We start from the raw sequence: 66,677 nt of genomic DNA, 5'->3' as shown, positions 1-66,677 counted from the left end.
CCGTGTCATGTGGGTTTCCTCAGGGTGCTCCGGTTTCCCCCAGTCCAAAGACATGCACAATAGGTGAATTGAATTAATTAAATTGGCCGTAGTGTATGAATGAGTGAGTATGGATGTTTCCCAGTACTGGGTTGCAGTTGAAGGGCATTAGCTGTGTAAAACATATGCTGGATAAGTTGGCAGTTCATTCCGCTGTGGCGACCCCTGATTAATAAAGGGACTAAGCCGAAGGAAAATGAATGAATGAATATAAAGACAACTGTACAGCTAAAAATTATAATAATTTCTTACTTTAACGTGTTTTCCTTAACACATTAATGTTTTCCAAAACCTATATTAAATCACGCAAAAGCAACTTTTGGAAGCTGTTTGGACAGAAACGTGTGTTTGTGTAATATGTCCACATTCATATTAGAGTGATATAAACACAAGTCTCTTTTTAAAAATCTCGACATTAAAATATGATCCAAATCACAGTGTTTTTGAGACAACGTAACACTGCGGGTATTTTAATTCATTGATTTTTCTTTATTAATTGTAGTTCTAAAACGTCTTAAAATCTTCAGCAGTAGTTTTAGCTACAACACATAAGAAATGAGAGGTCCAAATACAGTTTAAGTCAGAATTATTAACCCCCTGAATTGTTAGCCTCCCTGTTTATTTTTGTCCCCAATTTCTGTTTAATGGAGAGAAGATTTTCTTAACATAACAGTTTTAATTACTGATTTCTAATGACTGATTTATTTTATCTTTGTCATGATGACAGTAAAGAATATTTCACTAGATATTTTTCAAGACACTTCTCTACAGCTTAAGTGACATTTGAAGGTTTAATTATGTTAATTAGGTTAACTAGGCAGGTTAGGGTAATTAGGCAAGTTATTGTATAATGATGGTTTGTTCTGTAGACTATATCAAAAATATATAGCTTAAAGGGGCTAATGATTTTGACCTTAAAATGGTGTTTAAAAATTTTAATCTAGCCGAAATAAAACAAATAAGACTTTCTCCAGAAGAAAGACTATTATCAGACATACTGTGAAAATTGCCTTGCTCTGTTAAACATCGTTTGGGAAATATTTATGAGAAAAAAAAATTTAACGGGGGGCTAATAATTCTTCAACTATATATCTTTAAAAATCTGTACATATATATTCCAAGATCTGAAACGCACTACAATTGCACATACATTTATTTTTGCACAATGTTAAAGATATTTTGACCTCTCATTTCTCACTGATGTGTTTCAGCTAAAACCACCACCAATGTTTATGACTCAGATTCACTGTTTATCTGAGCAGCGAAGCAGATATAGTCAGCTCTGTCCTCTGTTTTGACGTTAACTGCTGTTAATTTGAGTCAGGTTTTGGCGGGGCTCCTGTGTTTTTATGTTTTTTTTCCTGTAACCACTTTCAGCCTCTAGCAATTTAGCTCAGAATTATCATTAACGCGATGTTGCCTGACAAGACCAATCCTCTGGTGGACCATAAAGAGTCACCTTATTCACTGCGTCTGGCACCATGCACAGCCTTTAATACGACATGTTGTCACATGGAACAACTGATATACTACAGAAATATGAATGTAAAACAAAACAAAAAACAAAAACAAAAAAAATCTGGTAAAACTGTTTATAGCAAGGTGACTGATGTAATACCAGACTGGGTTTGACATTCTTAGTAGCACAGAATAAAAGGTATGAATTTGAAGCAGTTGCATTTGCGACATGTAAAGTCAGATAAGCCAATATGTTAAGTAAAATGTATTTATAGGGGGATTTTAAGATAAAAAAAAATGTCTGGTATAGAGTCTAAGCTTGTTTTAACAATGTGATTAAAAGCATATATGCACATTTGTTATCTAGAAGCACATATTTTTCTCTAACACCATCAAATTCAAGTTTTTTCATATTGAAATCTGCTCTTTCTTTCTTTCTTTCTTTCTTTCTTTCTCAACAAAAACAAATGACTTTGCACATGTGAAATGTCTTACTTAATTCACCAGCCAGTGCATAATTGAGTTTAAGCAATGTTTTTCCATTTTTTAAATTAACAATGAAGGGTTGTTTTGCTAGTTTGTTTGATTACATATTTGTTTTACCCGCGGCTGACTGCTGAATGCCAGTGCAATTAACCTGTATGAATGCGAGTTTCGAGTGTGCTGCAAGCATCTAAAATGTCTCTTTGGGGTTTTGTTAGAAGTGAAGGCTGGTCATGTCTTGTGATTTTTGCTTGTTTCCTAATAAACCAAATAATGGCTGTGGATTTACATTGCAGTTGAGTAGTTTATATTTATGTATCTGCGTATATTTAATCAAAAACATTTCCTGTGTCCAAAATTACATACTCTAATGTAAGTAGGCCTACTATATTTGGGTCCAGATTTACCAAAGATTTACGAAGACACAACATCTCATTTACGTGTCGACCAACACAATAAGTGCAGCACAAATTAGTGTTGGGGGGGGGGGGGTGCAGTTATGGCCACACAAATATTCATCATGCTTAGTTTATCTCATAAAACAATTAAGTTAAATAATGACACAAATACCCATAATTTGTTTGATTTAAACATAAGCATATCTGACTGGGAAACTCCTACCAATGCATATTCAATAAAGTCAGACCGAAAATATCTGTTCCTCCCTTTTCAGCACAATTCTTTGCTGTTCTTTTTGCAAATACAGACAGTATGTTCATTCATTCATTTTCTTTTCGGCTTAGTACCTTTATTAATCTGGGGTTACCACAGTGGAATGAACCGCCAACTTATCCAGCATATGTTTTACGCAGCGGATGCTCTATCAGCTGCAACCCATCACTGGGAAACATCTATACTCTTTCACACACATACACTATGGACAATTTAGCTTACCCAATTTACCTAAAGCGCATGCCTTTGGACTTGTGGGGGAGACCGGAGCACCCGGAGGAGACAGAATGTTTTGCCACCAAAAATATCAGACCATTATTAAATCTGCCAATTGGTTAAAAAGTTAATTTACAACCATTAAAAGAAAGTTATTATAGTATACATTTGTGAAGATTAATGAAATTGGAATGACGATACGTTTGCCATGTCCACACATTCTCTATTATGAGATAGTAAAATGTTAATTGGGTCCCATTCATGTGAAGGATTCATCCATATGCCCTTAATCCCTTTGAATGGTTTATCCTCCAGAGTGAGAGCTTCTGAAGGATGAAAACTGTTTCTTTGAACGCACTTCACCTTTTGTTGCTGGAGTGACATATACTTCATTTTGATACTTCATTCTGAAGTGATTAGTTCTGAGCACATTGGTTCGGAATGACCCTTCAATATAGCAGCCATGATTGTTGGCACTCCAAAATGCCCTCAGGAAGAGTTTTAACCTCTTCAGACCAAATTATATTCCAAATTTATGAAAAAAAAGTATGTTTTCACAGTTCTCTAGGCTTCTATAGATGAGACCAAATTATAAAAAGAACAATTCAATACCCTTTAAGTATACATATATATATATATATATATATATATATATATATATATATATATATTTTTTTTTTTTTTTTTTTTTTGTCCATTTCAATGTACGTACATCATGTCACAACAGTTGTACTTCCCGATATTATACCAACATAAAATATGGAAAAAAAAAACAATCTCACAGCAATTCGTAACTTTTTGATTTAGTGGCTAATTCGTTTGAATTCGTACGATCTAATTTGTACATTTTAATAAATTTTGCTCAATCCCCAATGACGGTTGGGTTTACGGGTGGGGTTAGTTGCCACGCCTCCTTTTAAAAATCGTACAATTTCGTATGACTGAACTCGCACGAATTCGTATGAATTAGCCACTAAACTGACAAAACGTAAAATACTTACGTTTTCTCGTGAGATCAGGCTGAAAAAACATGCATGATGGTGAAATTTATTTTTAAAATCACAAATCTTAACATTTTACTTCTATTTTGAGTTTTTGTTGTATAGATTGCATCTTGTTTATAATAACAAACTTCATCTTCATCATCCTCATCACTCCACATGATGTCCACATCCGAGATATATCCACATCCATCTGCTACATGTTCAAGATTTGTATAATCTGGATTTGAAATACATTCAGCAATGAATTAGTACATTGATATAGTTTATTTAATATAACAAAGTTTAGTCAGCGTTACTGGAAATTTACTTTTAGTAAGAGATTTTGGACCCATTGTACAGCCTAATAGACAGACATATATGAAAATAAAAATCCTGATCTAAAGCTCACAATGTTACAAAAGATTTTAAACTTTAATATTTCAGGGATTGTATGTAAAAAAAAAGAGGAGTTGCACTTACTAATTAAAGTATTTAAAAATACAATACAAAGGATAAAGTCGTCTGGATACTGTTTCTCTACTGTTCATGTACAACTGTTTTTCAACCTTATAGAACAGATAAACTTTCGCTTGCCATTATGTAGTGTCAATTTCTATGATGATGTCACATGAGGTTCACATTTTAAATGATTTAGAACAGATAATGAGGCTTATAATTTTGACCAAATGGATTGGCAGTAAGATACCCATATTTAATGTTAAATGAATGTTTTATTTCACTTCTTTTATGTTCTGATTAGCTATATATTTTTAAATTGTACTTGTGAATTTGTGGCCCAGACTCCAGTCTTTGAATTTTGTTTAAAGAAATAAATAAAAAGCTGGCTGACACTACTGTTTGAGTGGTATACATTTAAACCAATACCTTTTCTGGTTAATCTGTACTAACAATATTATTGTAATTCATATTTCTTCAATATATCAGTTTTTTTAGCATTCCTATTGCATATTCAATGTTACCAAATGTTGGCTTGTCAAAAAATGTCAGCTATTTAATAACATCAATATTCTGATTAATAAATAAATATTAAATAATATGAATCTTTCTGATTATTTCCAGTTCTCTCCATAATGTACTTAAACACAGAGCTTAACAATGCAACTGAATATATATGATAAATAATGCAAATCCCAGTCAGAGGATTCACCTTAGAGGGTTTCTGTGTGTCAGATTCAATGTATAACAAGTGTGTGTGAAGACACATTCTAATTACATTATTAAAGCAGCCATTCAGACATGTCTCGTCGGAGCTTGATTGCACAAATGAATTCACACACCAACACTTGGACAAAATGCAGTGCAATTCAGTTTTATTTAACAACCTTCATTTACATTGAGTTGAAAAATGCATTAATTTAAACAACACTCACTCAATTCAGCATGGATGACATATCTCTAACTATGGACTTTTAAAAACCACAGACCAGGGGTCTCAAATTCAAATTGGTGGGGGGCCATTTCAGTCAGTGACAATTCATAGTAGGGTCGTTTTACATTCAAGCACAAAAAAAAGTGGAAGCCTGACGTAATTGATGCATCTTAGGACAACAGACATGAGTCATTCTTCCACAAAGTATATGCAGTCAAAACTCCAGCTTTTTGTTTCTTGCGGTACATATTGAAGAGGGAGTTTAAATTGCTATGAAAATACTACAAATAATAGGCATAATAATTATATTGTCCCAACCAATTGTGTTGTCCCAGTAGCGTAAGAACAGCAGAAAGAAGGTAAGTAACTTTACCATCAATTGCTCTTCTCAATATCTTTCCTTTTTTTGTAAAACTACAACAAAGAGAGGAAATGTTTAACAAGTTCAATTCAACTGGTAGTACAATTTTTCTAATGTACATAGTTTTTATGCAAATCTTCATATGCATATGAGGAAAATCTATTAAATGAGATTATTTGAATCGAATACTAGCAAAAGTATCATATTTGTTTCACCACCAGCATAACGTGTAAGCCATGAAGAAGTGTTTGTACAACAAAATACTGGTGGTAAAAAACTGATAATAATCAAACGAGCCTTGAATATTTACAAAAATACAGCTTTAGCAAAAATAGAGCACTTACGCACATAGAATTAAAATGTATGTGTGTTACTCGACCGTACACTGAGAGAAAATGAAAGCAAAACGTATCTAAATGCAATACAATAAATGTCAACTGGGTGACGGGTCATAACCACAAGTGGCTAGATACAACTGCACAACATTGATAGTGGTTCAAAAATATGTTTTGGCGAGCCAAATCTCGTTATATTTTTGACGTCAGTTGTGGCCGGAGGGCAGGCCGACAATTTAAGACCCCTGCCATAGAATGTTAAAAATTAAATTAAATCTGCCTCAAAATGTATAATGTTCCAACAGAAAATTACCAATATAATTTCTGTGTATATAAGCATAAAACACTTTTGTACTTTTTGTTTTCCATCTGAAATGCACTGCGAATCAATCATTAAACACCTGTTAATTAAAACCATTTGCTAGTCAAGGTTCATGTTTGACTTAATGAATAGGTGATTTTTAGCCAATATCCCCCCCCCCCCCCACTTGTTTTGTAGCCACTTGAAAATAAATAAGTTGGCTATTATAGGGATAAATATTTGAAAACCGATTTCACTTTCACAGGAGAACTAAAGAAAAAAAACACACACACATGATATATGAGAAAACTGATGCAGTGATAACCATATAATTTTCCTACTTTTCATAGATCAACTGAGCACATGCGAACGTGTGTGTCATACATTTAAAGACTGATGTAAATGTTCTGTGCTGCCGCAGAGTTAAACGCTGAACAATCTATCTTTATCAAGCTAATGGTGCTCAGCTTATAAAATTCCTCTTGCTTTTAATGAAGACCAATTACAACTGATGTACTTTCACATAAGCAGTTCTTATCATCTTTTTATCTCTTGACAACTCGAACTGCTCTAGATCAATAAAAGTCTATAAAATTGCTACTTGATTGCAAAAATCGACTATTATTCCATAATACGTCAACTAGTATGAGCTTCTGCTGTGTGCGTCAGCTCTCACTGTTTCTCTCTACACCGCCAGATCACAAATACCCACAAGCCTTTGCTAATCCTCAAACCTTCCCCAGGGAGACGTTATTCTCACAGGCAGAAAAAATGATCAGAACGCTCTCGGGGAATCAAGTGAGTAAAGCGGATGTTCTGAGAGGTGAAGAGACTGGTGGAGTTCAAACAGCTTCTCCTGTGCTTTACTTTAAAGGCTTGTTCTTCATGCTTGTCCTCAAGGACCCACAGAAACCCTGCATTGATATGTGCGGCAAAGGGGTGCATTGTTGGTCTTGGGATTGATTACGTCTTAAAGAGAATTATGGACAAATTCCAACAGAAGGGGTTACAGAAATATGTAAACACTTCATTAAGTCATTCTTAAATAACACAGTGTGTTCTGAGTATAGTTTTGGCTCTTGACGGAGAGCATTTGAGTTATTTTAAAGTACCAGAAAATGACTGATCATTCAGCCTCCTGAAATACATAATGTACTGTATGGCGTCTGCTTTCATTCTTAAAACGAAAAAAGCCCAAGTCCAAGTACGGTTATTACACTGAAAAATACTGCACACCCCAAAGGAACGGCTGAGAAAAATTGTCTTTAAATGGTGTCAATATGCCACATTTCTGACAGTCGAGGTGCTGAAAGTGCTACAAATGTGTAAATCAGTTATTGCATCCATTTTTCTTTCTTCAAAAACTGAAGAGCATCTTGGTATCCCTCTTGCTCCAGTGCCTTTAGTCTGGGTAATGGAGGAGGAAACAGCGCTTCGTTCAGCCTTATGATGTTTTCCTTTGAGAACTGAGGGTGGAAAACAGTTGTTAAAACTTGTCAGGTTATGGTCAGTGTATGGGGTAATGCATTACAAAAACAAAAAAAAAAAACTTGAGTTATGTAAACCTTTTACTTTTTCACGTAACTAATAAAGTAATACTTTTTGACTGATTACTCTCCTAAAATAATGCTCTCTTTTAAAATAAGTATTGAACACCATTTTTGTCAGGAAACATACTTCTCAAAGTGCTGTTGATGTCAGTAACAACCAAAGTAACCAATATATACAAAGAAAACAAAACTAATTAGTTTAGAAATTAAGATATGTGTAATAAAATGAAATGACACGGGGAAAAAATATTAAACACATGAAGATAGGGAGGTGTAAAAAGGCATGAAAAGCCCAGACAGCAGCCAAAATCTCTTAGTAGTTAGAAAGATGAGTGCTGTGAAGTATTTTCTGTGATTATTGCTTGGATAGCATGTCTAAATATCCTTTGCGAAAAAATAATGGTTAGTGTGGCTTTTAAATATGTTAACCAATACTAACATTCGTCATTATGACTTTTGTAATGTCTTATCATGAGAGAACACAATTATGTTTTAGTCCCACAACAACAGCTAATGGAAACAATGTCATTTCAAAATAGAGTTTAATCAACATTTATAAAATATTTTAAAGGTTTTGTGCATATCTGTGCCATAGAAACCAGACTACCAACACCCAGACAACCTGAGTCGAGGCCCTGAGAAGGAGCTCCCTCCTGGGTTTGGACCAGTGACACTTCTTATTGCCTGCCTTGCCTTCATTCCTGATATTTGAAACTCTGCAGACTTTTTCAATTCACAACCAGCTATATTACACAAAAACTAATAACATAAAAGCATAGTTTGGTCACTTTTAAGTAGCACTGTACAACTATGAAATAAAAGAAATGAGTTAATCTTCACATGCTAAAAACTTACCACAACACTCATGTTGGCTAGTCTGAGGTGAATCTTACTCTTGCCCTTGTGCTCTGGGGAAATATCCTGAGGGCCACTAAAAGGTGACACTGTGATTGTGCGTCCCACAGGAAGAATAGGAAGGCTGTCTGTGAAACCCCCATCTATCCATTTCTAAATACAAAGACATTGTTAACATAAGTAGTGTCACATAATTCTTCTAACACTATTCTAATATTTACTGTACTCATACAGCACAATGCAACAACAGTCATTAAAGAGGTGGTCCACTATGATATCATATTTGAAACTTTAGATGATGTGTAATGTAGCTGTGTGAACATAAACAACATCTCTGAATGTAACACGCTCAAAGTTTATTGCAAAGGGAGACATTGGCTTTTACAGAGTTAGCTTAGCAAAGCTTACAGCGAACGAAGTTTGAGGACTACAAATAAATACATCCAGGTTAATGATGTCATAAACCCTTCAGGTTAAGCGCATTCACGCTGCGCAGCAAGGCAAAGGGGTGTTGCCAGAGGTGCTGTAATGTAATGACGATTCGGGACACTTCATGTATCTGCCGCGCTACAAGAGTGTCTGGTGTGCCGTGTCGCGGCTTCCAGCGGCGCATCCGGTGCCTCAGTCAAAGTTAATTCAGTGTGCGTGGTTATTAGTTTCTGTGTTCAAGCTCGGCACTTGAAACTAGCATACAGTTGGCTGTAAAACTGTACAAAGACACAAATGATTTTGTACTCTCTGCTTGGTCTGTGTCAGAGTCCTACATGTACGACTGAATGCTAAACCTCTCACTCCAGCTCGTTCTCGCAGTCTGCCTGTCAGACTCTGTTGCAAACGCAGAGTAGGTGAGCTCATGGCCCCGTCCCTTGTTACGTTGGCGGGAAGCCGAAACTAATTTACATGTGAAGCAACACACCCATAAATCAGCAAACTGTGGACACGCCCCCAACATGACACTTTTTAACACATTATAATAAAAAAATCTGAATTGTGTTTTAAACTGAACAACAGAGGCCTAAAGCTATTGAACACATTTGGATTGAATTATGTTAAATTAACATCAATAAATCATTATCAATAAAGACCATGAGGAAACATCAATATAATGTACAATCCCTAAGAGCTACTCCAGGAATATGAATTTCGGACTGGAGTCATAATCATGTTAATATAAAAGAACAACTTGACGTTTTCACATGGGATGACTAAAGAGTTGATTTTCACTATTCACTAGATTTGTTATAATATATGGGATAGTGAAGTCTCAACTCATTTGAATTCAGAAATCTCAATAGCCATTTATTAGCACTGTTTAGTCATTATTTGTTGTTTGTGTCTGATAGAGCATTTGCACCCAGAAACTGTGAGGTGTAACATAACAAGCAGATTGCAACTTTACAATTGCTTTGGCTGAAAATACCACTTCATTTGGATGCTAATAGTTTTATCAGACCTCTGTCAGCGGAGGGCACAAGCAGAACCAGAAAGCTGGTTTGCTCATTCATCTAAATAAATCTACAGAGCCCAAAACTAAACAGCAGCTCTCAGCAGAGCAGCAGACAGTGCTGGGCCACGAGAGACTCTATTACCTGCCCTTGGAACTCCACTGGCTTCACTCCAGCATAGACAGGCACGAAACAGCTGGCCAAGAGCACCTTTAAAAACAATAGTCATAATATGTCAGTAGAATGGACACACGGAGGACTAGAAGATTAAAAAGGGAACAGAAAAGAAAACATATTTAGTTTAACATGCGGGAACTTGTGAAGTAATACCAGTATTAATGTACTTTATTTTTTATACATTGATTAAATGTGTGTGCGTGTGTGTGTGTAAAATAATAATTACTCCCTTAAAAAGTTTAATATGATTACAAACCAAACATTTTTTCTTTCTTTCTTTAAAATATGAATTGATTTCATGACTGATGAAAATATTGACCCCCTGAAATTTTCATATTTATATTTTACACCTAGAGCTAACCTTATTAAAAAAAAGGTACAATTACTTAATTATTTGATTAAACCAAAAAAAAAAAAGATTTGTTGAATTTTATTTTTTTTTTGCTAACAACACTTTAAAATAATGGTCCATCAGTTAATGTTAGTTTATTTATGCATTTATTTAACAAGAACAAACAATAAAAAAGCTCACTAAATTAACTAATGTAACAAGCACAACTTTTGATTTTAATAATGCATTAGCAAATGTTAAGATTAATAAATGCATTAACTAATGAATCATTATTTTAAAATGTTACTCGTTTTGGTATCTAATAAATAACTATAATTATACAGAAAAAGCAGCTTCAATGTATTGCCCTGACATTTCTGACTTAATGCACCCAATGTATTTTTAGGTTTAGGCCCATTATGCCATAAATCAGGGATGTCAAACTCAATCCCTGCACAGTTTAGTTCCAAGCCTAATTAAACACACCTGATCAAACTAATTGAGTCCTTCAGGCTTGTTTGAAACCTACAGGTAAAGCTACGGTCACACCAGGCTTTGTGTGTGCGAAATTCTGTCGTACGGTGCTGCGAAAAGGGGCGGGATTAAACAAGCTTATTAGACATTTAAAAAAGCCAGCGATTGCTCCATGTTTTACATTTCTGCCCAGAGAGGTCGTGTTTTGATCCTCGATTGGTCTCACGCAGTCAAGGGATGCGATTTAGCAGGTTAGAGTTCACCAAGCTTGAACTTTGCACCGCAGCAACATGCGAAACTTGACGCATGACCCCGCGTTTCCGGTCTGACGCATTCGCGTGCGTGTGAATGGAAGTCTATGGGAAGAAAAGTCAAGTGTGACCGCAGCTTAAGTGTGTTGGAGCAGGGTTGGAACTAAACTGTGCAGGGCTGCGGCCCTCCAGGAATTGAGTTTGACATCCCTGCCATAAATGCTAGAATGGACCTTATTGGTAATAATTTTATTTATCGGTATGATCCCAAACACAGTGCTAATACAGATCAATAATTGTTAATAAAATGACCTCCACAGAGTCCAGACCTAAAAATTATAAAGACAAGACAGGATCACCTGGACTGAAAAAGGTATGACAGCCTATATCGTATATACTATGGATAGTATTGAAAGAGGACTGAAATTAGTACATTATTTCAGAAAATATCAGGACAGTCTCCCCAAGATTTTAAGCTGTTTTTGGTGCCAAGTGAGGTCACATTAAACGCATATATTTGCTTGAAGTAATTTTGTTCAGAATTTTTTTACATTTTTATTTTTTTTGCAAACAACACTTTAAAATAATGGTCCATTAAAGTTCGTTTATTTATCTGCAATACAGACAAACAAAAAAATGCTTATTGTTAGTTCTTGTTAGCCCACAGTGAATTAACTAATGGTAACAAGCACAGCTTTAGATTTTAATAATGCATTAGCTAATTTTGAGCTTCAATGAATAAAGCTGTACATGATTGTTCATACTTGGTTCATGTTAGTAAACAGATTTAATTGATCTAATATATAACTATAATACAAAAAAAAAAAAAAAAAGCTTCACAGTATTGCCCTGACATTTCTGACTTAATGCACCCAATGTATTTTTCATTATAATAATAGATGCAAAAATGCGCCACATCACTGACTTTTAAACAAAACAAAAAGGAATCCAAAAAGACTGTTTATATCATTATGTTAGATGAACTACTGAAGCAACAGTGCAATTTGTTCTTTATTTCAGATGGGAATAAATTAATGAACTCAGTAGCAATTTTCCACAGCACTAACCCTGTCCAGTGACGGCACTTATGATGTGTCTAATTGAATAGGCGAGTTCCCTTCGGGTTGTGAGCATCACTCGAGTAGCTGGAAGATAAATCATTGTCTATTGACCTCAGGCTTGAATACCTTAATGAGATCTTCCCTGGAGGTGAAGCTGGACACCATGCTGTTCTTGTGCGTTTTTGAGTGTGTTATTGAAACGTGGAGGCGTTCATTGGCTAACTGGTGCGCACTGGGTGGGAGAATCTGTTCGATGCCCTCCCTAGAGGAAAACCAAAGGACAGATGCTCATTTGTTGTGTTTGCATAATTAACAACCTGAGTGAAAAACATTTTCCCCTCAACAACTGATCGTAATTACACAATCTGTTGGCCGAACCACTGAGGTAACTCAGGAGAAATAAGGTAAGGAAAAAAAACTCCACTCAACGTTCCGATCCAAGAATATTTCATCAAAATGGATGAAGTCTGCTAACCGCTCCAAGCAGTGTGTCAAGATTATCAGAAGCCCTCAGAGCTTTGTGCACATCACAGATATTATTTCCTTCAATGAATGGAAAGAGAAAAAACTTCTAACTTTTAATATCATGCCAGCAGTATCTGCGATTTCAAAAGTAGAACTGAGGAGGTGACACATTCGAGCATTGGAACGGCACAGTCTTCAGACCATTCAAACCTCATTCTTCTGCAGCCAAGAACTGTTCTTTCTAAAGAGCTCCACAGCTGTGTGAGGCTAAATATAGAAAGAAAAAGAGGTTTCAGGTATAGTACTGTTTAAAAAGTTTTACAGGTGGGAATTGGATTATTATTGTTTTTTTTTTTTTTTTTTTTGTCTAATTGTGAATTGATGGGATTGTGAACGTTGAAAGGTACAGACATGTTTAAGTCCATTATGCCATTAATGCTAGAACGAACCTTATTGGTTTATCAGTATGATCCCAAACAATTTTTTTTTTATGAAATGGCCTGCAGAGTCCAGACCTAAATATTATAAAGACAAGATTGGATCACCTGGACTGAAAAAGAAAGATATGACAGTGTATATTATATGAACTATGGATAGTATTGAAAGAGGACTAAAAATAGCACATTATTTCAGAAAACATCAGGACAGTTTCCCCAAAAGATTTCTAGCTGGTTTTGGAGCCAAGTGAGATCACATTAAGCACACACCTTTGCTTGATGAAGTAATTTTGTTCCGAATTTCTTTTTAATTTTTTTGTTTTCTGTGATTTATGTTTATTATCTAAATATGGAGATTTACACTGTTAAACTGCAGGCTTCCACACAATTCACTGTGTGCAGGTTTCTCAACATAAATCAATTAAGCTACCTTAACAAATTTAACTTGATTGAGCATTAAACAATTAAGCCGTCTCCCCAAAATGTATAAAAAATTGTGTTTCAGCTTATGATAAACAAGTAGTTTGAACAAGCAGCAAAAATACGTTTTTTTAGAGTACACACCATTATGAATGCTGGGTTCCACATGATTCCCAAATGCAAATCAAATAAGTTAATTTAAATGTTTTTATATTAGAACGAATAAGCAGCAAAAATAAAAAATAAAAAATATGACACTACAAAACACATTTGTTTAAGACACTGTGCAATTTAAAGTATCCAAGATACTTCAATGTTAAAGTGTTTCTTTTGCTTCCTCATACCATTTTAAAGCTTCATATACACACATATTCCCTATTTTGAGAGTTCTTTCAAATTAATATATTGAATAATGCGTAATACTCATGGAGAACAATGAAACAAGAATACAATATAATCTACTCAACCCCTTCCATCTGAAATTCTCTTACGGAAATTACTGCAATAAAGATGGACATTATCAACAGAGCTTGTGACTCACTGCACAGAACAATCATTGAACTCTTTGACAAAATTGTTCCCACAGTGGCCTTTTTTTATTTTTTCCTGTGTTTGGCACCCTCATTTCATCTCACCCCTAGTATGTTAATTTTTAATTGTTTGACCTGATTAAAACGGTCTGTGGTACCCAATTCATAAAAGCACCTTTTAAATGGTAATTTCTCTTTTCCTCACATGCAGTTAATTCCAAAATGAACATACTGAAAGCTTTCAAAGACAGGAGTGAATGACAACTGGACATGGCTTAGATCACCTGTATCATTAAAAGACAAAATTTAAACTAAGAGAGGCTGGAGGTGCAAAGAGGTTCCTCTAATCTGGATACACTTGAAAACAGTGTTTTTGTTTAAAATGGTTTGTCCACTCCAAAAGTTGCTCATCCAAAAAACAAAAAAGAGAGAGAACAAGAGAAAAACTTGTTAATCTGCTTATGTTGCTTATGCCCCTGTACTGATAATGAATTAAATACATTGCACCACTAAACAACAATTATAAATAGACATTGTGTCTCTGTTATTATGCAATCTTATGTTATGTTAGTCTTTATCAAAATGAAGAGCAGCTAAAACAAAACTTGTGCAGTTTTTGTGTAAAAACTTAAATTATTTTAGACTGAAAATTCATCCATTAATGGTGTTTTCAAAAAATAAAAATAAATAAAATTACTGTCCACACTATACAACAAGGTGCATGATATGTGACCACTCACACTCTGGGCATTTACCAATAGAAAAAATGGCTAAACTGATCCATTTTTGGAAGAGTATTCCCAAAGCTTGGTTTCAAAACAAATTCACAGTGTAGATGGACAAGCAAAACGAAGATGCTCAAAGGTTGTGTGGACAGCCTTAAATGAGGTGCCAATCCAACAATGGTGATAGAAACGTACTATGATTGTTTTAAGATAAAAGGCTACAGTAATAAATTCCTTCATAGGAAATTTACAAACTTTCACAGCTATATTGTGTGTAAAATATATACCACATTATATTCCAACAACAGCTTGCATCATGATTATGTTCTTTTTTTATAAAGTTTTTTTTTTTCCTCGCCATTGGCTTGCTTGTGAAGCTGCACTTCGGTGGATTTGCTCTAGTGTTTGAACTTTCAGCATTGAAATGAACTAAACTGAACTAAACTTAACTGGACTTCAACTCTGAAATCTGGACTTTACTAGAACTATGTTAAGCTGCTTTGACAATCTATATTGTAAAAAGTGCTATATAAATAAACATGAATTAAACTGAATTGAGTATTAAACATCTTAACATTTATTTCCTCCGGGTGCACCGGTTTCCCCCACAAGTCCAAAGACGTGTGGTATAGGTGAATTGGGTATACAAAAAATTGAGCGTAGTGTATGTGTGTGAATGAGTGTGTATGAATGTTTCCCAGTGATGGGTTGCAGATGAAAGGGCATCCGCTGCGTAAAACATATGCTGGATAAATTGGCGGCTCATTCTGCTGTGGTGACCCCAGATTAATAAAGGGACTAAGCTGAAAAGAAAATGAATGAATGGATCTTAACATTTATTACTCAGTGTAGGTCTTTAAAGTACATTAAATTATTGAGATTTATATTTAAAAAAATACACATGGATGTATTAACATACTCAGGAATATTCAATGAAATATGGTCATGTGTATTGTCTTTAAAGTACATTAAATTAGTGAGATTTATATTTTTAAAAAAATACACATGGATGTATTAACATACTCAGGAATATTCAATGAAATATGGTCATGTGTATTACATTGGTTTATTGTATAAAATTGCCAATATTGTGTATTATGCCGTCATATCTCAAACTCATTCTCAAAATATGTCAATTCAACAGATATACTGAAAACAGATCATTGTCTGTGCTCAAAATAAATGCATTTTGTCAAGCAAAGTTAACTTAGGGAGCAGAAAACACTGTGTAGAGACGAATCAATCAGAATACTGTTGGAGCTTTTCAAAAAGCATAGATAAGGATGAAAAAGTACCCTTAAATATCAAACAAGTGATCCATAAAATTATAATTCAAGCCTTTAATACTTCTGTGGTTTCACACTGTTCTGCGTTTTGGTATTCGCCAATTACAACCATCTTCAATAGGAGCGCTATATAGCATACAGCTAATGTACTAAGAAAATTTTTCTCTCATTTCATACAAACACAGCTGGTGCCATCTTGTATCTGTTAGAATTACTAATGGAACGAAAATATTTTTTGGTTAATTTGGGTTAGTATCAGTGTATAATTGTTGTTGATTTGTTCACCTTCTCGCTAGAACGATTGTTTGTACAATGAATATTTCAGCTTTAGATTTCTTTACAGTGAAATGCTGTTTTCTAAATGTATGTCTAAACTTGTTTATTTGTCTTGTCTAAAAGTCACTTGTTACAGTAGAAACAGATTTATCATTTTATAACCAGTTGTTGTTGCAAAATAAACTCCAGAGTCATAAAAGCGTTTATAAGGGTTTACTCCTTACATATGAGACCAAAATCAATATTTAATTCATATTTCAATTCAATTAATCATTAGTAATGGACTATTAGTCAGTTCTTTTAACTCAAATTGTTAAAAAAAAAAAAAAAAAAAAAAAAAAAAATCAAGAAAAGTCTGAATTATTAGCCCCCCTTTGTTTTTGTTTTTTCTTTTTAAAATATTCCCTAAATCATGTTTACAGAGCAAGGAAATTTTCACACAATTCTTATTTGTTTTATTTTGGCTAGAAGAAAAGCAGTTTTTAATATTTTAGAAACATTTTGAGGTCAATATTATTAGCCCCTTTAAGATATATATATATTTTTTGCCATAGTCTACAGAACAAACTATCGTTATACAATAACTTGACTAATTAGCCTAACCTGCCTAGTTAACCTAATTAACATAGTCGAGCCTTTAAATGTCACTTTAAGCTGTATAGAAGTGTCTTAAAAAATATCTAGTAAAATAATATTTACTGTGATCATGGCAAAGATAAAATAAATCAGCTATTAGAGATGAGTTATTAAAACTATTATGTTTAGAATTGTGTTGAACAAAAATCTCTCCGTTAAACAGAAATTTGGGGAAAAAATAAACGGAGACTAATAATTCAGAATGGCTAATAATTCTGACTTTCACTGAATATATTAGATGATTCAAATAAGCCAGATAATTAATAAATACCAGGACATTTGTGCCAATTTATCTGAATTTAACTTTACTCTTTCTTAGGTTTATTTATATAATACATCTACAAAATGAAATCGGTTTCGGTAATAATAACAAGACAGATGAATACACAATGTCTTCAACAACAAAGGCCCTTGGATTGATCTGCTTCCACAATAAATACAATATACCTCTTAAAAACCATGTTTAACTGAAAAAGCCTTGATGAAGCCAGTCTGAAAAAAAGGACACCCATGAAGAGCTTTAATTATGTTACAATTGCTTTTACTATAAAACTCGCTGCAGTGGAATCAGGGGAAAAACATAAAAGCATCCCAACAGTAGCCCTTTTTTTGTCATTTGAAGTTTCTTCAAGTCCAGGGTACTGATTTTGATCCAGTCCCACTACTATTCTAAAACCATATTGAACTTTAATTCCATTTGGAATGAGGTGAATACAAGTTCCGTGAAATAAAACAGCTGAGTAGGATATCTTACCAAGACAGCCGTTCTGATTGAAATTCTGCATGAGAGGGAAAAAAAGCTTGCAAAAAGCCCCTTGGGGTTAATTTCAACAACCTACCTAATAGTTTTTCATTCGATCAAAAAATTATGTCTCAGAGCCACATTTACCTCAGTTCAAGCATGAAGTCATATCCAGGTGTCACCGCTCCAAACCTCTGACTTCTTACATTACTGGCAAACCTGTAGGTGAATTCCTTACAATGCTGTGTGAAAACACAAAGTCAGAACATATAGGTAAAGAGCTCAGTCAGTCTCATCTCTGAGCCTTGGTGATGCAACTGTAAGAAATATGTATTTTCAATAGCATTGCTGGCTTGACAGAGAACAAATCAATCTTTTTCAAGTCTAAACAATCAGTCTGTTTTCACAAACACTACAGTACCTTCTGAGCTCTGTAACATGAAAAATAATCAGATTTAAAATCTGCCTACATATAATGTTATATTATTGTATTTACATAAATAAATATTTATATTATAGTGACTTTTGTTGATTAAATAAGAGTTCAAAATTGCATTAAATTATGCAAAAACAACTGATATGAATTTTACAAATGTGATTTAAGGGGATAAAGTGTGCGTGTACCTTATATCACTTACTTTGTGGATATGTTAGCAATACTCCCCACAAGTATTGCAATACCAGTAAATTTTGACCTTGTGGGTACATTTTTTGGTCTCCATGAAGAAAATAACTCATAAATCGCACACAGAATTAAGTATTTTAAAAATGTAACAATGCAGACTGTTTCCTGTGAGGTTTTGGGTAGGGGCAGAAATTACAGTTTGTACAGTATAACAAAATCCTTACATCTACAAAAGTCCCCATAATGGCAGCTGTATAAGTATGTGTGTTTAAGAATGTTATAAGATGGGTAATGCACCATGCACTGCCAGCACAAAATCTCACCCACACCATTTTGATTAACAGCTATTCTATTTTCGATTTTGCCATTTCATCTGAATATCAACATCTGTTAGACTTAGCAGCTTACATTGTGTCTGTGGACAATACTGAGCGATGACATTTCATTTTGTAAATATTTATTTAATTTTTATGTTAATAAGGAGTTTGTGTACACATTTCCAGTATAAAAATATAGTTTTTTCTGTAAAAGATCAATTAAATTTGCAGTAAGAACTGGCACAGAAGAGCCTAAGTGAAATGTTATTACCCTTATTTTTTTTATGTAGTACTATTTCAATTAATAGATGTTAATATTCCATAATTCCATGAATTATATGTTTCAGACATCTTGAAAATAATCATAAAACAGGATTGCAACTTTATAGCTAACTGAGCAAAAGCATTAAATGTGTATTCACAGCGTTGCTAACTTGCTGATGTGACTTATCTTCAATTAAAATATATTAAGTTAAATAAGTAAATTTAATTGACTACATTTTCTTTCACTGGGATTAAGCTTATTCAGTTAAACTATATGGATGTTTAAAGTAAATTGATTATTTTTAATTAATGACACTAATGCAGAGAGGCTAAAGATACCTAAATATTAATAATATCAAAGTTGTGGGACTTTAAACAGTTACAATGTGTTGTTATCACAGCCAATGTTTAAGTATGCAACAAATTTGTTTAAGTAACAAATGTTTAAGTAAGTTTCTTAAAACTATAGAACTAATCCATAAATCACCATACTGTATAATAATATTGAATATGTTACACTTAAAAAGCAAAATGCATACCACATACATGTACATTTTTAGTTTTTAACCACGTCTTACCACTTCAACTGTGAGTGAGCCTTAACTTCAACATTGTAACTACTTGAGCACAGTTTTTACATGTTGTGGGGTGTAAGTGAATGGCTTTACCTGCAGTTTATCAGGAGCAGTGATCATCATAGCGGCCACTAAAGCACCAGCTGAAGCTCCAGCACAGGCTTTTAAAGAGGACAGCAGTTTATCTCCATGCTTCAGTAACGCCTTTGCTACACCGAGATGATAAGCTCCTAAAAACCCAGCCGCAGCAAACGAGAAATTCACCACCATCACACCTGTACGCCGACAGACAGAGGTTTGAGATTTTCATTTGAGTAAGGTTTAAAGATTAAAACTAAAATCCGTGTTCAGAGAGTTCTGATAGTGATGCACACATTCCATTTATCACACGAATAGCCTTGATATATTCTGTGCCACATACAGTTGTTTAAAAGTAGTCACGTGTTAAATAGTAATAATAATACTAAATCCGGTCATTATACGTATCAACAATATGCATGCAATAGATTATCTACCTGTTTAAATGATTGGGCGCTTTATTGCACTGTAGTTCGTACTTTGCGTTTGTTTGACAACATAGCAAAGCACGTGCACAATAAAGCTTCCGTGATTTAGACGTTTCAAAATAAAAGTCGTACGTAGAGTAGCCTATTATTAGCCAGTCGTTATGTGCTGAACACATGCATAATGTATAGTTTTACCCACAGAGTTTGTAACTTTTAGTTGGTTGAATATTTTATTTAGTTATTAATAAATTAGCATATAGTAGTAATCATGGAAAAAATATCCTATTTATGCAGGTACCCTCAGAGGAATTACTCAGGAATTACGTTTAATTTAATAATTAAAATGGCAAAGGTTAATTATTCAGTGTTAGTGACCCTTCACAAAATATTTATATTGTAATATTTATATTTATAATAGTTGCACTGCTTAGACTTATTATTTTATTACTTCATTAGTTCAATCATTATTCATTAAATATGTAAAGTCTTAGCTTGTGTCTTTATCAGTAAAACATATATTTTAATTTTCCAGAATTCTTTCAATTCACAATACAAAAAAAAAAAAAAAAGAAAATAAAAATGTGTTGGCTTGCAGAAAATTCATAAAAGGGAAGTTAGTTCTGACTTTCAGAATGACATTTGTTGTTTTCTAAACAATACAATGCATTCATTTTATCTGTACAAATACTTAGCCTATTGCAGTTGATTTTAATAAACACAGACAGCAAGGAGGTAGAGAAAATTATATCATGGATATTAATTGAACAAATTATGTAGGAAATGGGTAACTAATAATTTGACAATACTATACGTTAGTTATTAAACATTTACAAATACGTTACATATTTATTTATTCATTGTCACGTACCATTGTGTCTACATTTCAAACTAGTGGTCATCCACAAGACATGTAGACAAAACTTATTCAAACAGACAAAACAGAGCCTTTGCTAACATACTTCTTCTTTTTCTTCTTCTTTAATTTTATTTATGCCATCTGGTACTTCAGGTGATGACAAGAGACCTTCTCTTGCCTCGATCTGTTGCAGTCTTGGGGGCCATTTCAAGATTTAGACCTCTGATTTTCAGGTCTCTCTTGACCATCCTGTGCCAAGTCTCCTTTGAACGCCTGTGGTTCAATTTCCCCATAGGGTTCATCATAGGGCGATTCTGGGCAAAGACTTGGAGGGCATGTGGCAGACATGTCTTGTACATTGGAGCTGTTTCAGTCCTTCTGTGAAGTTTGTTGTTGGAAATCATGTTCGGCCAGAAGGTTTTGAGAATCCTCCTCAGGCACTTGCTTTGAAACACATCCAACTTGTGTTCAATGGCTAAGGTTGTTTTCCAGCACTCGGCATCATGCAGTAGCACACTGAGAACTTTGCTCCTGAATATCCTGATCTTTGTTTGAATGATGAGGCCTGGCTCTCTTTAGATGGGCTTGAACATGGCAAAGGCTTGTTTGGCCTTGCTGATTCTGGTGTTGATGTCACAGTAACCATCCATTGTTATGTTGCTGCCAGCTTGAGAGTGGTCTAGATGCAGTTCACCTTGACTGGGTTCTTAAGGTTGGCATGAAATCAAAATTCACTTCTCATTTTTAAATGTATGTAGTTCTTGTTATGTATATCTGTGCACTTTATTAGTTTGTAAAAAATAAGTTTGCCCTCCTAATCGTTCATCAAATATAATAACCTTCCCTCCTCCCTAGAAAAACATGACATGTTTTCTTCACTTCTGCTCATGTTGAATGCCTTTCGGGCAGGCTATCAGTGTGTGTCTCATTTCTGACTTGTCTATGCTGGAGGCAGCGTTTTGAACAAATATGATACAATCCCATCTGTAAAATGTATCTCTCATTGGGCATCTGAAAACATTCTGCACCAGAGGGTTGACAAGATGATAATTCCAGTGAACAGCAATCCTCCTCAAATGGGTGCAAACTGGCGTTCAAACCTTGCTTGATTTTGTTAGCAAGACCCATCTTTCAACAATCCAACTGGCTCACAAAGAACTAACTCAAGCACCCCCTTACATTTTGTTTATTTCACAAACATTTTCGGGTGGATGTCCATCACCATAGGGGGAAAAAAAGGTCAAGCTTAACTTCTGTTTCATGCCGACTTTAATTGTAATGTTCTTCCTCAGGGTCTGGTTCTTCTTGCTATTGTGCTGGCTATCTCATTGAAGCTTTCTGTCTTGTGCTACATGCTGAATGTTCTCTACCAACATTAGAGTCCACTTAAGATTGCTGTACATTTAGATTGAGTGACTAGCTTTAATTCATGACTTTAAACTACATCAGTGTCTCTCCCAGCCTTGCAGTAAACAGATGTATTATGTGGTGGAGCCCCAGAGATAAAGACACCTCATTAGTTATTAAGAAGCATAACCTTGGCTAAGATTGAGAGGGCCTTTGTGGTTTAATTGTTCTTGCCCTGACTAGATTACCTCTTCATTGCTCAAAATCACTGCAGGCATGTGTAAGCTGCTAGAGGTTGTGTGTGGATTTCATTGTGTGGACATATCCATGGTCTTTTCCCAAACACCATTTATATAACGTGCTCTTGTGGCCTTTGATCGCGTGTGTTCTTGAAGTCCACAAGGGTACAGCATGTCCCATTTGTCATTTTAGATTTCAGAATGATGCCATTGAGCTGTGTTAGGTAAGCTACTTAAACAAATGGCTTGCAAAGTGAGCTAAGTTATAGTACAAGGGTTCAAAACATAGGGTTTGTTATCTAAAAAAGGAATATAAAATATTTTTGGTTTTTTGAAAATTAGTATTTGAAGAGTTCAGATGCAAAAAATGTTTTTTCTTAGCCTCATTTGTTAATGTTGAGATAGTTCACTTTAAAGACCAGGAAAAGGACATATTCTTTGCCATAAAAGTATAATATTACTGAACATACACACAGGAGCCTAATAAAAATGCTCATTTTAGAGGAAAATTTCAGATGGTATTTAGAGGATTTTGCATCTAAACTTTTCATTTTATGTACTAAATGACATTTCTTTCTTTTTTTAATTTATAAGAAATGTCATCAGTTTGTACAACAAAACAAAATCTATGTTTTACTGAAACACATTGAAAATTGAAAATGCAGAGAAACTGTTTTTTGACTGAGAAAGTGCTTTTCCATGTATGTTTCTTACATTGGGTGAACGTTTTACATATTTGTAGAAATACATTTGCTGGCACAACAATAAACTTCAATAGTACACTCTCAGAAAAAAGGTACAGGATCTGTCACTGGGGCAGTACCTTTCAAAAGGTACATATTTGTACCTGAAGGGTCCATAATGGTACCTCAAAGGTACTTTTAGGTACATTTGGGTTACGGACTAATATGCACCTTTTATGGCCCATTTCCACTCAGTGGTACAGTACGGTGTGGTACGGGTCGGTACGGGTCACCTTTATCAGGCTTGCGTTTCCAATGGTACCCTTTTGGTGAGCGTGGTGTACGACAGAAAGTTTCAGTCAACATCATTGTCGCGCGAGAAAATGTCTACAGTAAAGCCATACAGGTCGATCACATATCATGTGAGAAGTACTTTCACAAAACAGATTCTTTTTTTTTTGCGTGTCACTCTCACGTTTGTTTCTGAAGAGGATCGGGTTTTCAAAAGCACATCAATAATCAAGCACACACGTCGGCGCCAATAGCCTAGTGGTTAAGTGTGCCGACATATAGCACCATTGTGCTCACGGCGACCCGAGTTTGATTCAACCCTTCCCCTCTTTCTGCTCCCAATACTTTCCTGTCTATAATCTCCACTATCATCAGCTCAAGAAGTTTGTTATTTCAAATATGTGCAAGCAAGAAAGTGAGAGTGTACCAAATATTTTATGGAACAGTCCTGTACAATACAGGTAAACTAATTTGTGAGTCAGATTTATGATCAAATAGGTTCATTTATTGTACAAAATTCATTGTGAATCGAATAAATTTTGCTTCCTATTGCTACAAAAGTAATAACACTAATGACAGTTTTTCAAATCAGTTCAGTAATTAAACTGAATAAGAAAAGAAGAATTGAGAAGATTGAATTGATTTGCCAGTTCAAAAAAAAAAAAAAAAAAAAAAACATGCAACTTGCCAGTTCTAAAAAAAGACGAAGAAAAAAACACTTGAAGTGAAGCAATTTACTAGAGTCACAATTTCCATCTCTTTCATGTTATCTGTGAGACAAGAATGTTCTGGTAACTGCATGTTATTGCGACCTCTGCCAACATTAAAAACAGCATAAAACAGCTTTTTAATTTACTAAACCATTATATTAAGTAGGAAAAGCTTTGTTGTGAAGATCTAAACTGATTCTCCAGAAAAATCTAGTCTACGTCTCTACATTCAGTTAATTACTAATCATGTAGACTTGGTGGAAGGGTTGAGGGTGGCATTTGTCATAGTTGTGGTTGTATTAGCTTTAACTTTAACCAATTTGTGGCTTTTGACCACCAGGGAACTGTTTAGAAGATACTGTAGCAATTAAATGGTTTGCCTAGACACTACAATAAGCTATTAACAGGTCCGTTCCACAGATCTGTTTGTAACAATGGCTTTCACACATTTTTTGATAAATGCTTATGGGCATTCCCCCGCATGCAGTCAGATTGCTTTTTGTCTTTTATGTGGAGTCCCTGGAGCATAATTCCTCCAGTACATTCTTAAGTCAGCACTTATTTCTCACAGACCCAAAAACAATGCTCATTCTGCCATCGCTGTGGCTGCTTATCGGGGTGTCAGCACAAATTTCCTGCTCCTTTACTTCTGTTTACGGTACATATAATGTGCTGAAGACAAGTTATGGCTCTGGGGAGAATAATAAAACTGGATAGTGTGTGCTTGTTACATACATATCTGTGCATGTTTGCTAGCTACTGTAGGTACCAAAAAAGATGAGCATGTGTATGAGAAACAACTTAAAGACAGCAAGCAGGTATGTATGGTTTTGTTTAACTTAAATAATATGATGCAGTACTAGTTTAAAGTAAAAATCTATTAAAAATTGTTAGCTAATTGTTAACTAAAGAGTGTATTTTGTGTTTAATGTTGTCTGGCCATGAACCATATCAGGATGCTGATGAAGTGCAACAGTTTTGGGATTTTAATTGTTTTTTATGACTCTGCTAGTCTTGCATGCTCTCTGTCAGTCTAAATTATCTTAACCCATCTATATTGTTCTGATAAAATTAAATTTGATTACATTATCAGATTCATAAATAATTAGGTACTCATAATTCGATAATAATTTGACAAATAACCCCCTAACCCAAGTAAACTACATTTTAAAATGCTCAAAATCAGATTAAAATGACCTATTATACATATTATTTAAAGAATGACCATTAATTATTAATATTTTTCTCTCATGATTACTCAAGAACATTATCTACAGTATATACATTGCAATTCATGCTTGGAAATTGAGGGGAAAATGTATGCATGTTTGTATGGATGCATGTACTGTATGTGTGTGTGTGTGTGTTATATACAGTACACTGTTAATGATTTCCTGTAGAATCTACAGTAACCTACTGGCAGCAAAAATACTGTAAATGTAAATAATGTATTTACATTTACAGCACCATTGATGTATTTTCAGTATTGTATATCTTTGCTGTAAAATATACAGGATTTTTCACATTACAACTTTAAAATACAGTAACATAACACATAACTGTCCTACAGTAAAATATAATTACAGTTAAATACTGTGTCATTTACAAAAATTGTTTACAGTGTATACACATGATTATTTTCTTATCCTGATGGGTTCCACAGTAACACGTTACTATATTCTATTTACATTTTTGGGGAACGCAGTAATGTAAGGAATTACATTTTAAATTTGTGTAATTTGATTACAGTTACTAAAGCCAATGTACTGTAATTGCGTTGCACGCTTTCTGCTGAAAATGTCAGTTAATAAGCATGCAATTGAAGTTGCTGGAGAACACAAGCTGAAATTGTTGCTGACAAGAGTGGCTTCTTCTTCAAGTGGAAATACAGGTATCACTTTGATTTCATTGAGCGTAAAAACAAAACTATTGCTGTGAAATGCAGTCTATGTCCAGTCTCTAAAAACGTTCAACTGCCTTAACTCGACCAGCAACTTGTTCAAGCACTTAAACAAAAATCATTCTATAGAATTATAGAATGACAATACGGCAAGAAGGACACCGGCGCCCCAAAACACCCCGGCCCATCTCAGCCCAAACAGGCTAAATTGGATTTTTGTGCAGGATCATGAGTGAAGGTAAAGAGAAGCGTAGCTGCTTATGGAGCCATTCACACATCGTGTCTTTTGCACGCACAAGTTTGTTATTTCCGACGGAGGCAGCAGTTCGCGCACACATATTGAAAGTGCATATTGCATGTGCTTGCATTTTCAGGGCGATTCATGTGACAAGAACTGAACAATCAGCTTCATACTTTGTATGGAATATGCACATTTCGGTAGACTAATTATTTTAGACAAACACAGAAAAAAACAAAATGCAGTGCTTTTTGATACAATGGATGTCAATTGTTACAGGTATCCAGCCTGATCTCACGAGAAAACGTAAGTATTTTACGTTTTGACAGTTTAGTGGCTAATTCGTACGAATTCGTACGAGTTCAGTCTTACGAAATGGTACGATTTTAAAAAGGAGGCGTGGCACCTAACCCCGCCCCTAAACCCAACCGTCATTGGAGGATGAGCAAATCGTACTAAATTGTACGAATTAGATCGTACAAATTAGCCACTAAAAAAAAGTTACGAATTGCCGTGAGATTGTGTTGAGGTATCCAGTTTTCTACTAAATGTCTTTTGTCTTAAAAAAAACGAAATAAATAAATAAATAAAAAAACAGGTTTGGTGCAAGTGACTGATAAGAAAATTGTAAGGTTTGGGCGAATTATCTCTTTAAAGGGCACCTATGGTGAAAAATCTACTTTTCAAGCTGTTTGGACAGACATATGTCAGATGTAGTGTATTGACAGTCATTTTGGGGTGACCAATTGGAGCGGTTTTCAGAGCAACCGCAACTTGACGTAGGAGTGCAGTCCCCCTGCCCACCGAATTGATTGACAGCTGCGCGTATTAACATGTCCCCGTAGTCACATGTATAATCATATCAACAAGAGAGGATGAGCGCAAAGCAACTGAGAATAAAAGGTCTGTTCAGTTTGCTAGGATCATCAATCATTATCAAATGTGATCAAGAGTAAGTTTCACATGTTTAAAATGTTTTAAAAAAAGAGCACGTGTGTAATGAAGTTCAGCGATTTACTTCATCAGCACAGCCGCGTGTCAGAACAATTATAAAGGAAGACGATTCAATCCCGGTTTGTGGACGTTAAATTAGGTTTATTTTGTACATTAACATAACAGATATTCATACAGCAGTGGAGATTAACCTGTATCCTGTCACATATGCGTGCAAAAAGAGTGCAAAGCTTAACGCGCTCTGTCTGTCTCTCGCTCTCTGAAAAAAGGGGTAACCTAGGTGCCCTTTAAGTCTTTTGGATATGTCAAGCTGCTGTGATCAACCCATTGTAATGTTTTTCAGTAAATATTAATTTACTGAAAGAGCTGCAGTTTATTTTGCATTTTTATAGGTATATTTTATACGTTTAAAAGTAACTTTTGGGTAAATAAATTATTAATCTGATTACTTTTTACATTAAGTAATTAGTAATGTAATCAGATTACAATTTTCCAGTATAATCAGTCATTTGTAATCTATCACTTTTTAAAAGCATCTTTTAAAATTAAACATTAATGTACAGTTTATTTATTTGGCATATTGCAAACCAAAACGTATGGCTGTTTTTGTGGTCCAGTGTCACATTTAATGATTTAACAAATTATTTACAAAGAACCTACTTTTGTACCAATTCACAAAACCATTGCAGTTGAAACATTAATACATTACAGTTTGGTTTGCACAGAAAACACACAAACATATTATCTCCCTCAAAAACATAAACAACATCAAAAATCTGTTGGTCATTTTCCAGCTTTACCAATAATGAGAGTTTAGGATACTTTAGTAGATTTACTAAGCTGTAGTATAAAATAATTTCATAGTGGTGATCAGTCTGTAGAACTGTATTTTAGCATGATTGTGATTCCACACTTAAATGTCTTGCTCTTCTGATAAAGTTCAGCAGTTCAAGTGTAAAGCATTCTGACAACAGAGGTCTATGACTGACAATGATTTGAAGGTACAACAGAAGAAGTCTAATGTAAAGGTATATCATCCTCTCTCTGTAATCTTCCTAATAATTTTACTTCATCATCAAGAAGCAATATACAGTTTTGGCACATCAAGTTAATAAGGACGAATTCCTAATCATGAAAAGCTTCTCAGAGATATACGTCTGCAGAAAATAAGCTCTCTCTGTCTAAACTTGATTAAAAAATTATACTTTTTTTAAACACTCAGACATGCTTAAACACAGCTAATTAAAGTTTTCTAGCTAATATCTATCACAGGAGGATTAATACCCAGCCAGCACATGAATAAAACGGGTTTTAAGGTGCTTGTTTTCACACAGTCGTCGACAAAGTCGGGCCAAGGTCACCTGCTGTAGATAGTGAAAATCTGCCCCTAAGATCAAATGGCCCCTTTAGATGGAGCCGAAAGCCTGCTCAAGAAGCAATGAGGATGAAAGGAAATATGGAGGAAAGGGGAAAGAGAGAGAGAGAGAGGACTCACTAGGAGGGTGATGGGCCTCCGCAGAGAGATGATAGTGTGTGACAATTATGAGAAGGTGTAATATTTCAAAAGTGTGTGCATACGGCACATATATAGTACACTGATCTGTTCACAGTGAGCAGCAGACAAGATATGTGAGTTTCATTTCATGCTTTTGACACATTTTGTAATAAGCCGGGCTTTACTTAGTAGACTGCTTTGACATTTCTAAGCAAATTCAGTTGTTTTGTAGAACTGTTGTATTTTTGCTTGTCACAGAACTCCCAGAAGTCACAGAAGTCTTATTAAATAATATGCATGTCAATCTACATTTGCATTGCATATGCATTTGATTGAAGCTTTTATACAAGAAACTGTGTTTCAAGGTTTATATTTTATAATTTCATGGCACAACAGTTACAGACAAAGGATATATTACTCTGTTTTAACAATAATTCAGATTATAAGAAATTGCTTGCCATCAATATTCCACATGTGTATCTGTGGATACAAATGTGCTGTTGTTCCTACAGAACAAGAAAGTATGCTGCTTGAATGTTGAAAAAAAAAGATGTCAGTAAATATTTTTTAAACAATATGTGACATTACATTTTTCTCAAACAAGTCATTCAGTGACTATAGCTTGCAAGTAACCTGTAGCTATGTTTCCATCCAAAAATATGAAAACTTTATGCGTTAAACTGGATTATCGTATAAAAGTCGCGCAAATAAATCAGTGTATCCATCTAATGAGTCAAAGAGAACAAAATCATCACTTCCTGATTAACTGGCACCAAATATCAACAGTAAAAACAGAATTTGCTGCGGTAGGGGAAGCTGCGTGAATCTTTTCCTTATTTAATAAATGACTTGTGCCTCATAAGTCAATCCTGACACGCAATGAACACAAGGTGGCGTTTGAAGGCGTGAGACACGGAGCACAGACGCTCTTAATTCTGGAGGTCATCATTTATATAATAACACTAATACTAAAATGGTTAAGGCGTTTTAGAATGACCAAAACAACATTTCAGATGTTTTACAATGTGCTCAGCCTGCTGTCCATTCACACACATTTTAATCATCACATGATCTCTTATAACAAAATCACAAGACTTTTTTTAATGCGCATCCTAAAACACTAAAAGTGTTTCCATCGTAGTTCATGTGCGTATTTTCTTAACGAATAAAACGTTTATCCTACTCAGTTAATGCACATATTCTTTTTTACATTTTCAAAACTTATGTGCATCTTGGCATTTCCATCAACTGTTTTTATGCACATATCCAAAATGCACATAAAATAGGTGGATGAAAACGTAGCTACTGATATAATGTGCAAATGATAGACCTTCCTATATATTTTGCAGCATTAGCTAAAGTAGATTTTTTTATACTTACAAATTTTATTACAAAATATTATTATGATCTGTAACCTAAATTTAAATTAATAATATAATAATAATAATAATAATAATAATAATGATATAGAGGAGGATGTTTGCACTTCAGTGTACACTGCATTTTAAATTGTTATGCAATAACGACACATTAATTGCATTCATTGTTACTGTGTTTAACAAAATCTAGCAGTTGCTGCTATCAGGTGCTCCTGTTACCAGATGTGGTTCTTTAATAATTTTGTCTGGCTCAGCTGGACAATGGTCTTTGCCAACAAAATCTGGCCTGTTTACACACTAATTAACATTTGTGGACCAAGATGGAAGCACACTTTTCCAGAGGGAATTACCCATGTTTATTTTTATTACAATTCAGTAAATGTCTCTTCCTGTCATTCCAATTCAAATTTAGTTCCAAAACGTCTTTCTCTACCATTTGAGCATTGTTCCCATTAAAATTCTAAAAAATAATAACCATGATATTCTGATAAACTATCCCTCCAAAATACAGGAAATGTCAAATTTAATGGCATCATCGTGTGATTTCAGGTGCAAAGTGCTGTTCAGTGTGTCATTGCAAGCATTGAGCTGCATAGACAGAGGTAGTGCAGACGTCTGACAATCTGCGAGATCTCTGTGTGTCCCAGAAGATAAAGCGAGGAAGGGCCATTAAGGGGAGGAAAATTGGATATCTCCTAGAAGTGGGAAAGAAAGAAAGAGGAAGAGAGAGATTGTAATTGGGAGTCTCATAGCAGACACTGCAGATTGTGGAGAGAAATCAGTATCAAATTTGAGTCTGGGTCAAGGCTAAACTCAATCTTTGTCTGGCAAGGGATAAACCAAAGAAAAATGGTTCTGCTTTCTTAGACTCTGAACAGAAGAGATAAAGGATGGATGACTTTTAGAACCAAATTCCTATACAAAGATTTAGAGAGAGAGATTTATCTATCTACATCAGACAAGACTATGTTTAAGCTATGTATGCTAGAATATGCAAATGGTTTAACCAAAATATAAAGTCTGTCAGACATTCACAGCATTTTTATTCTTTCTATTTCTGTTCTTTTATTCTTCTGACTGGTTACTTTTTTAAATTTCCCATCAGATATCTGTTTCCTTCTGCCATTAGTTGTGCCGCCATTTACAGTTATCATCACATATTTCAAATGTTCAGTGAATATATATTTTATTATTATTATTATTTATTTATTTATTTTTTGCAAACATTATTTTAACAACTCAACACTCTAGGGTTATCAAAAAAATATTGAGTGCCCATAAGGGTTAAAAATTATTCTTTTTTTTACATTATAGCAATTGAAATACATTTAGTTTAAATACATGCAAGTTCCTCTTGCATGAGCAATCATGTAGTAGTTTTTAATATTTATTTTATTTATTCTTTTAATGTGCCAGATGTAAAGAGCACTTGCGCAGAGGTACTTAGGTGCTTAATACTTTACAATATGGATGCACTATATGCATGAATTCATTTTCTTTTGAATGTACAGAATACCGTGAGTTAATGTATAAGTCATGAAGAACTACAATAATTACACAAAGTGTTGGTATTTACCCATCCTACAGATGCCACAAATTCACAATTGACCTTATTGGTGGATGATGCAGTTGATTAAGCAGTCCTTTGTAAAAAATATTTTGTGTAAATATGTGTCATATGGTGTGCACTTTAGTCACCATCTTTAGTTCATTTTCTTCAAAAATTACATTCAATCTCAGTGACTTAGATGTTGAGAGTCTTATGTTCTTTGGTTTATCGAACAACAGGACCATTGTAATGCTTTGTTTTGTAATGTTTTTATTATAGGTGGGCATAGATTTTTTTTTTTAATCTAGATTAATCTATATTAATTTTTAAATGAATCTAGATTAAAATGGCTCAGTTGAATTCTGCCGAAGGCATTCAGAATATGTGTGCTACCCAAATAATAAATCTTTGAGAACGAGTTTCTCGAGCCAGGCGGCGCATTAGACCAGGGGCTCATCTCCTATTTCCAAAATGCATCACAAACTGCTTGAGAAACTGATCTCCTAAGATAATTGGTGATGAAAATAAATGATGTTCAATAAGATGTACTTGTGTTTACTAACTGTTTATTCAGTTAAACATGAATGTTGAACTGTTGGCCTATACACTGTAAGCTCCAAACAGCGATTTCATACTTGCTTTTGATGTCCGTACATACAGAAAATGCTGCTTCTCAATGCCAAGTTCACAGAGCCCTGACAGTGTGTCAAATATTATGTTTACATGGGCAACAATACTTAAATGCGATTTTAATATGATTAAAACAATACTCTGATTAAGAGTCTACCATGTAAACGGCAATTTTTGATTACCTTAATGCAACTAAAGTCATAACTGAACTAAACAGAAATGGAATTAAGACATGTGGAGTATGCAGATATTAGTGGCATTACTGAAGTAAACACTGCAATCAAACTACGTCATGAAGGACTTTTTGCCATATTTTCCGACAAGATCCAAGACACAGGCGGCCGTCAGTAAAGGACCACACACAAAACACACACACAAAACACGCGCACACACACACACTGTGAAATGCGGAAGTTTTTTTTCTTTATGTTAGGCGAGCGTTATTACATTCTATAACACTCTCACCAGTCCTTGCTCCTTATTTGCGTCTAATACCCCAGTTTGTCACAACGCATGAATGAAATGTTCATGAGTTAAAGTGAAACTGCCGAACTGCAGTTGAAGTCAGCCATCCTGCTGATTTGATTCAGAAGGGCACTTTTTTATCAGACGGCTCACCGGTCAGGTATGCATCCGCACAAAAATATCAAGGTGAAAGTCATCATAGCTTGCATAGAATAGACCCTGCTCCCAACCCAACTTTGAGAATAGATTAACGGCGATTTTTTTTTTTTTTTTTTTATTGCGCGATAAGTGTCTCGTGTTAGCGAAGCACGTTAACGCCAATAACGACCCAGCACTAGTTTTTATGCACATAAAAAATCTCTTGCATAATGAGTTAATGAGTAAACAGTAATGTCTACTTCTGCAGTTCACTCAGAGAGGATCTGATAATATGCCTGATGAACGGCAGTCATGAACAGAGATTCGCTATTTGCTGATACCAGGTGTCAACTCTTAAACAGTGATTTTAAAAGTTACCAAAAAAACATCCTAAAAACAGTCCATGGTGGTTTGATTGTAATGTTATGAAGCTTCAAGAGTACTTTGTGTGCACAAATCACAAAAATTATTAATTTATTCAACAGTTTATTCTCCTCAGCGTCAGTTCAGGGTGCGATTAAAACACTGACAGCACATAGATGGTTTTGAAGATGCTTTTGGTACCTTTCCGGACTTTGAACTTTTCTCGTGAGTCGCAACCATTGCTCTCTATAAAAGATCAGAGAGCTTTTGGATTTCATCCAAAATATCTTAATTTGTGTTCTGGAGATGAAAGCAGGTCTCAGGGGTTTGAAACGGCATGAGGGTGAGTAAATAATGACATTGACTCATTTTCATTTTTGCATGACAATACATTTAAAAAAGTTTCACTGCATGATTTCCATGGTTTCACTGAATGATTTTACATTTCAACCATAAAAATGATAAAACATTTAAGCACAATACAATGTATATAAGCTGGTCATAACTGGTCTCACTTGAACAATATATATGATTATACACTGTTAACAGTGCATGGGGCGTCAAGGTGGCACAGTGGGTAGCACGATTGCCTCACAGCAAGAAGGTCACTGGTTCAAGCCCTGGCTGGGTCAGTTGCCATTTCTGTGTGGAGTTTGCATGTTCTCCCCATGTTGGCGTGGGTTTTTTCAGTGTGCTCTGGTTTCCCCCACAGTCCAAAGACATGCGGTATAGGTGAATTGAATTAACTAAATTGGCCGTAGTGTATGAGTCTGAATTCAAGAGTGTGTGGGTGTTTCCCAATGTTGGGTTGCTGTATAAGTTGGCAGTTCATTCTGCTGTGACCCCTGATTAATAAAGGGACTAAGCCTAAAAGAAAATGAACGAACTGTTAACAGTGATGGTCCACATGTACTTGAATAGCAGATGCTGTAAATGTCGTAAATGCTCAGCTACAACATTTTATACAACACATACAAAAATTAAAAAAGGGTCCCTATACAAAAGCTACTGATTTGTTATCAGTAAAGGTCGACATCAAAAGCCTGGAATGAATGAGTCTGGCAATTATTCTATGTACTGTATGTTCATCGGATGCTGCAACATTAGACACAAATTATGACATTCATCTGCGAGGCTATGTGAATTACTCAATCATTCAGTTTATCAAAACGGAAATCACCATTTCAGATGAACATGAAGTTGGAACAGAGCAGCTGGAAATCTATTCATGAGGCACAATAGAAGCAAAGAAAATAGTCTCCGAGCATCATTTTCTGCCAGTGCTATCCAGCAGCCTTTTTCAACCTTGCATGTCTCACATGTTCAGCACGATCACAAGGTCGACCACAAGGCCACACAAAACAATTATGTATTATTGTTCCAGCTTTCTTTTTATATGTATTCACTAAAGTTTCCCATTCTTCCAACTCTGGTCAGGTCAGGACCTGGGCAGAAAACTCAGCCATCAGGCTGATTGGTAAATGGACATTTATTGCTCACAGTTGTGTGTTATTTTTTCACCCTCTGACCTTGTCTGCTGTGCTGTGCACAGATGTAGCTGCTTAGTCTACCTCTGGTTATGGTTGTTACTTTCAGAAGGGATTATTCTTGTTTTATTCATTGGAAGGGTGTATGGATTTAAAAAAAAAGAGAAATATTATTTGGTCATTAGTCATCTGTCTAAGATGTAAAGAGTTCTAAATCAACTTTAAAAAAAGTCTAATTTATTTAGGTTATTTTCATATATAATAGTAATTTATTGTAGTTTTAGTAAAAAGAACAATAGATGCTTTTTGGAACAACAGATACAATCGAAAGCAGCAGGCATTTCAAGCCCATAATGAGCAAAACTTTTAAAAACCACAGATCAAAGGTTTTCACAGTTTTTGTTTACATTATTTATTCAGAGTATGTTTGCACTAGCAGTTAATTTGTTACACTTGGCAAATATGCAGATTTATGATAGCTGATCCAAACCATAAAACAGGAATTCACAGTGGAATAGCGGTTTGTATACATCAGGCATGCAGAGTTTCACCACAAAATATACACTGTTCAATTCAGTTAAGTTTTCTCAAAACACTGCTAAAGTGATCCTGAAATATGTTGTCTTTTGAATAAGGTTTGTTAACTGATTGGTTGATTTACTGAGTGATTGTGCACATTACTGAGGGTCAATTTCTGCCCTTTAAATTGATAGATTTAAACATGCACACATGACGTAAGATTTCTATGTTGAAACAAACAATTTTAATCCAGTTTATTGTTCAATGGCTTCTGTAAGTATGCCATTCATGGGTTTCTCTTCCCCCGTAATGTAAACACTGTGCCTCATGCACCATCACAACACAGGGAACAGTTCACTCAAATCTGCCATCGCAGACCATGGCTACTGTTTAACTGTTTAAATATTGTGAGATCATGCATTACGCAAAAAATAAATAAATAAATAAATAATAATAATAATAATAATAATTGGCCAAAAGAAATACTAACTTTAATTTGAAGACTTGTACAGAGACAGAAATGGGGGTAAATGTCCGTTTACAATAATGTGTGAAAGAATTTCAAGGAATTCAAACTGTAAGCCAAAGTTGCATTGTTTCTTATTAAAACATAGGCCAAGTTAGAATTTTTGCCACACTTTAGATCTCTACTGCTATATAGGTGAACTTAGCAAACAGCAGTGTGAACAAGCTAAAATATTTTAATGAAAAGAATAAAAAAGTATATTAGCAATGGTTGAGTTGTTTTAGCAATTCTCCTAGGTGACACTAGTTGTGCAGAAACTATTGCACATACAGTACATCACCTTTAAGACAAAAATATTCCAAGATTTTAATTGGGACAAGTGGAGGATTCACATCTTAAAAGTGTCAATCAGGAAGACTTGTGTTTCTCATGAATACAAGGAATTTCTGAAGCAACACAAATAACCTATAATAAAAGTCTGTCTTAGATGATTATTATCATGGTGTATCTTTGGAACAACTCTTCAGCACAGCTTCCATGTTTGGTCTTTCTCTAAAGTGCCCTGCTTGAACATCAATTATGCAGTTTAGAACTGGGTGTCTAAAATATAGCATTTTTGCCGGCTATAAAATCAATTAAAGAAAGCATGTCTCAGAATTTGCATAAAATCATGATGAAAATATAAAAAGGATCAGACATTTGTTTTTTTTATAGCAAATCTTGTCAAAGGAGTTATTTGGAATTCCTAAAGCAAATAAGTGTGGCACTGTAAAAAGCATTAGTTAACTTTACTTAATAAAGAGAGTAATCTTGCCTTATATTTATAGACTATGTGGATAGTTATTGCATAATGGGTTAACTAATTTTATTTAGGTAAAATCAGCTTGTAGCTTTTAAAGCAACGGGTTTACTTACTTTTAAGAAGTAACTAATCGCTTTTTAAAGTGCTGATAAGATCAGGGCCTATAGGCTAAGATGTGTGCCCATCAGAGGTTTTAAGCCATGGCCTCCTCACAGCAAGAAGGTCACTGGTTTAAGCTTTGACCCCATACATGTGGGTTTCCACTGGGTGCTCTGGTTTCCCCCACAGTCCAAAAACATGCGGTGTTGGTAAATTGGATGAACTAATTGGCCATAGCAAGTGTGTGCGAATGCAAGAGTGTTTGTGTGTTTCTCAGCACTGGGTTGCGGTTGGAAGTGCATCCGCTGCGTTAAAACATATGCCAGAATAGTTGGTGGTTCATTCTGCTGTGGCGACCTCTGATTAGGGCTGCATGATTCTGGCAAAAATGTGAATCACAATTTTTTTTGCTTAAGATCAAGATCATAATTTTTCTCACGATTCTGTAAATGTAAAATAAAGGTTAATATGATTAGCCTATTATTATTGTTAATTCACAAACATATGGTACAAAAATAATAATATAAGGCCTATGTGTAGCTCTACTGTTGCTTAAAATGCTAAATTTTGTAAAGTCATTATGGTGGACTTTAACAGACTTTCAATATTTCCTGTTTGTTAATTCACATAAAAATGATGACATCAGAATAAAACTATTCATATTTCTGAAGTTGATTTATTATGTTTAAGACATGTGCTTGTCATCTGTCATTGACAACATTAGACCATTATATTACCATTATATAGGCTAGGGCAGTTATACTATATAAACACAGTAAACATTTATTTTCATCCACAACACTGTGTTCGCTATGAAAGAATAAAAAAATCAAATGCTTGTCGTAATCATAACTCAAAAATACAATATGATCATTTAAATGATGTGCGCACAGGTTTCACTTTCACTTTCGAGTGCGTCTCATGGCTGCAGTCACTGTGAGAAAAAAAAACGCATATAATCAACACGGCCCTCAAACGATCGCTCTTCTGTGCAACAAACTGAACGTTATTTACAACTTTGTTACCTGTTATTCACAGCCTATGCAGGGTCTGTTCACAAAAGTAGGCATCAATTGCGTGCACGTGTGTGTTCTCGGCAGTAAACAGCTGGCGGTCAGCTAACGTGTGATTTTGCTACCGTGAATACATCATTACTTGAAGACAGAAATACCATTTTTGGGTGAGTTATACAATACAGTATGTGACATTTTTAACACCATTTGAAGGTGTCAATGTTGCTGTGAAGACTTGTGCGACTGCCTTGCTTCTATCCTGACCATGAAAATATAATTGGCTGAATCGTAGAAAAGCTGAATTAAGATCGTGTGTAGGGTTGAATCGAGATTGTGATCTTTTTTCTATTAATCGTGCAGCCCTACCTCTGATAAATAAGGGGCTAAGCTGAAGAAAAATGAATTAACAAGTGGTGCTACAAAACTGGGTGGGATAAAATAAGATAAGACGACATATATTAAAATTCTATAAAGAGACATCCTGTTTTGATCTATAGGTCTCACACATTCAAAAACATGAATTTGCAAATTAAAATTCACCAAATTTGAAGTTTGGAACACAGCTACATGCAAAACCTTGTCATACAAGCTTGTTTTTGGTGCATTATCATAGTATTCTAAAAACAGTAGGTGAGAAGCACCCGGAAGACCTACTACTGTACTTCCAGTGAGATTCTGAAGTTCAATTCAATTCAATTCAATTTAATTCAATTCATTTTTATTTCTATAGCACTTTAACAGTGTGGATTTTGTCAAAGCAGCTTAACATAGAAATTCTAATAAATTAAAACTGTGTCAGTCCAGTTTTTAGAGTGGAAATTCACTTCAGATCAGTGTGGTTTAATTTTCACTGCTGAAAGTCCAAACACTGAAGAGCATATCCATTGATGCGCAGCTCCACAAGTGTGTATCCAATGAAAGCTACGCGTTGCCATGCAAGAGAATTCACGAATGTAAGTGAAGTGACACAACTGACATGAACAGGTCATTTGATAATGACAAATGGCAGATGTAGTACTTACAGGTTTCATTCACTTACATTAATTACATTAATTACATTCATGCTTTATTGAATTGAATTTACTACATGACCGTTAGAAAATTACAATTCAAATGTAGTACCTACCCGAGTAGTAGGCAATTTCAGATGCAGCCCTTTAGTTGTCACACCTTTAGAACAGTGGGATAAGCTCTAACCTGTTGATTCGTCTGTTTGAATGCCTCAGATTTGGTTTAGTCACATGGTTAGTAAAGGGATAAAAGAACATTGTAACTTTTAATTCTCTTTTCTTTCTGCTATGACTGGCTTCCTAGGGCTCTTTTTATACACTCTGCTTTGGACTTGTTCCTTCTCACTTTTGTTAAACTAAAACTCATATAACTATAACTTCCTGACTTTCCTAAATGTGTGTACATATTTCATTGTATTTTTAATTTTTTAAAAATTACAAATCACAAAAGGGTTCTGAGTATTTTGAATAGTCATTATGGTCAGGTTGACCACATACATTTCAGTGCCTGCTACTTTTCCCTGTGCCTTTGAAAATGCATGCCTTTGTTGCCTAGTAACTTTCTGCTAATAAAAACATAACTTTCTGATAGCAGAAACATAGGTTGAGACATGTCTTTCACTATGGTGAAAAAACAGCAAGGTGTAACTTGCATACAATGCATATATTACAAAACATCTTATTGGTATGTTAATGACCTCATAAAATATGACAACATCGAATCAAAGCTTAATTTTAAAATCCCATTGGAAGCTTCAAATATAAATATACAGTTGAAGTCAGAACTACTAGTCCCCCTTTGATTTTTTTCTCTTTCTTTTAAAAATATTTACCAAGTGAAGTTTATTTATAAACTAATTTCGAGAGGATCACATGCTTATGATTGCTTGCAGCCAGTCCTGCATTATTCAATTTATGATTCACCAATCAGATGACTCCTAAGCCACTATAAATACCCTAAGTTCCATATAACAGCCATCTTCGTTTTAAAGAATCCCTCCTTCCACCCCTACTCCTCCTACTGGTGGCCCAGTGGTTAGCACTGTTGCCTCATAGCAAGAACGTCACTGGTTCTAGTTCTTAACAACGTGGGTTTCCCCCAGTTTCCTCCCACCATCCAAAAACATGCAACTTAAGTTAATTGACTAATCCAAATCGGCACCATGGACATGCTCCAAGTAGGTGGTTATCTCTTAAGGGCAATCACTATCTGTTCATTAGCCACTACAGCAGGGGAGTTCTCGAGATCTACCTCAGCCCAAACTCCCCTCTCACCTTGCAAATAGGAGGGAGCCGCGGGTTCTATCCCGGGACAGCATGCCAAACAAGCTTTATAATCAATCATCAAGTGTGAAGTCTTGAAATGATGTTTAACAGAGCGAAGAAATTTTTACAGTATGTCTGTTAATATTTTTTTCTTCTCGAGTAAGTCTTATTTGTATTATTTTGGCTAGAATAAAAGCAGTTTTTAATTTTTTAAAAATTATTTTAAGGTCAAAATTATGTAGCCCCTTTAAGCTATATATTTTTCGATAGTCTACAGAACAAACCATCGTTATACAATAACTTGCCTAATTACCCTAACCTGCCTAGTTAACCTAATTCACCCTTTAAATGTCAGTTTAAGCTGTATAGAAGTGTCTTGAAAAATATCTAGTAACATATTCTTTACTGTGATCATGGCAAAGATAAAATAAATCAGTCATTAGAAATGAGTTATCAAAACTATTATGTTTAGAAATGTGTTAAAAAAATCTTCTCTCCATTAAACTTTAAAGAAATTGGGGGAAAATAAACAGGGGGCTAATAATTCAGGGGGGCTAATAATTCTGACTTAAACTGTATGATGTAACAAACGGTAAATTCAGTATATGTACAGTCAGAATGCTACTATATGGCCATTTTAGTAATTAACATTTCAGTGTAGTAGCATTTCACTTACAAATGATTTATGGCTTACTTTTGATTCAATATTAACATAACTGCATATTGCCATACAGTATAGTCACAAAATAGCAACATTCAAAACTCACAACACAAAACAGAAATGCACAGTTTATACCATCATACTTACAGTACAATGTTTCTTTACTCATTCTGCAATTCTATAGCCTGATCCACTGTTGAAACATCATGATATTACTTAACTTATAGGTAAAAAAAACATATATTTTGCTGCATATGATAGGCATGTGCATATACAACACAATCTCACTGCAATTCGTAACTTTTTGATTTAGTGGCTAATTCGTATGAATTCGTACGATCTAATTCATACATTTTCGTACGATTTGCTCATCCCCCAATGACGGTTGGGTTTAGGGGTGGGGTTGGGTGCCACGCCTCCTTTTTAAAATTGTACAATTTTGTACGACTGAACTTGTACGAATTCGTAAGAATTAGCCACTAAACTGACAAAACGTAAAATACTTAAGTTTTCTCGTGAGATCAGGCTGGCATATATTGTATGTGTGTGTGTGTGTGTGTTTTAAACCAAACCTAGCTTAATATATATATATATATATATATATATATATATATATATATATATATATATATATATATTTTTTTTTTTTTTTTTTAAACTATTATTATCACAGTTCTCTCTGATTAAAATACTTGTTGGCTTTGTAGAGATTCACATTGGTGAGTAATTGAGGTCAGGGTCTCCAGTCAATCCATTATTTCCCAATTAATTTTGCCTGTGGATGAGGAGGAAATGCACAAATTGTGACACTGGTCATTACAGCATTTCTCACAGTAAAAAAGGAGACCGACAGTATAAAAACCAATCAGAATATATATTACTTTAATTCAGTTTTCAAAAGTACAAATAAAAACCTGCTATCTGTAAAACACGAAGGACTGATTTATTAAAACACTTCAATAATACATTTCAAAGTTAGTAAAAAGGTAATACATGCTTGATATAGTGCATATGGAACAAAATGCTAATTTCTAGATCATTCATGTTTCAAACTGACAGGTTATGGATACTAATAGCTTCCATTAGATTGATATATGACATTTTGTTTAGAAATTAAGTAAAGGTCTGTTTTATTGAGGCCTTTTGGTTGAAACACATAATGACATTAAACACGATACATTTGAGTGAGTTTACGTTTTTTTTTTACTGTAACTCTAGTAGATGGAATTACTTCAGTGACTGGGATAATTTTGATGCCAGGTGGTCCAACTCCTACTTTCACGAAGTGCAAATAAATTGATGTGGATATGTGAAGTGTACTTTTTTCCTTCAAAACATAAGTTGCTGCCATTTATAAGATTATTTTCATGCAACCTGTAACCAGGGGATTGTGACACTGACAACAGGGGTGAGGATCCAAATGCAGGGTTTTATTAAACAGGATTGTCAGGAAAGGAATGATCGACACAGGAGCAAACAAATGTGTGATGGCAATCCAGAATCGTAGTCATAATAACAGGTGAGAGGTCAGAAGGCAGGCGGCAGTCAAGGACAAAAAGACAAACTAGGCGAGGGTCAAAAACACAGGAAACCAAGACAAGAAACCGTGTTGTAATGTCACTTAAGTAAACAATACTCAGCGCCTGGAGTGAGTATATGTGCTGCTTAATAGTGTGTGTAATCAGTCCTTGATAATCCTCCGGTGGTGTGTATGTAATCAGTCAAAATAAGGAACATCTGTGTGTGAGAGGAGTGCATGTATGAAGTTGTAGTCCAACAATGGCGGATTTGTAGTCCATAAGTGATTGTGAGTGTATTCCAGCGATCTATGAAGTTACGATCGCTGGTGATCGTGACACAACCATTTACAAAAGACTGTTTATCACTTAGAAATAAAGACATTTTAGGAAAGATGAAATATGATGTCCATTTTAAGTCTGAGTAATAAAAAAACAGGACATCTGGTTACTCTATTTATGGTGCATTTGCGATTCTAGATGCAGTAAAGGAACATCTGTGAAAGACTATTGTTAAACTGTCAGTGATAGTTAATCCTGACTAGCCACCAAATATTTAGAGTGGTTTTCATTCATTTCATGAGACAGAACACACACCCCATCATCTGAACATCTCTGTTTATTTTCCACCCTTCCTGTTCTGCCATGCCTTCATAAATGAGAGCTGAATAGAATGAATTATGCATAAGCCAAACACTGAGCTCCGTTGCATATTTCTGTTGTCTTGTCTGAAGTATTTGACCTGATCAAATATTAATCTTTGATTCCAAAAATAAACCGGAATGCATTTCAGAAATTCAGATGATCTGTTTTCTTTTTTTTTTTCCTCCGGCTGTGCCTTTCAGACAGAACCCAACCGGTGAGATGGGTGGGTGAAGTGTTGTCTCGCTCACCACTTGCAAATTAGACTTGATAAATAAACATGGATTTAAGCAGCCATTTCTGGAAGACCTTCATTCCATTAAGCCGAGTATTTTAGTTGTAAATGAGTGATAAATTAAGTGGTAAATATTTAAGCACTAAATTGCAGTGCACTCAAAAAAAAAAAAAAAAAAAAATCATTTGGGTTGATTGTTTCTTTGTCCAGAAAATAAACGGAATTGAAATTAGTCATTAAAATTTTGCTTTAATTCAACAAGGAATTTTGTCTAAACGGATTATTAAGGAACAACAGCTATTTTTCAATTTAAACTCATGTGCCTCCATAGAAAAATATATATTAAAGAATGTTTCAGCTGTTTTATCCACTATATCACATTTGATAGGGTCCGAAACTTTAAAGATTTAGACTTTAAAGCTTTAAAAATAAACTTGATTGGCATTTTGATTATATTGAGATGTTGATATATCGTGAAAGAGTATGTAATACTGAATCTTTCATCTTTGGTAATAGTTTAAAATCCTAAACATTAGTAATCCTCAAGTGTTGGTAATTTTGTGATGGCATGAAATGAATGCATACCATTCATCCATTTTCCTTCAGCTTTGTCCCTTTCTTTATCAGGGCCAACCTATCATTCACCGCCAATTTATCCAGCATATGTTTTACACAGCGGATGCCATTCCAACTGCAATCCAGTACTGGGAAACATCCATGATACACACTCATTCACACACATACACTGCAGCCAATTTAGTTTATTCAATTCACCTATAGTGCATGTCTTTGGACTGTGGGGGAAACCAGAGCACCCGGAGGAAACCCACACTAACAATGGGGAGAACATGCAAACTCCACGCAGAAATGCCAACTGACCCAGCTGGCACTTGAACCAGCATCCTTCTTGCTGTGAGGCGACAGTGCTAACCATTGAGCCACCATGTCGCCCAAATCCATACCATCCATTTGTAATTCTTAGCACAGGTAACAGAGTTGATACAACACAACTGACTGAAGGAGTAAAGAGATCTGGAATGACACGTACAGTATATGACATGATGTAATTATGTCAATCAAACTCGGTTGATATTTTGTGTACTTTTACATACATAGTATCAAGAAATACAGCTGATGTTCTTCTAACTATATCTTCTTTAACCTAAAGCTATTGCGGCAGTTTAAAAATCAAGGGAAAACCTCAAAGATCCCAGAAGTTATTATGCCTGAGCATTTGCAGCTCTCCACCTTTGAGCTTAGTGTCATCACACCTCGTTCTAGCTCTAATGAGCTACATTAGTCAAATCCATTTTCAGCCATATTTGGAACTGAACAAAACCTTCCTTGGTTTTGATGTGCTTCATTTGCTGGTGCTCTGCAGAGACTCCTGTCAGAGGCATTGGCTGACGCAAACATATTTAAATATCTTTGAATGTCTGTATGTTGCCAGGGAATTTATTTTTTGCTCTTTCTGTATGAATCAACCATTCAAGCTTCTCGCATCCTTTGATGAGCCTCTGTTTATGTCTAATGAGTCTTACCAGAGTTTTCGCTGCGAATCTTGTCGAACCCCACTGTTCATTTCCTGGAGTGCTTTAGTTGTCCTTATTGTTTGCATACAGGATTATTTCCAGCGTGTTAGACACAGAAGAACTTGCATGTTTGACAGATGGTTTTGGGATTAAGCAATTGATTCATTTTAAGTAAGCAGCGTTGAGGAGTGGCTAGAGAAACACATCCAATCAATAAGAATTTGGGTTCAGTATTTTGGTTACTCTCTTGTGAATAATTGACCTTTTGACATGTGATAATATTGTCACCTTAGAATTATAAGGTTCTATCTGACATTTTTGTCAAAATTGAGTTATTGACATTCTTATTAAATGACAACTTATTTACATTACAGTATTTTTTTATATAAGTTGTTTACATTTTAAGACTTTTTATAAAAAAAAAAAATAAAAAAAAATTCACACACATACTGTTTGCTATGGAATGCAAAAACTCAATATCTCAAAATCATTCAGAACTCAGATAGAAACTTATAATTCCAAGGTGACAACATATATTTTAAACAGATGTTCATTTTGGTCATGCATTTACAGATTATTCATTAAATAACTGATAATTATTAAATAACTTGAATTTGGACATTTTTAACAAGAAAAGAAGGAAAAAATGATGATAACAGTTGATCACAGTGTTAAACACTGTGCATTATAATAAAAATTATAGTAAAAATACTGAAGGTAATAATATTAATAACTTTTCTATACAAGCTCTATAATGCAACTCACTTCACTACTTCTACTACTGCTAATAATAATAATAATAATAATAATAATAATAATAATAATAATAATAATAATAATAAGAAGAAGAAGAAGAAGAAGAATAAGAAGAAGAAGATGAACATAAAAGTAATCTAATATTTATGTAGATTCATAGACAATGTTGGCTGTTAGCTTTAATTAATGTTTTATTTTAAATTATTATATTTAGCTATTTAAAGGTGCAGTATGTGATCTGCCTAAATGCTATCCATTAGCATAATATCTTTGAAACACAATTCCAAGCGCGCACATTAAAGATGACAGATACCGACTAGTTTGTCATTCGCCTGTTAGAAAACTATATCATACTTTATAATGCTACAATTCTGAATAAAAAACTGTATTATATCTAGCAAGTGAGGCAAAACTTGTCATAATGTGCAATATTTCATGCATGCAAGGATTGCTGGTCTCACTATTTCACGTGTTTTACATTAAAGCGACTACTGCACTGTATGCTTAGGTTGGCCGGTGGCGTGTTTATTACACTTATTACTAAGCCTTACTTGCATGCTATTTCAGACCGAATACTTACAGTAGCAAGGTAAACAATATAGCAACTGTGTCACAGGTTGTGATTGTTCAAAAACGAATCAACAAATATATATAAAACTTCACCTCAGTAAAGCAGGCTAGGCGGAATAGCGCTATTTACAAATTTTTGTTGATAAACTAAATAAAAATCAACATAATCAATGCTGTAAAATATACCTTATGAAATTTTAAAAATATTCACATTAATCTTTTGCTGGAAGATTTCAGTGGTTGAACAACACTTCTGTTCATGTAACCAACAAAATATGCATAAGCTTCACGTGACTAAAATAGTTTTAAAACATAACATTACCGGTGTAAAATAAATACTTCATCCATGGTGTCATCCTTCCTCCAGCGTGCAAAAGTCTCCAACAACTCCAATATTTATTCAGGATTTTAAAAAGTTTTGAGCTAGCATTTGTTTTTACCCCTGCCTCCCCCCCCTTTCTCTCATGTGCAGGTGAACGTGTGTGCACGCGCAAATGGCGTATCTGCGTGAACGGCTGCACAGATGTACAAATCTACATTTGTTAACAGACAGTTTGGTCTACTTATAAGAATTATTGGCCCGACAAATTTTAATTGGATGAACATTTTTTAGTCTTATGCCTTATTTAGAATATAAAAATACATAAAAAATACATTTACTTTAATCATTGCTATTGGAATGTGAAGAGACTTTCAGCCAGCTCAACAAAAATGTTTCTGAAGACAATCACCTACTGCACCTTTAACCATGAACATTTAAACTGTATTATTGTTACCTTTTAATTAAGTGAGAGAAATACAGTGCCCACAAATGTTCTAAGATAAACTTCTATAAAATAAATATATCAAATGAAAGATAAAGTAAAGGAAAAGTTCTTTAAAATAATACGAACAAAATAAATAAATTGAAAGTTTTCCTTTTTTCAACCTACACATTTAAATTTCACTAAATGCAGCTTTTAAAACATAAGACGAAATCCAAACAATGACACCGACTTTGACTAAAAGCTGGCAACATCATGTATTGCCCAAGGCTCTTTCACACAGCAAACCTGATACATTCACTGATATTTGAATGTTGTGGAAAAATGCAGCTCATCTCCTTTAAAAGCACACGAACCCAAGGCCACTAACAGTGTCTTTTATTTATTTGCACTCTTTCATACAGTAGACTACAGTGCTATTCACATTCTTCAATTAAATCCAAAGCTCAGCAATTACAGCTCTAAACACGAACCATAATGTATGAATACAACCTCTATAAGAACAACAGTAAAATACGTACTGACACTTCACAAGAATGCATTTTATATGAAATGATACAGATTTTTTCATCATTGTTGACCCTCTAATGCATGTTTAATTAATGACATAAAGAGATTTATAGCTTATGATGACACATATTGACTTTTTTTGTGGAACAGTTATTGCATGTGAGCTTAAGTTTTATCACTTTTTAAGCTCCTCTATAGCAGAGGGAAAACCAATATCTTCTGTGCTCTTTGTACATAAAGTATATAAACAAATCAGTCAATTTGTTATATCAAAATTAAACTTTAAAAATAGTAATACAATTAGTCTTTTTCTACATCAGTGTTTGTCCCTTTAAGCATACGCATAAATAGTCTTCCCAAAAGAGAAAGAAGAGAGCAGAAGAGTGGATAGAGAGAGAGCGAGAGCACAGTGAAGCATCCTAATGTTTCACTTAGAGAACAGGAAGAGTAACTGTGTCACTCAAATCAATGTCCTCTAAGGTATCCATAAAGGTGGCTATCAGAATTCACACCCCAGATTTGGAGCCTCTTGAGATGGATTTTGTGAAATGATCTATTTAAAAGAAAACTTCTTACTTGTGACCTTTATGCCTGGGAGACTTTGCCCTTAAACTTCAAAACTTGACTTTTTACATTTAAAACTGTAAACCTATAAGGTCATTGCTTAATCTAGGTAAACAGAAACTTGGCTTATCCATATTTCTCAATTTGCAGTATATACACTGTACTTTTTCTGTACCCTGGGTTAACAATTATTACTTTTGTTCAGGTTTTCACATTTCACAACGTTTTTGGTTGCATTTTTTCAAATAAAACTAGAGCTGGACATAATGTCATTTTACTAAAGCTGATACAGTCTATGTACACTGACCAGCCACTTTAATAGGTACACATGACTAGCATCATGTTGCCTTAATTCATTCATTCATTCATTCATTCATTCATTCATTCATTCATTCATTTTCCTTCAGCTTAGTCTCTATTTCAGAGGTCGCCACAGCGGATTGAACCACCAACTTGTCCAGCATATGTTTTATGCAGCAGATGCCCTTCCAGCCGCAACCCAGTACTGGGAAACCCCCATACACATACATTAGGGCCAATTTAGTTTATTTAATTTTCCTATAGTGCATGTCTTTGGACTGTGTGTTCACATGGGTTTCCTCTAGGTGCCCCCATTTGCCCCAGAGAGAACATGCAAACTCCACATAGAAATGCCAACTGGTCCAACTGGGACTCGAACCAGTGACCTTCTTGCTGTGAGGCGACAATGCTAACCTCTCGCAACTTGTGTTGTTACAAACCTTGTGACCTTCGTTCATCATCGGACCACAAATTAAGATATATTAAATCAGAGAACCCCCCTTAGTTAGCAGGTTTACATCAGTGACTACATCTTTGACGCACGCGCTGTAAAGCTATAAAGTATAAAAATATTATAGTTATTGCACATTCGTCTTATTCTTCAGTAGATCTGTAAATGATGTATTTTACAAACTGACCATTAATAAGGACTAAGCTATTAATAACTGTAATTCTCTAAATGAAAAAGGCTTGATTATAGTCCTGTCATTTTAAAGATTCTACAATATAAGCAGAATTAGGTTAAAGAGAACTTAATTCAGAATAGTGCGCTGATTTCTGTGCACATCGCGCGCTTTACAAGCGCACTTCCCTTTTTTTATTATTTTATGCAATAGTAAATGCATCAAATAAAATGCAAACAGTTGGCAGAACCGAATAGCCTAAATGCAATATTTATATGTGCAATATGGAACTGGGCCCGCTGTATAACATAATTTTTTTTTCACAAAGAGCAAATGTCAAGTTCACTATTCGTGCAACGCACAGACAGCCAGCTCATCTGTTAGTCTGAACTACAGGACATTATATTATCATGCATGTGTTTAATTAGTTCCTTTGAATATTTGTTCATTAATACAGTGTTTTAGAATGTCTCGAAAGTCTAGTTTTGAGAGAAACACACGTGAAATAGGCATTGCAGCTGACCGTATTGTATTGGCTTCTTGCCTCTAAACTTCTTTTAGTTTGGCTCTTAAATGAGTTGGCAACCTGGAGATGTTGCTCGTGCACAGCCACCGATCCTATTGTATTTTATTTAAACCAACTTATTTAAAATATTCAGCGTAGCCTGCCATGGGCTAGGCCTATAAATAAATAAATAAATAAATAAATAAATATATATAGCCGAATCAAAATCAATAGGAGGAAATAAAATAATAAAAAAAATAGTACCCTTTGTTATAGCAACTGGGCCCAATATGTTTTATTCTGGTCCTGCTAAAAACTATTTAAAAAACGGAACAATAACAAATACTGAGTAAACAATATTAATTATTATAATAATTATTATTATTATTATTATTATTATTATTATTATTATTTAGGCCTACATAAGCTCGGAAACAATCATGCAAAGCTGCAGGACGTTTGGCAGAAAACTATGACCTTATTTTAAGACAAATGTCTAATAATACTGCTAATTTACGTTCTTATTTAGATTTTGCATAAGCAATGAATGTAAGCCTGCTAACTGATCAAATGACAGAATATGTAAACTTAGTTTACATATATATAATTAAATAATAATGATAATAATAATAATAATAATTAAAAAGCCTGGGTGCTGGTCCACAGAGGGCTCTTATTTTGAGGGCTACATCACAAGCTCAGATTTGGTTGACCAATCAAAGGAAAATGGAGGTTTCAACACCGCCTACATGTGTATAATGAATTTTGAAGTCGTTTATCCAATTTCCTACCCTAAAATAAAAAAAAACGAAAATTGAGCCAAAATTCCATTTTTTCGTTTCTTGTGAGCAAATAAAAAATGGCAGTTTTCTTCATTTTTCTTTTTTTGTTTGAAAACGGATATGGATTGAACAGAAAATACCCTGATTCTATAACATGTTAATGTGTGTTCTGAAGATGAATGAAGGTCTTATGGAAAGGGGGTGAACTGACTCTTTAATGTGCTTAATATATTTAAATATTTTGATAAATATATTGGTCCCCATTGACATAATAGCATCATGTAGTTTTAATGATTATTTTTCAGCTGCATGCAGGAATCAAATCTCCTGTTGCAGCACAACCCAAAGGTGTTTTAATGCTTTATTAGATTGAGATCTTGTAACTGTGGAGGGAATTTGTGTAAATAAACTCACAGTCATGTTCAAGAAACCAATTTGAGTTTTAATTGAACTTTGTGATTTGGCACATTATCTTGCTGAAAATAGCCACTGTGAGATGAATACACACTGGACATGGATTGATATGTTCATCAACAATATTCCGGTAGGCTGTGATATTTCACTCTTGTGTGGTCTTAGAATTCTACTTATTCTATATGTTCTGACCTGCCATCTCTACATCTCTAAAATAAAGAATAACTAGATTTAATTTGAATCTATTTTGCTTGAAGAAACAACCTTATCTTTCATCAAAAACACTGTGAATCTCTCATGGCTTCCCTTGTCACTTTGCAGTATTTCATCAATATTTAATCAGTGGGCATCACTCGTTGTTTTTATTTTTAAGCAAATGTTTATAGTATTTTTTTAAATCCAAAGGGGCCCACAGGTGTGTAGGTGTAAACAGATTTAGCAAGACATTATTCATAAAAAACGTTTATGCAGCAGTTTCTTATTGTGTGTGTTAGTGAGTGTGCATGCTTGTTATAGTGTTTACCTTTATTATGCTTTATAAATAGTTTCACAGTTGGCAGGTCAAAATTCACTCCTGAAATATAACAATAACATCTTCGTACCCTTGCTGTGTAAAGCCTTTATGAAATGTTTTATTTTTGTATGTTGAGGTCAGGTTACAAACAAAATGAAATAAACTATATATATATATATATATATATATATATATATATATATATATATATATATATATATATATATATATATTTTTTTTTTTTTCTCTGCTGTTAAAAGGCCTACAAGTAGTAGACATTTAGTCATTTAGTGCTAAAGGGCCTAAAAGTATGCCAAACAAAATACCATTAAACAATCAGCACCAACCTGAACTGTTGATAGGCAGAATTGATTCAAGATTTTCATTTTGTTTATGAAAAATGCTGATGCTACCATAGGAATGACACAACAACAATTGAGACTTATCAGACTAGATAACCTATTTGCTTTCTTTTTTTTAATCTGGTTTTGTGCAGCCTATATGTTCTGTTGTTAGATGACAGGAGTGTCGTCTGTGTGCTCTCTAGCTGCTGTAGCTCATCTGCTTCAAGGCTCAACATTTTGTGCATTTACAGATGTAGTTTTTTTTTTTTTTAACTGACCTCAACATATAAAAAATTAACAATTTCATGAAGACTTTACACAACTATGGTACAGAGATGTTATTGTTATATTTCAGGAGTGAACTTTAACCTATTATGATTTATGAATAGTTTTAAAGGTAAACACTATAACAAGCATGTACACTCACTAAAACACACGAAAAGAAACTGCAGCATAAACCTTTATAAATAATGTCTTGCCAAAACGGTTCACACCTATACACTAGTAGGCTCCTTTGGAAATAAAAAATACTATAAATATTTGCTTTAAAAAAAACTGAATCTCTAAATGCACAAAATGTTAAAGCTTGAAGCAGAAGAGCTCTAACAAACCCCTGGTTTAATGAATGGTTGTTGAGTTACTGTTGGATGTTGGAGTTTGGCATTTTTCCTCTTACCTCTGACAACAACAAAAATATTCACTCACAGTGGATGTGAATCATTGGATATGAGCTAACCCTGGATCACAGGTGTCAAACTCAGTTCCAGTAGGGCCACAGCTCTGCACAGTTTACTTCCAACCCTAATTAAACACACCTGATCAAATTAATTGAGTCCTTTAGGCTCGTTTGATACCTACAGTTAAGCTTGACTTTTTTTCCCATAGACTTCCATTCATACGACGCGAATGCGTCAGACCGAAAACGCGGGGTCATGTGTTACGTTTTGCAGGTTGCTGCAGTGCAAAGTTCAAGCTTGGTGAACTCTGATCTGCGAAACCCCATCACTTGGCTGCATGAGACTAATCGAGGATCAAAACAGGACCTCTCTGGACACAAATTTAAAGCATGGAGCAATCGCTTGCTAATGTCTAATCATCTTGTTTAATCCCGCCCCTTTTCGCAGCGTCGCACGACAGAATTTTGCACACACAACGCCCGGTGTGACCGTAGCTGTAAGCTGCGGTCACACAGCACTTTTCTCCCCATAGACTTCCATACATCCTGCAAATTTTGCAGTTAGCTGCGTTGGAAAGTTCAAGCTTGGTGAACTCTGACCTGTGAAATCGCATCACTTGACTGCATGAGTCCAATCGAGGATCAAAACATGACTTCTCTGGACAGAAATTTAAAATATGAACCAATCGCTCATTTTTTTTTAAATGTAAGCTTAAACTCTAGTGTGACCGCAGCTTTAGGTGTGTTAAAGCAGGGCTGGAATTAAACTCTGCAGGGTGTGGCCCTCCAGGAACAGAGTTTGAGACACCCTTGCCATAGATGTTTTTTTTATTTTTTTGTAAAACAAAACAACAAAAACACAGACTGGCAGTTTCTGAAACATACAGTTGAGCCCATTTGGCACCAACAACCGTCGTCACATTCAGACTTAAATCTACTTTTCTTAATTGTGATGCTTGGTGTGTTTTGGCAGAATCAAGACAGTCTGCTGAAAATCAAACCAAGTTTCTGCCATGTGATTGACTAACTAGGTTCCCATTAGTCAAACTTCGAACAGTTATATTTCATAAAGTGACCAGTAATTGGAAATATTTTATGAATTCAATAACAGAACATGATGATAATTTCTCAAGTGCAACGTAATGTCACACTTCATTTCAAGATGCCCTTGTGCAACCTTTAATTTAACTATATTGTGTAACGTTAATCAATTCTTACATTAATGTACTTAATGAACTTACTATATTGTTGGAGTAAGAATGTCGGGTTAGGCTTAGTTGCATGTAATTAGACATAATTTAAACTACTATAGTAAGTACACAGAACGTGTAAAACAGTTTGGTAACACTTTAATTTAAGGTGACATACTGTATTTACACGTTACATGCGATTTTTAAATTATGAGGATGAAGAGCCAAGATGGCAGCACGTACACATCGCGAGGCCCAGCGTCTCTCCAGTTTCTGCAGTTTTGCAGTATTATTCCTGCTCATTTCGGGTCTGTTCGTGCAGAACTGTAGTGCTTTTACATCGTATACCCGACAGGAGATCTTGGATATTGGTTTGTGCATTCTGGACAGTTTATTAGCAATCTTTGACTCATCCATGAGATCGCCAGAACACCTGAGGTTGAGCGCCCTTACTGGCCGGGTGGAAGTGCTCGTAGGCGGCGTCGAGACTGTAAACAAAGACGGGGGAATCACGGCGGGATAGGAGCTAAGGTAAAGCTAACACCACACCGGCTCCCTTTACCCAGCATCTTCCTCGCCAATGTACGGTCACTGGTGAACAAAATGGATGAGATTCGACTGCGCATCAACCACAGCAAAATATCATGGAACTGTAATGTCATGATTTTCACAGAAAGATGGCTGAACAGCGGGATACCAGACAACACTGTATCTCTAACTGAGCATCACACATTCAGAGCAGACAGAACGGCGGATGACTTTGGTAAGACCAGAGGTGGAGGATTATGCATTTATATTAACAAAGCTTGGTGCACAAACTCTGTCATCGTTGGGAGACATTGCTCAGTTAACCTGGAATTTCTAATGGTTATATGTAAACCGTTTTATCTACCAAGGGAGTTCACATCCACCATTGTAGCTGCTGCTTATATTCCTCCTGATGCTGATGCCAAGCTTGCTATGAATGAACTTCATGCAGCCATCAGCAAACAACAGACTGCTCACCTGGAGGCTGCTTTTATTGTTGCGGGGGATTTTAATCTCTCAAACTTAAAGACAGTGCTCCCCAAACTCCATCAAAACATTTTATGCCACACAAGGGGAAACAAAACCTTAGCCCATGTTTACACTAACATGGCTGAGGCATACGCTGTGACCCCCCTCCCCCACTTGGGTCAATCAGATCACCTTTCTTTGTTCCTCACCCCCAACTACTCACCCCTCATCAACCGTGGGAAGCCATCAGTGAGGACCATCAAAGTGTGGCCAGTGGGGGTAGACTCCACACTCCAGGACAGGTTTCAACACACAGACTGGAGTATGTTTGCTTCCCAGGCCACCTGTGGCTCTCACACAAACATTGACTGTTACACTTCCTCTGTTCTGGAATATATCAACACCACCATAGACAGTGTTACAACCCAGAAGCAAATCACCACATACCCAAATCAGAAGCCATGGATGAACAAAGAGGTGAGCCTCCTGCTGAAGGCACGCAACACTGCCTTCAGATCAGGGAATGCACAGGCCTACAGCCCCTCAAGGGCTTATCTGAAGAGGGGCATCAAAAAGGCCAAGCACTGTTACAAGCTAAAGCTAGAGGAGCACTTTTCCAACACTGATTCTTAGTGCAGATGGAAGTGCATCCAGACCCAGCCAGTCCACACCCACAGCCACAAATGTCTCCTTCCTGAACGAGCTAAATGACTTTTATGCCCACTTTGAAAGAGACAATAAAGAACCCTACACCAGGATCACTTCCTCAACCAACCACTCACATCCTCAGAAGTCTACACCACACTGAGTTGGATCAATGTGCGTAAGGCTACTGGACCAGACGGTATTCCTGGGCGCGTTCTCAAAACATGTGCAGAACAGCTCCCGGGGGTATGCACAGACATTTTCAACCTGTCGCTTAACCTAGCAGCTGTGCCAACATGCTTTAAAACCACCTCTATTGTGCCAGTGCCCAAACACTCCAGCCCAACATGCCTGAATGACTACCGCCCTGTAGCACTCACACCCATCATCATGAAGTGCTTCGAGCGGTTGGTCCTGGCACACCTGAAAGACTCTCTGCCATCCACACTGGACCCACATCAATTTGCCTACCGTGGCAACAGGAGCACAGAAGATGCAGTGTCCATAGCACTGCACTCTGTACTTACACAACTGGACAATAAAAACATTTATGCATGAATGCTGTTTGTTGACTTCAGTTCAGCATTCAACACTGTCATACCCTCTAAGTTACTGATCAAACTTATAGACCTGGATATCGACACATCTCTCTGCAACTGGGTTATGGACTTTCTGACTAACATATCTCAGAATGTTAGATCAGGTCACATCTGCTCCACCACTGTCACACTCATCACTGGTGTACCACAGGCCTGCGTGCTGAGCCGTTTCCTCTACTCCCTTTTTAGCATCAGCTGTAGGCCTGTGAACAGATCCAACACCATCATCAAATTTGCAGATGACACCACAGTGATTGGTCTAATCAGCAACAATGATGAGATTGCCTTCATGGAGGAGATACAGCATCTGGCCACTTGGCACACCGACAATAATCTGCTCCTTAACACCAACAAGACCAAGGAGCTCATTGTGGACTTCAGGAAGGGAGGAGTAGGCTCACATGATCCCTTCCACATTAATGGGATGGCCGTTGAGCCTGTCTCATCCTTCAAGTTCCTGGGCATCCACATCTCAAAGGACCTTTCCTGGACCACCAACACCTCCAGCCTGTTCAAGAAGGCTCACCAGCTCCTATTTTTCTTAAGGCAACTTAAGAAGAACCAGCTTTTATCAGCTGTTTTGGTGAACTTCTGCCGCTGCACAATAGAAAGCATCCTGACTAACTGCGTCACAGTCTGGTATGGAAGCTGCTCTGTTGCTGAGCGTAAGGCACTGCAGCGGGTGGTGAAAACTGCCCAACGCATCACAGGGACCACAATACCAGCCATAGAGGACATCCACAAAAAACACTGACTGCGCCGAGCACGCAGTATTCTTAAGGACTCCTCTCACCTTGCTCACAGACTGTTTTCTCTCCTGCCTTCCGGCAGGCGCTTCAGGCTCCCCCGGACAAAAACCAGCAGACTGAGGAATAACTTTTTCCCCAAAGCTGTCTCTCTTTTGAACTCTGCCCCTCACTGACTCTTTTGCCCCCCAATACACCCCCCACTCTCCTCTAACTTAAACTCCTCACATTCACTGCACTATTTAACATTTGCACATATTCATTACAATACATTGCACTGATTCATTTATTTTATCTTTACACACCCACTCCACATGGACATTTGTAATCATGTACACACCCACTGTGCATGTACATTTGTAATTATGTTTATCTATCTCCACACCTCTGATTATTAATAGCTACCTGTACATATATTAATTTATTGTAAATCTGTTCATAGCTAATACAACCTGTATATAACGTTCATAGTAGATCCATCTGTAAATATCACCATAGTTTTTCTATAACTGCACTTTATAACTTGAACCTATACCTTGCACTGCTGATTAGACCTAAACTGCATTTAGTTGCATTGTACTTGTACATGTGTAATGACAATAAAGTTGAATCTAATTTATGTAGTAATTGCAATGTATTATGCATACTTTAATGTAAGTAACCCACATTATAATCCCAACCATAAAGTAAGTACATCTAATACATTAGGCAAGGCAAGTTTATTTATATAGCATATTTCATACACAGTGGCAATTCAAAGTGCTTTACATAAACAGGAATAAAAGAAACAAGTATAAGAGAAATAAAAACAAATAATAAAAATGGTAAAAAAAAAAAGATAAAATAAAAAAGCATAAAAACAGATAAAATGTGTTATAAAAGAATTAAAAAGAAGAGGAAAAACATAAGTGCGATCTGTCGGACGTAGCACAGTGCTCATTCAGTAAAGGCACAGCTAAACAGATGTGTTTTCAGTCTTGATTTGAATGTGCCTAATGTTGGAGCACATCTGATCATTTCTGGAAGCTGGTTCCAGCAGCGAGGGACGTAGTAGCTGACAGCCGATTCACCCTGCTTTGACTGAACTCTTGGAATCTATTTGATCCTATATAAATATTACTCATTGAATAATTAGTTACACTGTAACTATATCACCTTAAAATAAAGTGTACCACTGAAGAAAGATGTCATATTTACAGGTCTGGAGTGTTTTATGCCTTTAAAAACCTTAATCATTAATAATAAATTGTAATAATAATTAAAATAACTTCACACATGAACAAACCACAAATACACAAGTAAAAACACAATTACAAATTAATTTACTATCAGTGTCAAGACAGACACGTGGATTTCTGTTCACATTGAACTAAACATATGATGTGTGTGTGTGTATTGTTGTTGGTTTTTGGACATGTTGCCTTGGTAACAAGGGCTGTAATCAGCTCTCATGGCTTTGCCAGATGACATATCCCTTCTTTGCACATTGAAGAAAAAAAAATCTATAAAGCTGCTCAGAATGTATATGTGCAGCATCAGACTTCACACAAACAATATCACACTCTTATTTGAACTCCAACCACACAATGATAGATTTGACAGCCATTCTCTGCCACTCTCCTTTTAGCAGGGCTCAGGACATTTATCAAACTGATTCTGTGCATCTTCAGCTCAAAGACCAGTACCCTCGTTGCTTTTGTACACCAGCCTGATTGTTATCATAGGGCTCGTAAGATAAATCCAACTGAGGGCGGCTTTTATTGAATCTTGCTATAAAAAGGCCGGTGTACACGCATACGCCAAGAGGCTTTATACCCCATATCATGTTGAAGGTCACATCTAAGGACTATGCTAATGAGGTTTTCATCAATGTGTTTTGGTGATTTTATTTGTACTTGATCTTCACTGGACCTGACATTACAGTCATGACAAACGTACACAAAGGTTATCACCTTCATAATATTGTCTCAGGTGGAAACCTCAGGCTGTTTCCAGACTTAGTTGATGATTCCCAGCTGATTACTTCCAAAAGTTTTTGATAATTTACTCACCTCCTTCTTTAAAATGGCAATTTCATTTTCGAAAAATTAAGGTTTTTGAAGAAAACATCATAGGATTTACACAAATTGCTTTTATACAATCCAAGACAAGGCAAAGGGAACTTACCTAACGGAAAAAAATGCAGTAGTTTCAAAGTATTGCATGTTCTTTTTTCCTAAAAAAAGCATACTTTGTTTTCAACTTATACAAATGATCACTTCATTTTGATTCTGTAAATAATATTTACAGTAAGTGATTCTGTAAATATACAGAATGTGGCTGGAAACCCAGCTGCCAGTATTTTCCTGTTAATTTTCAATGAAAAGTTTTACAGTGTACGAATGAAAGAAGGTATCAGTTTATTTTGATGTTATTTGTCTTTACTGTATTAGCAGACACTTTGGTTAGAGTTAGGTTTAGGGTAAGCAGTAAACAGTATCTGCAGATTTTGAGTAGTCTACTAATACTCTAATGCAGGGGTGTCCAAACTCGGTCCTGGAGGGCCGGTGTCCTGCAGATTTTAGCTCCAACTTGCCTCAACACACCTGCACGGATGTTTCTAGAAAGCCTAGTAAGTGCTTGATTAGCTAGCCCAGGTGTCTCTGATTGGGGTTGGAACTAAACTTTGCAGGACACCGGCCCTCAAGGACCGAGCTTGGACATGCCTGCTCTAATGAGAATTGGTCAGCATATAGTTGCACTCGAATTTGTGTTCAACAAAATGTGCAAAGGGAACCATCAAAATAAAGTGATACTAGAAAGAAATGAACATTTTAGATTACATTAGGGGTGATTATTCATTTGAATTATACATTTGAGAGGATTAAAGAAAGGGTCTGATACTAATTTGGTCATGCCTGATACTAACTGATACTCTCTTAAGTGTTTTGAAAATGACATTTGTCCAATGCATTAAAAGAGAGAGAGAAAAAAAAACTAACAACTTTTAACATGGAACATAACTTTATAAGCTGTAAACGGATGAAAACATAATTAGTTGCACTTACTAATGAGCAGTCAGTAACACACATAAACACATCTCAGATTTTCTCTGGTCAAAAACAATGTATAGATTTGACAATGTGGTGATTAATTAAACAAAAGAAAGAACGTTTTTTTTCTCATCTATCCTCCAAGAGTTGCAAAAAACCTCTAAGTGCCATCTGAAAATTTCTTCTAAAATGAGCAATTTGTCCTCAAGCTCCTGTGTGTAGGTTGAATAATTTACTTTTATGGCAAAAGATAGATTTATAGGAGGCTGGAAAAAATGTTAATTTCAGAAGAAAAAAAAATAAAATATATATATATATATAAAAATATAAAACTTTATTTGTTTTGTTTATATCATTCATTCATTCACTTATCCAGCATATGTTTTACGCAGCAGATGCCCTTCCAGCAGTAACCCATCACTGGGAAACACCCATACACACTCATTCACATTCATACACAACAGACAATTTTTTTGATTACCAATTCACCTATACCACACGTCTTTGGACTTGTGGGGGAAACCGGAGCACCTGGAGGAAACCCACGCAAACACATGGAGAACATGCACCAGCGACCTTCTTGCAGTGAGGCAACAGCACTACCCACGTGCCACCGTGTTGCCCATGATGTTTATATTTTATATTTAAAATGAACACCTCAGCTTAGTTTCATTAGGATCATTATGCATTTTTTTTTCATTATAATGTTTGATCCGTAACATAATATTATGTCTTTTTTTTAAAAAATGTATCATCGTTTGTAAGGACTATTATGAACAAGCGATCAGCTGAATAGATTAAAAATGGTTAAAGTCAACTGTTTAAAACTAGGAAACTTGTAAAATTTGTATTTTTCAAAAAAGGTGAAGTATTCCTTTAACCCTTCATTTGTGTACCATTTTATTCCCACAATTCATTTCAAATGCACATCCAATGTACACTCGCTGAAGCAACATTTCCCAAATTCCAGCAACAAAGTGCTCTCTGCCTTACTCTATTTAAGTCAGCATCCAGGTCAGCTGACTCATTTTCTTTCCCTCTGTCCAGCTATGAGTGATCAGTTTCAGAAACAGCTAAGGTGTTCATCCAATGGCAATAACAAGCATGAAAGGCTAATTGTCACCTACAGTGAAAATCTCATACAGCAAGCTGTAAAAAAATAGCTTCACTCATGAGCAAAGTCAATGAAGTGTCAGTCATTGATATTCATGCTGCCGTGTCCCTGCAGGTGTGCCATTTTGTGTAATTTTCAGTCGTCTTTATAGTCTGTAAATGCTCCTGTGTACACCTCACTGATCTTTTCCTCAGTCACACTCCTACCTGTCCACAACTTCTCAGTTTGACATTTGGCTTTTCAAAAGCATCCTGTCTAGAAGGCCTCTGTAGTGCACACCAAAAGGCTGGTTATACGCGGCTCTTTTAACATTGTGTGTGTGTGTGTGTGCGCGCGCGAGCGAGCGAGCGAGCAAGCTAGAGAGAGAGATAACCATGCCTCGTCTAGTGAGACTCCTCAAGGCTGTAAACATGGATTTAATGGAGAAATGACATGTGATCACCATGTGGGGGAGCAGTGGTTCTACACCATCTTTCCTTGTTGGGGCACAATTTTAAAAACACAGATCCTCTATGATTTGTCTAAATCAAAGAATCTTGGGCTGAGAATGACATGACTGGGTCCTCTCAGCTGGCATAACTGCTTAAATGTAGAACATTTTTGACAGCATTTGGAATTGAAATGAACATTAAACGAACCATCAGTGTTCTCTTATTTAAAGTTGTGTCTCAGCAAATCAGTATCTGAAGCAACGTAGGACTGGTTTACAAGTCCATGACAGGACTTTAATTTTTTTCATTTATTTTGAATGCTATGTACTGATTTACTTTAGAAATATAAAATCCATAATAATAATAATATTTTTTCTCCCCAAAAGCCTGACTATTTTCATCTACCTAATTAGATGAAAAAATGAAAATTTACTCACCAATTACTCACCTCCTCAAACTTTTATACATGTTTTTTTTGTAACATTAAAAAAGATATTTTGAAGAAAGCACGAAACCTGTAAGCATTGGCTTCTATAGTAGGAAAAACAAATAAACTGGAAATAAAGGATTCAAAGATGATTCCTTGGGTTTACAAATTTTTTTTTACATTAAGTGGTTGTAAACAATTTATTTAGACTGAATTTAAACAAATTAAGCTGAACATTACTACATTTAATTTGTTTGTTTAAATTCAACCCATAAAAATAGTTTGCCACAGTTTTGCAGAAATACATTTTTTCAGTGTACTATATGCACTCTTGGAAATAAAGGTACAAGAGCCGTCACTGGGGTGGTACCTTTTCAAAAAATACACATTTGTATTTAAAGGGTCCATATTGGTACCTCAAAAGCATATTTGTACCTAAACATTTTAAGAGATACACTTTTATACTTTTTAGGTACTAATATGTACCCTTGAGGTATTAATAGGGACCCTTTAGGAACCACCCCAGTGACAGCTCTCGTACCTTAATCAATAGTTACAGGTTTCCAGATTTCTTAATACTGTCTTCTTTTGTGTTCAGCAGAAGGAACTCAAAAACTTAACATATTTTGAATGAACTACTCTTTAATTGTGATTTTGGAGAGTTGCATCATCCCATTTAAATAAAAATGTTAATTGTTTTTTTATTTTCGATTTTCTAATTTGACTGCTTGTTAATATGTTAAAACATTCATTCATTCATTTTCATTTCAGCTTAGTCCCTTTATTAGCGGATGGCTGTTCAGCTCTAACCCATCACTGGGAAACATCCATACACACTCATTCACACACATACACTAAGGACAATTTTGGCTCACCCAATTCACCTATACCATGTCTTTGGACTTGTGGGTGAAACCGGAGCACCCAGAGGAAACCCACACGAACACGAGGAGAACATGCAAATTCCACAAAGAAATGCCAATTGTCCCAGCTTTGGCTGAACCAGCGACCTTCTTGCTGGGAGGCAACAGCGCTACCCACTGCACCACCGCATCGCCATGTTAAAACATTTGCATGCCAAATTAAAATCACACAAAAAACAAAGCCAAGTTTTTCATACAGAAGTTCAGAAATACAAGAAATATCACAGGGGGATGAAGATGATTGTGTTAAGTCTAATAAATCTTTAAAAAAATATCAGACAATTTAATATTTCCTGCCAAAATAAGTTGTAACAGCTCTGAGTGTGTGAATAATGTCTCTCTTGCTTTGACTTTCAATCACTTACAGCACTTTTAAATCCTACAGCCAGAGTGATTTGTGAATGCTTTAAATTGACAAGTTAATATTTTTTAAGAATCTGGATTTGCAAAGCTACCTGCTGCTTGCGCCTACTACGCAAATATAAATGTGTGTGTTTATGAAAAAATGCTGGAGCTGTCTCTCCTGATAAATATTGTATTCCACACTCCCATCTCTTATTTCATACTGTCAAAGAGGAAAACCGCACTGCATTTCTCTCTCATAACCAGCTGTGAACCAGCCTTGCGTGAACACACACACCAATTCCAGTATGTTTATTTGCTGTGCGCTCTAGTGTGAAACAAGCTCTCACACCTGTCGAAACTTCAACCCCTCCCCTATTCTCCTGCCTCTCCTGATGGCATGAATCGTGGTGGAGCAGTTGATAAAACTCTACCTCTTGCATATAGTCACTGAAGGCGATGTCTGCAACTCCTTAGGGCCGACTGTGGCAGATCATTTCTTAGCAGTTTTGTTCATTTTATTCTAAAATATGAAGAAACCTTGAGGTTTGACTCTTTAAACAGATAAGTGTCATTGTACATTGGAGTGTCTGGAATCTAATTTCTTAGAATGATTGTGTATGTTAGTAAGTTATTAAGAACTCTAAAAATGTAGATAAAATTATACATATTTTTAAAAAGTCTTAACATATTTCCTTATTCCCCTGAACACATGTTAGTGTACAATTAGAACTATTCGTTAGACTATTTTTATTGTACAATTCTCACTATTCGTTCTCTCACGAACGGCACTCGTGAGAGAAATTCGAGATATGAAAAAGCACACAGTAGCCTCTTGTGGATTCGCGAAAACAAAAACTGCACACCTCCTGGGACGTATTCCGTGGTCTCCAGAAACGTCCATGGGACTATGTTTTTAGAATGAGCCTGGGTTGAAAAATACAGTTTATAGATTTACCACATTAATCATATTCTTAGGTTGTGTGCATAGGCATAGCATGACATTTGATTTGGGGTAGTCATTTGTGTTTTATCATTATCATTTAAAAAAAAAAAACTATATTAAAAACCTATAATATAGACTGTTAATGAATTTATTTGTTTTGCAATCTACAAACAGGTTTTGTAAAAAAAAAAACAGGATTGTAAAAAACAAAAAAAAAAAATCACAATAGTTCAAAGGGCCATGAAACCCCCCTCTTTTGGTTCAAGTCTACTTTTGAATAAAAAAAAAAAAAATCTTCAAGATGAGCGTGGAGTGCTGTGAGCAGAGGGAGGAGTGGGCATGGCCAGCAGAGCAGGGGAAAAAAAAGAATGGAGCAAACAACTGTTGTCAGTTGGCTCACAAAATGAGACAAACCGTACTGGTGCTCAACACACAAATCTGTTAAAATTTCAGAAAAAGTACTCCAGGGTATCTTGAACCTTTAAAGGGATAAAACATAATAACGTTTGTTTTCATTTCACATTTTCATTATCAGTTACTAGCTTATACAATGAGCATGCATTAAAACAGATCCATTTAGGGCTATTACAGTACATCTTAAGAAAACAGATGAACTCTTTCATTTATTACATTTATCAGCACTCTGTAATGTGAAGCGGATCCAAACGCACATTTATTACACAGAGATGGTCAGGCAATGGTCAACACAGGAGCAAACAGGTATTTGTAGATAATCCATAGTCGTAAACAAACAACAGGCAAGTGGTCAGAAGGCAGGCAGCAGACAAGAATAAACAGTCAGACAAACAAAACAAAGCGAGGGGCAAAACCAGCAAGGCAAGGCAGAATGCGTCGTAATGTTCACATAACTGTTCACAATTACAGTATTATATGTACAGTATAATAAGACTCAGCACTTAAGTGTGTGAGTGGTCTTTTTATTGACCTTATTCTTCAATGTGGACGTGCGCTCGTTTTTGCGATTGTTTTAGAACTTCCGATTCAGTTGCCTATAGGAGAAATGACTAGAAATAATACACGGCAGAAAACAGTCAAACTACTTGCTCTACAAACAAGTGTTTCCATGACTATACAGTCAAAGCAGAGTAATATAATAAGAAAAAATCAGTTTGCAACATAAAGCAGCAAAACGAGCTGTTTTTTAACATCTAAAAATGAATGCAAGTGAATGAGAAGTCTCAAGCCAAAATGATTTAAATGGCTGCGCCCGCTCGTAGGCGGAGAATAAGGTGAATAGTTTGGGTAATGAATGAATGATGAGCTGCAGCTGTGTCTGAGTGTTATCAATGGAATGAGGAACCGGTGTAAGTGCTGCATGACTGGATTTGTAGTCCATATAACAGCAAATTTGTAGTTCTTGAGCGAACTGTGTGTTTATCAGCGATCTGCTGCCGCTAGACGGTGATCATAACACACACAAAGCAGATTGTTCATTTTGGAAGTGTTGAAATAAAGACACCAAAAAAGGTCCTTTGTGCTTAAACAGCTACATATGAACAAACTAATTTTACAAAATAGGCTAAAATATAACAAAACACATCTGAGATAGTTTCTATTCACTTTCTTGATTAAAATCTAGAAACAAAAAAGAACTTGTTTACCCATTATTAACCATCCTAGTGTGCTACAGAGGATTGATGCACATAAAGAAAGCCTCGCCCCCTACTCAATATTCCATTTCAGTTGGAAGTGCATCAACACACTGAAACACTCAGCACCTTCCAGTTCATGCAGACTTCAAAAAAAGAACAATGTATTACTACATATGTACTAAATAATAAAATAAAAAACAACAACATCACAATATTTTACTTCAGGGAATGAATATACATGTCTGACAGGTCTTGCAGGGTCTGATGGGCAAGCTATGCCCATGGTTGCAAGGCACTTTTTTTTTTTCACAGCCCACATCATCTTTAAAATTGTGTCTTAAAACACAACAGCAGAAAGAGCTAAATGTGCATATTTCACACCTTGCTGAGTTTGCCCATCCACAGCTTCTCAAACAAACCCCAAAGGAGCATTCTCTTATTCCAAATCTCACAGCGGTTCTCTCCACTTCGCTTCTAACCTCGTCCGCCTTTCTTCTGCTTCTTCCCTCCATCGCTCTTCCACAGTGCATGAGAAAATGGCTAGGCAAGTAATGAGGCACATTAGCGCTCGCTCCAGATAAAAGCAGAACACTGGTGAAGTGTTTAAGATCCCTATCGCACATCGGGAGGAAAGGAGAGAGATTCTAGAGGTCTGGACACAGACTGAGCCTCCGTCAGCAGAGATCACAGATAGAATAAGAAGCTTTGATCACAGATCCAGGGTCAGTGAATGGTAATCTACACATATGCCGTAAAAGGCACTAGCTTAGAGCTGACTGCTCAGATCATTGAGAACATCTCCTTTAACTTTAAATTCAGCTATAGGGTAAACATTGACACAGGTGTTTGTATGTTTTTTTTTCAGAGAGCTGAGCTATAGAGGCATATATTTCCTGAACGTACTGAAAAAAATCTCCTCAAACTGGGATTTCTGTCTGGATTTCTAAAGGACACACGCTTGTGTTGATTTTCAAAAGGCTTTTTAGATCATTCCTATCCAACAAAACACTGGAGATATATTGAAAGAAATCCTTGAAGCGCATCCCTAAGGCTAGAAAAAACATCACATGCTATAGAAGTCGGTCGACATAGGTTTCAGAAACATTGGTTTATACTTGCTCGGTTAGGAAATTCACTTCAATGTGAAATGAAGGTTAAAGGCTCCTGCGATTTAACCATCATGGGGCCTGTGATCTGGGTTAGAGAAGGTTTCTGCTGATACAGTCCATTTCCTTCTGCAACCCCCCATGCAACATGACACAAGAAGTCACAAATGTGGCTCTGTATGTGTTAAAATGAATTATTCAGGCAAGTTAAGTGCTCCTTGATGCTTTGCAGTCAGAAATGCATTTTTTTTACTTCATATCTTTGAAGGTGAGAATATGTTTCATTTAAACTGCTGATTTTTTTTTCTCAGATGACCCTGCATTTCCATGTCTTTGTTTTTATTATTGACCTTAAGACGGCAGTTATAATCACATGACTCTTCAAGGGCAGGTACTGTACTCTGTGTCCATCAAACAAAATGACATTGTGAGTCAGCAGGTGAGCTGAGGTACTTAATGATATTGCAATAAGATCTTTGAATGCAGATTAAAATCGCACAACAGAACAGGAAGCACAAGCTTTGGTATCATTTTTCAGTGCTGGAACTTAAATGCAATTGTAGAAGAAGAGAA

General features: G+C 35.5%; 1 protein-coding gene across 1 annotated transcript; it reads right to left on the bottom strand.

The window, feature by feature from the left end:
* Positions 1-6,440: 6,440 nt before the first annotated feature.
* pnpla4 (patatin-like phospholipase domain containing 4) lies at positions 6,441-20,282 on the bottom strand. Its single transcript, XM_056475219.1, has 7 exons — positions 20,196-20,282; positions 19,774-19,955; positions 18,047-18,141; positions 12,509-12,644; positions 10,233-10,298; positions 8,644-8,796; positions 6,441-7,704 (listed from the first exon to the last, which is right to left on the bottom strand). The coding sequence occupies exons 2-7, from the start codon at positions 19,948-19,950 to the stop codon at positions 7,573-7,575; spliced, it is 759 nt and encodes a 252-aa protein (XP_056331194.1). The 5' UTR covers positions 19,951-19,955; positions 20,196-20,282; the 3' UTR covers positions 6,441-7,572.
* Positions 20,283-66,677: the final 46,395 nt, after the last annotated feature.

This window comes from Danio aesculapii, chromosome 1 (genome assembly GCF_903798145.1).
Source record: "Danio aesculapii chromosome 1, fDanAes4.1, whole genome shotgun sequence".
In the NCBI taxonomy this organism is placed as follows: Eukaryota; Metazoa; Chordata; class Actinopteri; order Cypriniformes; family Danionidae; genus Danio; species Danio aesculapii.
The sequence above is the reverse complement of the archived record's forward strand: the minus strand, read 5'-3'. Positions and strand labels throughout refer to the sequence as shown.

Coding starts and splice junctions, on each gene's coding strand:
- pnpla4 (XM_056475219.1), bottom strand. CDS start 19,950: ATGGTGGTGAATTTCTCGTTTGCTGCGGCTGGGTTTTTAGGAGCTTAT. Junction 12,645..18,046: donor GACTTCATGCTTGAACTGAG/GTAAATGTGGCT, acceptor GTTTTCCTCTAG/GGAGGGCATCGAACAGATTC. Junction 8,797..10,232: donor CAGTGGAGTTCCAAGGGCAG/GTAATAGAGTCT, acceptor CTTTGTATTTAG/AAATGGATAGATGGGGGTTT.